Here is a 61,042-nt window from a genome sequence, read left to right as displayed (position 1 = left end):
CCCCCCCCCCCCACCCCGGCCGGGAGGTGGAGCTCGGGACCGCTCTGGTCCCTCTGGGAGGGGACCCCGAGCACCGCTCCCCAAAGCCACTACCCCCCTTCGCTATCTCCTCACTACCGGGAACCCGGATACACAGGCCGTCCCCCTCCCTAGCTCTTCACCTTGCACTTATCCCACCCAAGCCCCCATCTCGGACCCCTCCTGAATTCCGTTCCTAACCTCACTCAAACACCTGTCCCCTACCCTGCCTCCTGGGAAGTCGGGCAGGGGAAATGTCTTCCCCAGTGCCTTCTTCCCTGGAGGGCATCTGCTTCTCCACATCCACCTTCTTGCCGCGCAGACCCCCAGATCACCCCGTGTGGCCCTCCCTTCCCACTGCGCTCCGGGGAAGTCCACCCCTCCCCCTCTGGCCGAAGCCGCAGAGCGGTCAGCCTCGGTGGCCGCAGCAAGCCGTGGGGGTGGGGCTATGGAGGGGACCTTGGGAGGAGGAGGGTCTTGGGACCCGGGGGCTCCTCTAGAACGAGGGTGGGGGAAATATACAAGAGTGAGAATGAGGTGACACGCCAGAGCTCGGGCTTTTTGAGGGTCCCCCATCACCTGCCCTCAGGGCGGGATGGAGCTGTGGCCCCACATACTTACCAGGGACATACACACATTCACAGACTCAGAAGGGTCCCTGTCCCCACGAGGCCGCGCAGTGTCACGGCCTGTGTCACACGCCCTCACAGTGCCACACGCTCCCTCTCACACTCACCGAGTCACATACGGTGTCACACGCAGTGTCTCACACCGATTCTCAGTTTCTCCAGCTCAGCTCTGGCTCTCTGGCACCATCTAGAGGTCTCTGAGCAGCTTGGGAACTCCCTTTCCTGCGCTCAGGGTTTGGTACCTTGGGCTCCAAAGTGCTCCACTTCAATATGACCTCCAGCCTTTTGCCACATAGAGACCTAGCCAGGGTGTTCTAGGTCAGAAGAATGAGGAAGGCTATCCCTGGCAAGGCCTGGCACTGGATGTGGAAAGGCCTATTACAGGATGACTGGTAGTTGGGCCTCTATTTGTCAGAGCCTCTGTCTCTTTCCTGTCCTCCCCCATTTTCCCATTCTTACTACTCTTTTATTCCTGTCTCTTTCCTCCCCCACCCCCATCCACCTCTCTGTGGAACACACTTCAGGGTAAGGTGGTATCTCTGGCCAGCTAGGGGCAAGCAAGGACTGCCCAAGTTCTCTTACAGAGCAGCCCCCCTCAAAGAGCCCCCCTTTCTGGGCCTGGGCCTGTTCTAGTCCCTTACACCCAGCCCTCAACCCCAGGAGCCCAGGTAAGAGGCTCTCGATGGAAGATGGGGTGAGCTAGTGAAAGGAGGATCTGTCTTGTAAGTGGCTTCTTGATATCTGTCCCCTGCAAAACTCACATTCTCCTCACCATTAAGCACAGATCCAAGGAAGAAATCAGTGGGCCAGAGAGAAGAAATCTTCCACAGAGGAGCTGCTCCATCCTCCCTGCCCCCAGCATGTGCCCACTGCCCACTGCAGCAAACCCTCCCTAGTCGGCTTGCTTGGAGCCATTCAAAGGCTCCTCTGTTCTCATTCCTTGCTCAGGGCTGAACAAGATAGGCAGCCGCAGAGCTGGGCAGGAAATGCTAATTTCCCAGATGTTCTCCTCCGTCCTCCCTGCTCCACCACCATCGAACCCAAATCCTGCACCAAGTGGTAGGAGCAGAACTGGGCCAGAGCAACACAGGGTGTGTCTACTCTTCTCCCTGCTCCCCATCCCCTCCTACCCCAGCTGCCAGGCTGGGCTCTGGGTGGGGGGTGGCCCTGAGCCTGGGCAATGTAGATATGAGTGGTACAGTCTCCTCCGGAAGGAAGGGCAGGCAAAGGGCAGGGACTGGGAGGAGGCATCTGAAGAGGAGAGAAGCCAGGCTCCTGGCCTCATACCAAACTGGGACCTGATTGGCAAGTAGACCACTGAGCACTGGGGGCTCCTGAAACTGATGGTGCCTGAGATTCCAGCTGAGACTGTTGCCAGGGATTGGAGCCTAGGGGATGCTATGTGTGGAAGTGGTTGGTATTCTTGTAGCTTTAGGCTCTTGCTGTGATATGTGTGTACCTGGGATGGGCTATGGCTAAGAGGACTAGGTGCTGTAGGGCCTGGCACTGTAACAGAAAGGTGGTTGTTTCTGATGGCAGCTCAAATACTGTTGCAATGCTACAATTCTGGTGTGCATAGCTGTAGTCAGAACAACAACCAGATTACCGAAGGTCTGTCACCAAGCTGTGTGTGTGTGTGTGTGTGTGTGTACATGTGTGTGTTCATGTGTGCATTTTGAGGGGAGGGCTATAACTGAAATGCCATTGGGCCTGGAGTTATAGGCGTAAGGCTGCCACCCCTGAAAATGGCTATAGCAAGGAAGCAGTTCTCCGATAATATGACATAGGTAGAGCTGTAGCTGGAGCCATTGCCTAAGTCCTAGGAGATGAGACGCTGTTGCTAGGAGCCTGTACCTGGGAGGAAGTCTGTTACCTGGGATAAGAGCAAAGCTACTGTTGTGTATATGACTGTAGCTGGGATGCTATTGGTCCTGAAGCTGTAGCTGTGATGACAGCATACCAGGGATTGGCTATAGCTAAGATGCTGTTGCCCAGGCTGTGGCTGTGCTGTTACTGTGTGCGGGATTCTAGCTGGGAGGCTCTTATGCCTGCAGCCATAGCGCTGAAGCTCAAGTGTAGCTGGGAGGCCATTTCCTAGTAATATAGCTGGACCACTGTTGTGTGGGGGCCGTAGCCCAGGCTCTGTTGCCTAGGAGATGAGAAGCTGTTCCCTGGGATGCTGTTCTGGGAGGCAGCATGCAACCTGAGATGGGACTGATCTGCTGTTGGAGCTGATCTACTGTTGTGCTTGGGATGGTTCTGAGTGTCTGTTGCTGCGCTTGTGGCTGGCTGGGTGGGGGAAGGCAAGCGAGTTCTGCCTTGAGGTCCGGGAGATGCCAGGAGCCCAAGGCTGGGTGGGGGCTGCCGCTCTGGGGAGGCTTCAGCAGCTGCTCTGCTGTGGAGCTGGGAAGCCTGTTTTCATTACTGTTTTAACTCTTTTTTTAACCTTGTTTTTCTCTCGGCTGCACTTTCGCTCACTCATTAATTTTGGTATTTTTCTCACGGTGCCTCAGCCCCTGTCACGGCTGCCATGGCAACAGGAGGCAGTGTGCACAGCGCCAAAATATCTGATCAAAAAATAACCAAAATAAGCAAACCCCAAACCGACTGTGCTAGGGGCTATGGCTAAGAGAGAGCCCATGGCTCAGGTCCAGGAGACCCGAGGCTCCCAAGGGACCCCTTTCACTCCCCCCCTTCCACAGGGAAGCTTTGCTGAAACTCCTGATAACCTGGGAGGCCCCTTCCCAAAAGACCCCCCCAACACATTCTCCGAGGACTCTGGGACTGCCAGTGGTCCCTCCCCAATAGGCAGTTTGCATGGGGAGCATGGGGACGGTGTGAGGGCTGGGGCTCTCTTCCCAGGAGCTGATAGTCAAGCCCCTAAGAAGTTCCCTACTCACCCTAGCCACACACATCTACACCCACTGAACTACCTTTCTCCTCACCCCTCGTTCCTTAGGCTTCTTCCACCTTCTCTGCTCCCAACCCCTACTTGGCCACCTCTACTTTCTTCTCTTCATACCCCAGCCTCCTGACTGGATGGTTGGAGGGGAGGGAGCCACAGCCTTCAGGCCTTCTGCCCAACACCTCAGTGGAGGTGCTAGGGAGGGATGCCACAAAAATATCTGACACTCCTAGGCCTCTGGCCCCCTCTAGGTCTAGCTGCCTAGGGGTGATTCCTGAACAGCCCTGAACACCCACACCCCTCCAATTTCCACTCCTCTTTCCTGTGAGCCTTCTGCTTTCCTGGGGGCCTCCTTCTCTCAAGTGAGGATGTCTCCAGGAGAGGTAAAATGATAGGGCCTCATGTGAAATAGGAAGGGGCAGAGGTCTTGGTATTACCTGTCTCCCTTCCTTCTTCACCCACTCATTTCCCCTCTAAGGGGGCCTTCTAGATCCCTGGAGCACTGAGAACTGGAGGAACGAAGAGCTCCTCGACTCTGCTTCAGTTACATCATGCAGTTATATCTCTGGCTGCTTTTCTTGATGTCCTCTCCCCCAACAGTGAAAGTTTGGTTTTCAACAGGTCTGTGTCTCCACCTGGGAATAGCTAGAACTCACCTCCTGCTCCTTACTTTCAATTCCTATCCCCTGCCACCCCCTCCTCCCCCACTCTCAGCAGTACTGGCCTTGCCCTCCCGACAGAGCCATCCTGGGCCTGTTTCCATAGAAACTGGGTAGTCTGTGCAATGTGGGAAGGGGAGGGGAGACAGGAACAGGGAGGAGGGACCAGACCCCAGGGCCAGCCCTGTCCAAAGGGAGGGTGGGACCCTGATTTGGGAAAGAGAGAAAGGAAGTAACAAAAGCTTGGTAGGTTCTGTCCCCACGCAGCTTGCTGTGCTGCCTCCTAAGGAGGGGACACCCAACTGTGTTCTCCCCTGGCAAAGGAAGGGAGATTCCTCTCTCCCCAACCCCCTAAAATCCTTCTTTAATGGGAACTGCCTGATCCAGGATGAAACACTCTTTAAGACAGGGCCCATAGGATACCTTCCCTCTTCTAAGAGCTCCATACTAGCTCAAGCCTAGTGGCTCCAAGCTCTGGAGCCTGGGCAGCCCTAGGACCAGTGGCCGCTGCTGACCCCATGGCGTGGCGTGCAGCTCTCAAAGGCCCCATTCATTTCTGGGGGCTGAAGGCGCCATTGTCTGGGGCTGGGGGGTGGTGGGGGCAGTGGGGGGTCTCGACTCAGAAGGAAGGAATGTGTCTGGAGAAGTTACCCTCAGGGCACCAGTCTCCAGATCGCCACCAGATCTCCATCGGGACCCCTTCACAACCCCGAGCCTTTTCCCCCATTAGCTCCCAGCAGCCTTCATGTTTTCCTGAGTGGGAACTGCCTCACCCCTCCTGCTCTCTTCCAGAGAACCTTTACTGGGGCTGGGAGCTGTCCAGCACCTTGGGTCCTGACAGACTTCAGACTCGCCTTGATCAGACAGGAGGGTGCTCAGGATCATGGGGGCTTGGGAGTTCTCCTCCACTCAGGCCAAGACGAAAAACCACACCTGGCCTGGGTGGGCTTGGGTACAGCTCTCACATGGGGTTACATTAGTGCTGAGAACTGACCTGAGGAGCAACTTGACCCCTGCCCTATCTTAGCAGAATTGAAGGGTTAAGCACCACCAGGCCACTCCCCTGGAATTCTGTCTTCAACTGGGGCAGAAGAAATAACCATGAGAGGTCAGGCCCTCCCTCTCCCTGCCCCCAGTCTCTCCCCATGCCTCAGTTTCAGTTTTCCTCCCGCTCTCTCCCTCCTCCTCTCTTTCCTTCCCTGCTGGGTTGGGGGCTGCTGAATTATCATTTCTCAGCTCTGCTAATGTGCTCCCTGCTGCGGGGAGGGATCATAATTCTGGGAGATGATTAAGTTTCAAATTGTTTTTCTTTGTGTTGTGTAGATGAGGCTTTAATATGGTCCCTCCCCAGACAGGGGGCCTGGCCTGGTCCCAGCCGCCTGCCCCCATCCTTCCTTTGCTAGCCCTCTCCTCTCTTATAGGCCAGGTCTGAGACCATGTCCTTTGGGGTCCCCACAAAACTTTTGGCCCTGAGGTGGGAGGCATGGACCTGCCTTGACTCAAAGGGGAATACATATGATGTAGTGGTGATGAACACTGGTTTTGAAGTCAGACAAGTTAGAATTCAAATCCTAATTCTGCCGCTTACTACCTGTGTGACCTTGGATGAGTTACTTAAATGATCTGAGCCTCAGTTTCTTCATCTACTAATTGGGGATAATTTAATAATTGACTCAGAGAGTGCTTGCGTGGATTTAAGATGAGGCATGTAAGTGCTTAGCAGAGTGCCTGGCTCATGGTAAACTTAATAAATGTTAGTGGTTATTAACATACACAAAACACATCCTGTGTGATCTTGCCTCCCCCATCCTCCCTAATTTTGTTCTCCAGTTCAGTAAATATATATCTAATGCCTAGTATTTTCCAGGCCACTGTGCAATAGAGATGAAGTTATCCAGGAGTGAGGAGGTTGGTTTGCTTGCTTATCTTCCCTAAAACACCCCTTCATTCACCTCCATCCCTCCTTTCAATTTAAGTTCACTGTCATTATACCCTCCCACCTCCTTCTAGCTCTTCCTTCATTATTCCCACTTCATTCTTCCTTCTTTCACTGCAATCTTATCACTTTACCTTGATTCTTATCCTCCTAACACACATGCATTTTTCACCTTCTACATCATTCTTAATCCCATTTGGGGCCATTATAAGGAATAAAGGGGTTGAATTTTCAAATGAGGAGAGAGAATCCTGAGTTTATACTCTGTGTATGTGTGTGTGTGTGTGTGTGTGTGTGTGTGTGTGTGTGTAAGGGTCACACATCACACACGAGTTCACATTCAGCAGTTGGTCTATAGCAGACTTCTGAACTGTCATATTTGAAGATTTTATTTATTTATTTGTCAGAGAGAGAGAGAGAGAGCACAAGCAGGGGGAGTGGCAGGCAGAGGGAGAAGTAGGGTCCTCGCTGAGCAAGGAGCCCAATGTGGGCTCAATCCCAGGATCCTGGGATCATGACCTGAGCTGAAGGCAGACCCATAACTGACTGAGCCACCCAGGCATCCCTAAACTGTCATATTTAAACTGTGTGCTTATTTGCTTGTCTATCCCCTATATGTAAGCCATACAATCCTTGAAAGAGAAGTCTATTTCTTTGCCTACCTATCTTCCTGCTCTGCCCCTGCCTCTATCTTTGTTATACTCTGAATGGGAAAGCCTGCTGTTTGTCAGTAAGAGAAGCTGATTTATGATAATGTATTTTTGTCTCTGCTCAACTGGCTTCCTACCCTTCACCATACTGGCTTTTCTCCCCAGTTTTTCCAAGATGTCATTTCACAACTCTTTGAGGGCTTGGTTCAGTGCAAAAACAGAAACTATTCTATGTATTTTTTAAATGATTTTTATGTATTTATTTGAGAGAGAGAGAGGGAAAGCACAGAGGGAGAGGGAGAAGGAGAAGCAGACTCCCAGCTGAGCAGAGAGCCTGATGCAGGGCTCAATCCCAGGACCCTGAGATCACAACCTGAGCCAAAGGCAGATGCTTAACTGACTGAGCCACCCAGATGCCCCTACTCTATGTATTTTAAACTGAAAGGAAATTAATATAGGGAATTCAGTGCTTACAAAAACAATGTAAACACTTGTGGAATAGACTCATAGTAACTGTAACAAGAAAGCTAATACCAGGAGAGCTATGTGTGTGCCATGATCAGGAAGATGGAGCTCAAAACGCCACCACTGAAACAACTGAACTGAAGAACACATTGCCAGAGATTTGCCATCTAGGAATTAGAAGAGACAAGAAGTTGGAATGGCTGTTACAGGAGAACCCATGTCTACAGGATCCTGCTTGCCAGCAGAAAGCCCAAAATAGCTGAAAGAAGGCCTCTTCCTCCTTTTTGTCTTCCAGTCGCACAAGTGACTGTAAGGGAGTCAGGGAAATTTGTATTCCAGCATTCTAGTCTCTGTAACACAGTCGAAGAAAGTAGGAATACAGGATGCATGCCAGTTGACCATATTCAAACTAAATTGGACTCTGCCCTTTAGGCGTTCACAAACTAGAGGAGATAACATCAGGATCAATGCAGATTGAAAGGATGAGCCAGAAAGTGTCTGTGACAGACCAAACCTCAGCCACATGAGGTCCAGGATCTGGACTATGGAGCTCAGGCTCTGCTAATCCCTGGAGGAACAAAGCTGAAGACAGTATACTAAGGAGAGGGGAAAAGAAGAGACCATGACGCACTGTCCAAGACAGTTCTCCCTCCCAGCAAGGGGCTGTACGTGGTGATCTAGGGCCCTGAGCTCAGTCCCAGGAAAGGAGGGCCTATGTTCAGTGGCAGCTCCTCCCATACACTGACTGGTTTTGGTTTATGTGGCCTTACACGGCTCACCTGTCACCTGCTTCAAGACCATCATTCTAAAATGAGCCCTCAGGATCACCATTGGAAGAAGAAAAGCATGGAGGAAAAAGACTAAAGTGGGCCCATCTTTCAAGCAGGTGTGCCTGCGCCCAGGAGTGTTTTGCTGGGCAACTCTGAAGAACTGGCACCTTCCACTGTCTGTATCTGCTTCATCCTGCAATTCCAGATGTTTTGGCATCTCTCCTCTTCAATGACTCCAGGAATCAGGAGTCAGGTCCAGTTTCTGGGACAAGGAAATAATGGCAGCTTCCAAGGTCCCCAGTCAGTCTCAAGTCCATAAATGCCTTCAGTTTACATCTACGGAGTGAGTATGAAGGTCTAGGAATAAGGACTAGACTGGCATCTCCTTATGGGCTTAAAGTAGAAGGTAACATATACTGGTGGGTAAAAGTGTGGCCTCAGGAGTCCTGTCCTGGGTTAGCCACTTCCTAGTTGTATGACCTTGGGCCAATATTCTAATCTCTCTGAACTTGTTCCCCTTCTGTAAAATAGGAATAATATGTACTTATCTCCCAAGGTGGTTGGATAATTAATTGAAATGATAATACATAAATATGTATAAGGTGCTTAGCCCAGTGCCTGGCATATAGTAAGCTTCGAATAAATGGTAGCTGGTAGTATTTTTGTTATTACTGTCAAGATCATATGTTCTCAGCAACAAACATCTTCCATCTTAATTACCAGAAAACATATAGAGGAGGAGATTCTTGGTGTGCCTGGCTGGCTTAGTCAGAGGAGGATGTGACTCTTGGTCTCAGGGTCATAAGTTCGAGCCCCATGCTCAGTGTAGAGATTACTTAAATTAGTAAAATCTTGAGAAGAAGAAGGAGGAGGAGGAGGAGGAGGAGGAGGAGGAGGAGGACAAAAACAACAACAATGATGAGAAGAAGAAGAGGGGAAGAAGAAGAAGGGGAGGGGCGCCTGGGTAGTGCAGTCGTTAAGCGTTTGCCTTCGGCTCAGGGCGTGATCCTGGCGTTCCGGGATCGAGTCCCACATCGGGCTCCTCTGCTGGGAGCCTGCTTCTTCCTCTCCCACTCCCCTGCTGTGTTCCCTCTCTCGCTGGCTGTCTCTCTGTCACAAAAATAAATAAAATCTTAAAAAAAAAAAAAAGAAGAAGGGGAACAAGAAGAAGAAGGAGGAGGAGAAGGAGGGAGGAGGAGGGAAGAGGAAGAAGAGGAGAAAGAAGACGAGTTTCCTTATGCAAAGCTTGCTCCAGAAATATGAGCTCTTAGTCACATTCTGGAAAAGTGGGGAATCAGGCCAGGATGCCCCACAAGCCTGTTCCCTCTGGCTGAGCAGTCTGTCACCTTCGATCCTAGTGCTGTCCCTGTGTGGTTCCATTGGGCATCTTAACACAGCCCAGGAGGAGGGGAACATGGTGTCACTTGGACAAGTGAGGAAGGGAGAGACTGGTGATATTCAGAGGCCCAAGATCAAAGCAGTTTGGAACATCCGCTCTGAATTTTTATGAATTTTCCCTTCTCTCCTTTCTCCAAACCCTCCAGCTCCATTTCAATTTTACTGAGCATCTACTATGTACCAGGCACTATGCTGGGTACTGTTGGTACAGTAAAGAACGGAGAGGAAGGCAATCCCTAACTAACTGGAACTCAGTTGAATGGGGTCACAAACTACACAAATGTAATCATACAAATAATCACTTAATTATAGTTATAATAGGTGCATCCAAGGAAAATGTCAGAGAGTAATGAGAGTGGATAATGGGGGAATTTAACCTCCCTTGTTAGTCTCGGGGAAGAGGGAGCAGGAAAAGGAAGCCAGATCAGACCTGAGGATTAGAGTCAGCCAGCCAAGGATGGGGAAGTGCCCTGGGCAGAGTGACTTCCTGCCAAAATGTTAGATGATAACTTTATGTTGTGTTGTCTTGACTAGAAGTATTTGATTCTCAACTGGGGACTCCCAAAGGAGTAAATAATTAATGGTGGGATTTTTGAGAAACATGTGACCAGCTGATACGATCAGGCGGCCTTCTCAACAACATTCAAACCAAACCATGTAGCCAGGAGGCCTATCTCTGGGTAATTAGTGTGCATCAGTGTGAGTGTGTGTGTGTGTGTATGTATAGGAGTGTAAATGCATGTTTGTGAACATGAATGTCAGTGCAGGTGTCTATGGATAAATGCAGAGCTGTAACTAATAATTTTTGAGATCTGGGCCAAGCAGCAGAAACATACCTTTAAATCCAGGGATGCTCCATTTCATAGTGGAACTGGGGGAGGGCAAAGAAGGAAGACTGTTCCCCCACGTGCACACAGGAGCCCCAACAGTTGGGCTCCCTGCCCATGACTTTGGACATCCCAGATCATCCATCTCTGCCAAGTGTCAGGGGCAAAATAACCAGCTCTGCTAGGGAAGCATTGGTGTTGAAGGTGGGGGAGGATCAAGGCTTTACATTTCCACAGGCTGTTAGAAAGTCAGTATTTAAAATGTTGGCACTCTATATTCTTGTTCCTGGGCTCCCGGTGAGCATACCTTTTTTGAGACTTTGAATGTACATATGCACGTATACGTGTGTGAACGATGATTGTATGTGCTTATGTGTGTATATGCATATTAGGTGTGTGTTTATAAATAGGTGTTTGGGGACTACACTATAAATTGTGCTAATTAAGAGCCTTTGTGTGTTTGGGACCAGCAGACATGTTTGTGCGTTCCTTCTCTCCCACGATCCCTGACTCTACTGATCTCATGAGGAACAGAGGCTGGGATTATCTGCTGGTCAGGGCTGAGTACCTTCACATCAACAAGAGTCTGAAAATGTACTGACCACAACAAGGCAAACAGGAATAATATGCTCACATTCACCTCTATTCCATAAAGCAAGTGGAACCTGGGCCCATTGCAGTGAATGAGCTTCAATAATTCATCCCAGCTGCCAATGTGATATTGATATAAAGCTAATTTAACACTGGGGGAGCCGGGGGAGGTGAGGAGCAATTATGCCTTCACCTGCAGCACACTCTGCTAGCTCTCCGGTGCCGGTGCCGCGGTGGAAAGCAGAACCCTAGGGTGGGAAAAGGGTCGGGGAGGTCACTTGCCCCCTTCTCTCTTTGCCGACAGTTGACTTTCTGAAGCTGTTAGGATGGTGTTCTATTTTCTTTTCGATGATATATTTTTTAAAGGTTTATTTGTCAGAGAGAGAGAGCGAGCGCGCACACAAGCAGGGGGAGTGGCAGGCAGAGGAAGAAGCAGGCTCCCTGCTGAGCAAGGAGTCCCAGGAGCCCAGGATCCTGGGACCCAGAGATCATGACCTGAGCCAACCCAGACATCCCTAAAGGTTTTATTTTTAAGTAACCTCTACACCCAACATGGGGCTCAACCATAAAACCCTGAGATCAAGAGTCACATGCACCACCAACTGAACCAGCTGGGTGTGCTGATAACATTTTTTTTTCAAAAGATTTTAGTTATTTGACAGCACAAGCAGGGAGAGTGGCAGAGGGAGAGGGAGAAGCATGCTTCCTGCTCAGGGCTTCACAAGCGCTCAGCTTGGGGCTTCACACAAGGCTCTATCCCAGGACTCTGGGATCATGACCTGAGCCAAAAGCAGACGCTTAACTGACTGAGCTATCCAGGCGCCCCTGATATTCTTAAATAGAGACTTTCTCATCCCCATCTCAGTATTCAAACCGGCCAACAGGGAAGGAGATGTTTGTTAGATCAGACCAATGTCTTTTCTATATCTCCTTCCAAGGAATCAAAACCACTGTCACTTTCAGTGGGATATAACAGTTAGAAAAGCGAGATTGAGGTTTTTGCCAGAGAGAGAGAGGGGGGGGGAATCTATGGTTAATAACCCTTTTTTTTTTTTTTTTTTAAGTAGGCTCCATGTCCCATGAGGAGCCCATCGCGGGGCTTCAACTCACTACCCTGAGATCAAGTATGGTTACTATCTTTTTTTTTTTTTAAGATTTTATTTATTTATTTGACAGAGAGAGAGCCAGCGAGAGAGGGGGAACACAAGCAGGGGGAGTGGGAGAGGAAGAAGCAGGCTCCTAGTGGAGGAGCCTGATGTGGGGCTCGAACCCAGAACGCTGGGATCACGCCCTGAGCCAAAGGCAGATGCTTAACCACTGCGCTACCCAGGCGCTCCAGTATGGTTACTATCTTAAATGATTTTCTTTCTCAAAAATAAAACTCACTCATTTAATGTCCCCAAAACATTTGGGTTCCTATCTTTCTTCCTTTATTCAATAAATACTTAGTAAGCACCGACTGGCACTAGGTGAACCAGTCTGGAATCTTGCCTTCATGGGTTGACAGTTTAGTGGCAGAGGGAGTCATTAAATACACAAATAAATATATAATTGCAAATTGTTCCTATTGCTACTTATTTTTATTAATGCATTAATTGAACCATCAATTCGATGTGAGAGAATAACTGTAAGGAACAGCTCTGGAATGGGAAGACTTCTCTGGGCCTTAAAGAATGAATAGCTTGGGAAAGAATGTGGAAATACTAGATCAAGGGAGGAAAAGGCATGCGTTTGATGTTTTGCTTCTTGCTGCAAGCACATGATTAAACTTTACTGGGGCTGGTGGGAGAAAAGAAATTGGAAAAGAAAGATCTGAGTTCAAATTTTCCCTTTGCCACTTTATAGTTGGGTTGCCTTGGGCAAGTTACTTCTCTCCAAGTCTCAGTTATCTCATCTATAAAATGGAGATGATAATGTCCCCCACTTATAGAAGTGTTGTGAAAAATTAAGTTAAATGATGTTCTAAAGTGCTTACCAGTGCTTGGCAGATGGTGTCAATAAATTACTATTATTACTATTTTGATTATCCTCAGATGCTCCAAGTTCATTACTACCCCCAGGCTTTAGCACAATTTGTTCCCTCTGCCTGGATCACACCCCATTCCCTTAACTCACTTATAAGCATCTTTCAAATAACAGCTGAAATGTAGTCCCTGGAAGGACTTTCCTGACCCCTATATCACTGGCTCTCAAACTTTAGTGCATATAAGAATCACTGTGTGTGTGTGTGTGTGCATGTGTGTGTGTGTGTGCGTGTGAACACATGTGCGCCACCCACGCACACTTATTACAAAGCAGATTTCCAGTGTTGACAAACTACCATGCTAATGTAAGATGATAATATCAGGGGAAACCAAACCGAATGAAAGATATACAGGAACTCTCTCTACTATCTTTTAACTTTTCTGCCAATCTAAGATTATTCCAAAGTAAAAAGTTTATTTTTAAAAAGCAAATTCCTATGCAAATCAAAATAACAATGAGATATCACCTCACACTATAAAACCAAATAACAGAAAATAACAAGTGTTGACAAGGATGTGGAGAAATTGGAACCCTGTGTACTGTTGGTGGGAATGTAAAATGGCCACTTTGGTAAACAGTACGGTGGTTTCTCCAAAAATTAAAAATAGAATTACCATATGATCCAGCAATTTCACTTCTGGGTATACACCCAGAAGAATTGAAAACAGGGTCAGGGTCTCAGAGATCATTGTACACCCATGTTCATAGCAACACCATTCACAACAGCCAAAAAAGTAGAAGCAAATGTTCATTGATGGATGAATGACTAAACAAAATATGGTCTATACATATGATGGAATGTTATTCAACCTTAAAAAGGAAGGAAATTCTGACACATGCTACAACAGGGATGAACCTAAGTGAAATAAGCCAGTAACAGAAGAAAGAATACTGTATGATATTATATAGATAAGATACCTAGGGTAGTCAAATTTATACAGACTGGAAATAGAAGGATAGATGCCAAGGGTTGTGGGAAGGGAAAAATAAGGAGTTTTTGCTTAGTGGGTATAGAGCTTCAGTTTTGCAAGATGAAAAAGTTCTAAAGATTAGTTGTACAACAGTGTGAATTTACTTAACACTATTGAACTGTAAACTTAGAAATGATTAAGATGATAGATTTTATATGTGTTTACCATAATGAAAAAAAATTTAAAGGGGCGCCTGGCTGGTCAGTCAGCAAAGCATCTGACTCTTGATCTCGCGGTTGTAGGTTCAAGCCCCACATTGGATATAGAGATGACTTAAAAAAACAAAATCTTAAAAAAAATTTAAATAGCAGATTTCTGGGCCTCAACTTCAGAGCTTTTGACTCAGTGAAGAAATGGAAAAGCTGATCCTAAAATTCATATGAAATTACATGGGACCCTGAATAGCCAAAACAATCTTGAAAAAGAACAAAGTTGGACCACTCGCATTTCCTGATTTCAAAACTTACTACAAAGCTATAGTAATCAAAATAGCGTAACACTGGCATAAAGACAGACATATAGATCAATGAAATAGAATTAGGAATCCAGAAATAAATTCATGCATCTATGGTCAACTGATTTCAACAAGACTGACAAGAACACCCAATGGAGAAATAATAGTCTCTTCAACAAATAGTGCTAGAACAACTGGATATCCACTTAACAAAATGAACAAACAAAACAAAATGGAAAAACAAGAAGCAAAAAAATGAAGTTGGATCCCTACTTCACATTATATACAAAAATTAACTCCATTTGAATGGAAGGCCTAAATATAAGAGCTAAAACTGTAAAACTCTTAGGAGAAAACTTAAGGGCAAATCTTTGTGACCTAGGGTTTGGCAATGGCTTCCTGAATGTAACACCAAAAGCACAAGCAATAAAAGAAAAAATGGATAAATTGGACTTACCAAAATTTAAAACTTTTGTGCATCAAAGGATACCATCAAAAAAATGAAGACATTTTTCTCTTTCTTTTCTTCTTTCTTTCCTCCCAAATCACATATGTGATAAAGTTCTCATATACAGAATATATGAAGAACTCTTACAACTCAATGACAAAAAGACAACCCAACTTAAAAATGGGCAAAGGACTTGCATAAACATTTCTCCAAAGAAGATATATAAATGGCCAAGAAGTGCATGAAAAGATGCTAAGCATTATTACTCATTAGAGAAATGAAAATCAGAACTACAATGAGATACCACTTCACACCCACTACAGTGTCCATAATAAAAAATAATAGGGGTGCCTGGCTGGCTCAGTTGGTAGAGTATACGACTCTTGATCTTGGGGTTGTGCATTTGAGCCCCGTGATGGATGTAGAGATTGTGTAAAAATAAAATCTTTAAATATCAACAATAATAAAAGGAAAATAACAAGGGTTGGCAAGGATGTAGCAACATTGGAGTCCTCATACAATCTTAGTCAGCATGTAAAATGGTGGAGCTGCTATGGAAAACAGTTTTGTGTTTCCTTAAAGAGTTAAACGTGGAATTACCATATGACCCAGCAATTCCACTCCTACATACATATCCAAGAGAATTGAGAACAGGTACTTAAATGCTTGTACAAGAATGCCCATAGTAACAATACTCACAATAGCCAAAATGTGGAAACAACACATATCTCTCCTGATGGATAAATGGATCAACACAATGTGGCATATCCATATAATGGAATATTATTCATCAATCAGAAGAAATGAAGTACTGATATATGCTACAACATGAATGAACCTCAAAAACATTATGCTACATGAAAGAAGGACGACAAAAAAAGGTCATGTAGTATGATTTCATTCATATGAAATGTCCAGGATAGGTAAATCCATAGAGACAGAAAGCAGATTAGCGATTGCTGGGAGAAGTTGGGAGGCGGAATGGGGTGTGACTGCTTGATGGGCATGGGGTTTCTTCTGGGGATTATGAAAATGTTTTGGAACTAGATGTAATGACAGCACAACATTTGGAATGTACCAAATGCTAATGAGCATATACTCTTAGATGGCTAATTGCATGTTAGTTAATTTTGCTTCAGTATTTAAAAAAGCATATTTCTGGCCCTAACTTCAGAACTTTGTACTCAGTACATCTGGCACGAGGCCTAGGAATCTGAATTTTGTACAAGTACCTCAGGTGCTTCTGATGCAAGTGGGCCCAGCTACCATATTTTGAGAAACTTTACTAAATTATGTTAAACTTCTTTGATCCTTTCCCATAGATTTCTGAGCCTCTCCTTTTGTAACACACTTCATAATTGTAATTATCTTGCACCTCTTTCCCCCTAGACAATAATCTCCTTGAGGCAGGCCCCATATCTCCCTCATTCACCGCAAGATCCCCAGCATTTGAAAAGCACCTGGACATTGAATGTCCTCAGCAGATAGAGGGTGAATTGAATTACTAAATTGGATAGGCTGGAAGGCAGTGAGGGGGGGTGTGTGGGTAAAGGGGGGAAATCCTAAGGTGTCTCTAGCCCAAGAATCCAGAGTCTGTGTGCTGAGTCCAACATTTGAATTCCCTTCTCTCTGGGACTTCTACCACATGACAAAGTCTATCAGCCCTTGGTGTGGAAATCAGCACACTCTGGTTTGGAAAGGCCTTCTTCAGTACTGCATACTGGGTTCTTCATGGGAGGTACATCTAGGGAGCTCCTGGCCATGCGTGGGCACAAGTCTCTGTGCTGAGACCTGTGGACATGGCATTCAGAGGTGCACACCCCAGTTAGCATCTCCTGGCTGAAAGACCCTGGCCAGGTTTTCTTGGCTTTCTGGCTAATGCCAGTGACTTTTGGCTGGGTGACAGCTCTTATTCTTGGCTGCTTCCACGGTGCCTCAGAGCACACACTCAGCAGAATGGCTGCCCTCACTGTCACTGAGCTGGGCCTGGGCCATCCTACTATGTCCTGTGCTGACTTCTGAGGCCACAGCCACACTGCAGGAGGCATGATGTAGCTACAAGGGTGTAGGTGAGACGCCTCAGGGACTGGCTGGAGCCTGAGGCCTGGGCCTCCCACATGGGGCCTGCTCAGATGCAATTGTCTCCTCACCTCTCTTACCCCTCTCATCCACATCCCCAGAGTCCTCCTCCCCTCTGTGTCTTCTCTGAGCGGGAGAGTCAAGTTTTCTGACTCTGCACTAAGTTTATGACTGTCATTCATATCAGCATATCTTCTTACCACACATGGGCCTTCCAGAAAATAGCAAGTATGGATGAAGGGTTAAGGGCATTGCAGGGTGCGCTTAGAAGCAAACCATGGAGTCCTAGATATGAAGCCATATCCCGCCCCGTGAGGAGAGTCCCATGTAGCATGTGTAGAGAAGCTTGGACCGGATGGGATATACATCAGGAAGGAATGTGTATTCAGTATGTGCTTCACAAAGGATGGTGCTGTGCAATAAATCTCACACTTGGAGTAATACCTCCATTCTATGCTGGACCGGAGATACAGCCTTGGGCCTTAGCAACAATAGGTCTTATGGGTCTTGGTCTGTGGTAATCATGGTTTCTTACACTCAGATGGTCCCATTCAGTGGTCTGTGGGTCTCCTAATACCTAGAGGCTTCCTCAAATAGAACAGTTGCCCGGTAAGGGGGTGAATTCTCTGCACCTGTCAGGGAAGCTTGCAGGGATTAGGTAGGAGACAGGATGAGAGGACCTCAAAATCCTTTCCATATCTGGGCCTATGTTCTAAGTTTAAATGGATACTGTTCCAAGGTGTCAGACATTCTGAACCAATAATTTCTAGTCTTTTCTTCTGCCTTATGGAAAAGAGGTTACTCCCTTTCTGCCAGGCAGATGGCCTATCCTGGGAAACTTGAAGGAACAGCTGGACAAGGGGTGGGGGTGAGATAGGATGAGGATGAGAAAGGTCTGGAAGTGTGTCCTGGTTCTTTTCTACTTGAGCAAACCTCTTAACCACTCTCAGCCTCAGTTTCCTCATTTGCAAAATGTATCCGAAAAAGAAGTCATGCCCGTTTTATAGATGAGGGATCTGAGGCTCAGAGACGCTTACTTGCTCAAGAATTCATAGAGTCAGGATTCAAACTCAGGTAGTCTGACTCTAAAGTTGAAGCTCTTCCTTACTAAGAATTACTACTGGAAGGGGTTGTGCAGGATGAGTCAGTCGGGGGAGGAGGAGGAGATACTGAAACGTATTTCGTGCGGACCTCCACTGCTGAATGTTTCCTGGTTTCCAAATTGTTAAACTGAGGGTAAGTGTTTTAGCTTGAAGGGAACGCGGTGCTGTGGGTGGGCAGGAAGAAGGACGGAGACTCAATGTGATTTGACTGTCGCATGCTGTTTCTTTCTCGGGTTTACAGCCTCGGGCAGGCCCCAAGCAGGGGAACAGTCACGTTAGCATGTGCCTAGGGCGCCTGTCCCCCAAGAAGAGAACGTGGAGCAAGCCTTTTCTGCAGGGTGCCACTGACTCCCCCCCATCCCCCACAAGCCAAGGTTCGGAGGAGGGAGGATGGGGTGCAGCGGTTGCCACAGTTTATGCTCCTCCAGAGCTTCGGAGCAAGATTTCCCCAAAAAGCCATATTAAATAAATAAAAGGAAATTCAGCAGATGGGAACATGAATCAATGAAAACTCCCATATGAGTGCAAAGATTTATGTCAAAAAACAAAACATCAACATCTGGGAGCTGCCGAGTCTCCTCTTGGCTGCTCGCTCGGAATGGATTCTCAGTGTCGCTTGCCGCCTCTTTCTGGCCCTGGGAGAGGACAGAAAGAAATAAAGAATGAAGCCCATTTAAAAAATAGTCATTTTTAATCAGGAATGAACGCTGTTCTCCCCGCTCAAGGCTGGAGGGAACGTGATCTGGGCGGCGGGGCTGCGGCGCTCGGCCCCGGGATCGCGGGCGGACAGAGCCCCCTGCCGGACGCGGAGGGGCGCCCCTCGCTCCCCGCCCCCGCGCCTCCGGGGAGTCTATTACCTCCAGATTTCACAGCCGCCAGGCAGAGCGAGCGCGCACACGCCGCGGCCTCCAGCCCTGCGGCCGCGCTCGGCTTCTCCGCGCCGCCCGCGCGCGAGCCCACCGCGTAGCGTCGGTGGGGGCCGGGCGGGGGCGAAGCTGAGGCTGCCATCTCCCGCGGTGCGGCCCGCTGCTCCTGTGGCCAGCGCCAACCTCTGCGTGGGGTTGTAGGGGGGGAAGAATGCGCACGTGCGTCTGGTGAAAGAGGAACCCAGGCCCGAGGAACATGCGGCTCAGATCAAAGGCCGCCGAGCGCTTAGACGCCGCCAGGCAGGCATTATGAGGGCAGGCCCTGGATCCTGATGTTTGGGTTCACATCCCAGCTCTGCCACGCCAACTGTGTGACTTTGAGCAATTTAACTTCTCTGGGCCAGGGTTTCATTATCAGTAAAATGGGAAGTACCAGCTTCCTAGGGGACTTGTGAAAAGCAAATGAGAAAACCCATGTGAAGACTTAGTACAGCCCTCATACACATAAAATTGAATGTTCACTGTTACTATTAGGATAAAGGCTCAAATTCTCATCATAGTCTGCAAGGCTCTGCATAATCCATGCTGCTAGCTCTGTGGCCTTCAGGAGGCCACTGCCTGCCTTCATCACTGAACTTTGGCTGCATTCACCTTGTCTGGCTGCCTTTAACCACCCAACAGCCTAGTTCCCTTCTGCCTCAGGACCTTTGCATGTACTGTTTCATCTGCTTAGAACTCTCTTTTCCACCCTCCATTTCAAACCAGCCTAACCTTTCTTTGAGCCTGAATTTACTTGTCACATTATCCAGGAAACTCTCCCTGATTTTCCCCTCCCCCAGATGTAGCTTCTGCTCTATGTTCCTAAAGCAGCCTGGGCTTCTCCTTGCTAGCAGTGCTCCTAGTTGAAATGTATCACCTGTTTTGTTATGTTTCATGTCCACCACACCCTGGACGAGTTTGCTCCATGAGGCCAAAAGTCCATCCTATTGTATTCATTTGGCATCCCCAAGCCCCAGAACAGTGACTGGCCTGGGTCCTCTATTTGTTGTAAACAACCTATGGTGGATGGTGAGACCCTGAGGACAGAGGGAATCTTGAGTCTTCTATACTGTTTCACCAGTTCCTTCCAGCAGTGGCATTCAAACAGGGCACAGGGGTGCCTGGATGGCTCAGCCGTTAAGTGTCTGCCTTTGGCTCAGGTCGTGATCCCAGGGTCCTGGGATTGAGCCCCGCATTGGGCTTCCTTCCCTGCTCAGCGGGAAGCTGATTCTCCCTCTCGCACTCCCCCTGCTGGTGTTCCCTCTCTCGCTGTGTCTCTCTCTGTCGAATAAATAAAATCGTTAAAACAAACAAACAAACAAACAAACAAACAAAAAACCAGGGGCACATTCTGCTTTAGAGTCAGAGCTCTTAATTCTTTGGCCACTCTGGCTCAGAGCAAACAGCTCTGAAGTTACTCTCCTTGCCCACGACCCCCTTCTGCAGTGGGTAAGAACAACTCACCATGTTCCTGCCAGTAGGAATCCCGCCACCCAGAAGCAGAGAGGCAGGTGGGAGCAAGTGGCTGAGGGGCAGGCGAAAGCTGTACACTCTGCTCCACACGTTGAGCTTAATGAGGAATGTTCACAAGGGCGGCAAAGGAGAACTGCAACAGCTCAGCTAGAAACAAGAGTGCCTCTGGCTTCTGTGCTGCCAAATCCCGGCACTGGAGGAAGGCCCCTGCCTAAGTCAGCCTCAGCACCCTAAGGGTGCTGTTCTCACCTTTCACACCCACCTCAAAGCTCCACTGATCCTGCTACAGCTCCTCTCACTACCCCTGGGGCTTTTTTAAAAAAGGTTGGATTCACATCCTTCATTTGCTCTCTTAATGGCAGCCCTGCCTGCTCTCCTGGATTCTAAGAGTCCTCCAGCAAAGGGTTTGGAGGCTTATAGGGGAACTGTTCTTTAGAGTTTTCTCTACTGAGGCCTGGCTGAAGTTATGTGGGGGTTCCTTCGAAGATTCAAGGAGACCACCCTTCTTTGCTCTGGTCCCTCCCACCCTCCAGCACTCAGAAACCCGCATCTTCCAGCAGTATCTGGTGAATTCTGACAGGTGGATCTGAGGTCACAGCAGAACATCTAATGGAAAAGTCTAGCAGATGATGTCAGGCTAGAACTCAGGAAAAAGAATAAGGGTAAGGCTAATAATTGTTTCCATTTATTGAGTTCTTTCTGTGTGCCAGTCACGGTGCTAACTAAGCACTTTACATGTGATTGCTCAGTGAATCCTCACACCAACCCTGTCAGGAAGGTACCAGTACTATCCCCATTTCACAGATGAGGAATTTAGGCTCAAATATTAAAGTCACTTTCCCAAGTTTGCACAGCTAGAAAGTGGTGGGGGATTCGACTCCAGACCATTAGGACTCTGGAATTCAAACTCTTAACCACTCCACTCTCCTTCAGGAGCCAACAACACAGAAGAGAGTTCAAGAAGAGGTCAATGGACAGAGAACTGAAGCATGGGCAATGCTTAGACTCTGGGGCAGGAGGAGGAAGAGGCAATGGCAGACACAGAATGATCAGGAGTTAACAAACATGGCAGATGCAGTACAAGGAAAGCTGGAGAGGAGACAGATTCAAGAGCCTGATGCAAAAGATGGTGATTTTTTATGGCTCCTGGGGACTAGGTAGGTGTGGGAGTATTTAGCACTTTTGGGGTATCTATGCAAATCATGAGAAAACCAGAAAGAAAGCTAGAGAGAGGAGACTCACTTGATTGAGTCCTAAGTCTACAGTCCTGGTCTTTCCTGGGTTCTGGCTGCAGCCAAACAATTGTCCCCCCACTCCTCCATATCCTGATAAAACTTTTCCAGAAAGGTAGCTTCAGTGAATTTCTAATATTTGCAAGTAAAAGTCAAAACTAGTGTGGGGGAGGGCAGAGAAGGGAGTTGAGCCAACCCTGAGTTCAATGTTTCTTTCCTGAATGGCTTGGGGAAATGATACAATTGACAGAAATAAGAAAGTGGGATGATGAGGGGATTTTGTATGTGGAATTAAGGAGTGGACAGTCAACTGAGTCAAGTGCTCTGGGCCAAGGAGATTGATTGAGCAAAGGCCCACTGGTGGTTAATGAGGTGGTCTTTGATGACCGCACTGACAGCTGTGTCAGAAGAACAGTGATGGAAGCTGGGAGACAAAGCTGAAAAGCAAAGGAGTTGTGAAGTCATGAGAGGCAGTATGTGTGCTACTTAATTAAGAAATCTAGCAGAGAGAATGAAACAGAATGGTAGCTGAAAAGGGCAGGAGGATCAAATAAAGGATTTTCCCCCCAAGATAGGAAAGGCTCTTGTATATTTCATAGGCGGAAAGAAAATAACTAGTAGAGAGACATATGCTTTGGCATGAGGGTCAGGATAATTATAGAGCCAAGGTTCTGGAAGAGACAGGAAGAGAATGGGACTAAGAGCAAACACTAGGAGTCTGGCCTTAGAACAAAGCGAAGAGACAGACCTCTCCAAATGAGTCTATGTTCTTGTCATTTCCTCTAACTCATATTCATGCCTTACATTTATTTGTACAGCGTGCAACTAAGCATCCACAGCTATACTCACAGCAGCTCTCAAGTTTGAACCTTCTTCATCGTCACCATTTTTGACCATGTATGTGCCAGGCAATGTATATCCTGTTATCTCACCAGGAGGCTACAATTGTCATTCCCATCTTCCAGATGAGGAAACTGAGGGAAAAGATTTTGTAATTTGTTCTAAGCCTTTCGGTACTGTTTGACTTTTTCCTAGAATAGGGACTCTTTTAACCAACCATTACTTAACTGAGGGGTAAAATCCACTGAGCCTGGTCTGCTCCCTGTATTTAGCAAGCTCTTCCTTGACACACTTTACACTTAGGTACAAATTGTTGGACCACCTGGCCAACCTCATGTCCAAATCCTACCAGGTAGCAGGCTTCCTGTGACATGTTCTTTTTATTTTTAAAAATATTTGTTTGTTTGTTTGTTTGTTTGTTTGTTTATTATTTTACCCGGGGAGGGGCAGAGGGAAGGGGAGAGGGAGAGAATCTCCAGCAGACTCCCCGCTGAGTGTGGAGCCCGACTCAGGGCTCCATCCCACAACCCTGAGATCATGACCTGAGCCAAAATCAAGAGTTGGTTGCCCAACCAATAGAACCACCCGGGTGCCCCTGGTGTGTTCTTTTTAAAATAAAAACAAAACCAAAAAAACTTGTACAAAGGATCTTGCATTTTTTTATAAAGAAAATTCCCACTAATAGGGGTGCCTCGCTGGCTCAGGCAGTAGAGCATGCCACTCTTTTTTTTTTTTTTTTTAAGATTTTACTTATTTATTTGGGAGAGAGAGAAAGAACAAGCAAGGGGAGTGGCAGGTAGAGGGAGAAGTAGTCTCCCCACTGAGCAAGGAGCCCAAAGACAATCCCAGGACCCTGGGATCATGACCTGAGCTGAAGGCAGACGCTTAACTGACTGAACCACCCAGGCATCCTGAGCATGCCACTCTTGATCTCAGGGTTGTGAGTTCAAGCCCCACGTTGAGTGCAGAGAGTACTTAAAAATAAAATCTTAAAAAAAAAATTCCCATCAATAAAAAGCAAAAAGAACTGGTATCAGTGCTAAGGTGATGACTCAGTCTTCTCGGTGACAAAGGTGAGATTGGTTACTGGATAGAAGGGTCTGGCTGAGAATGAAGATTTAGCCCCCTCCAATCCATCCCCCACACAGCAGCCAATAGCCTCTGTAGGGTCCCTCTGGCCTGATCATGCCCCTGCTTCCTTCCTTGGTGTCCCATGCCCTCAGGACAGAGTCCAGACATCTTGGGAGGCTTGTAAGACTTTATGATCTGGCCCTGTTTATCTCTCCAGACTAAAGGACTATCATCCCACACCACCCCCTCCACTACTCCCCACCTCCACTCCCCACCCAGGTACAGCCACACTGATCTAAAGTTGTGCTCTCTTTGCCTCTCTGGGGCTTTGTACCAGCTGTTTTCCCTGCCTGAACTCCTTCCCCTTCCCTTCCTCATCTGGCTAGTTCCCAGACCTCATCATTCAGGTTCATCAGTTAAGATGTTGCTGTTTTCAGGAAGTCTTCCTGACTTCCATACCTAGATGTTCTCATAGCACCTTGTACTTTCCCCACTAGACCACACTTTCTAGTATTTGTGCTCACATGTCTTTCCCTCTGATTGTGGGCTGACTCTATGAATTGCTTTAGCCAACAGAGTATAGAGGCAGGTTCCAGGCCTAAGGCTTAAGAAGCCTGGCAGTTTGCAGTTTAGTACATTGAGAAGCTGAGCCACCATTTAAGTTCAGCTTCTCAGCTAGAGAGGTCCTGAGACTACATGGAGAAGGAAAGAGGCTCAGCCATGCCAGTGTCCTAGTTGAGCCTTCATAGGACTCCAGCCACAGCTGCCATCTGACTGCCACCTCATGAGAGACCTGAAGTGAGACCAGCAGAATTACCCAGCTGAGCCCAGTCAATTCACAGAACTGTGAGAGGTAACAACATAATTGTTTTTTTTTTTTTTTTTTATTCATTTGACAGAGAGAGAGAGAGACAGCCAGAGAGAGAGGGAACACAAGCAGGGGGAGTGGGAGAGGAAGAAGCAGGCTCCCAGCAGAGGAGCCTGATGTGGGGCTCGATCCCATAACGCCAGGATCACGCCCTGAGCCGAAGGCAGACGCCTAACGACGACTGAGCCACCCAGGCGCCCCGACAACATAATTGTTTTAAGCCACTACATTTCAGAGCATTTGTTATGCTGCACTAACTAAAACACCACGTTGAATTTTATTCGTCTACTGAGTGTGTCTGCCCTGCTAGACTATTTTCTCTGTGAGGGCAGGGACCACATTCATTTTTTTTAAGCTTTATTTATTTGAGAGAGAGAGCAGGAGCAGGGGGAGAGGCGGAGGGAGAGAAAGAGAGAGATAAGCAGACTCCCCAATGAGCAGGGAGCCCGACTCGGGGCTCAATCCCAGGATCCTGGGATCATGACCTGAGCTGAAGGCAAACGCTTAACTGACTGAGCCACCCAGGCGTCCCTGGGCAGTAGGTTCCTAATGTTAAGTTAGACAGCTTATCTCTGTAGAAGGATTGAGTCAAACTGGCTGGGCCACAAGCCAACAACATAGAGCAACATTGGGAGCTGAAGAAGAAAATGGCCAATGGCTTTAGAGAAGGTAAAGGCAGGGGAAGAAAGTTGTCATTCTGATGGTGCTCCTCTGGGCAACACTGAACAGGTGATCTCCAGCTGCCCTTGCCATTGACCCCTCACACAAGTGGCTAGTGTTTAGATTTCTAGAGACAGGAAACGTCATGTCATTTTATACATGGAAACAAGACATCTATCTTCACAGTTTTTCAACTAGCTTCAAACATGAAGGGCCCTCAGTGTTTGTATGTGGAATGAATATGTTCCTACCCAAATCAATAAATCCCTGTTTGGGGTCTGGTGCTCTTGTCTGTAATCATCAGCAGCACAAGATGTCCAGTCAGGAGACACTGTTTGACAGTTCTTGTCAAGTTCTATGTGGGACATAAAATGGGAAAATGCCATCCCTCCCCTGAGGGAAAGAACTGGGGAGAGTAGACTTACACAAATGAGATAATTAAATCATAGGACAACATATAATTACTGCTAAATTGTGTGGTAAGAAATTAAGTGCTACAGGAATTGGGAAAAGCGGATAGTGAGGGCTCAAACAGTTGGGAAGTCGTCACTGAAGAGCTGAATGTGGCCGTGCCTGGGGGCACGAAAAGAACTGCAGACAGGCTGACAGGAAGAAAGGTGCACAAGTCCCAGGAGGAAGAATAGAGCCAAACCGGCACACTGGTTATTTTGAGGCAGCAACACAAGGAATATGAAAGGTGGCTGCCCCAAATCCCAAAGCAAGGATATCTCTGAATAGTTCCCCAATATCTGCACTCCTCGGCCTTTATTTTTTATTTTTTTCTGCTTGCAATGCCTTTCTCCTTTCTCCACCTAGCAAACTCTTCACTCATATGTAAAGGTCCAGCTCGAATGCAACTACTTTCCTGAATCCTTCCTCAGTATCCCATAACCCAGCACTCATGCTTCTATTGGGACATATCTATTGTTTTTGTCTACTTACCTCCTCCACTACTGCAATTAACAGCAACTTGCATTTATTAGGCTCTCACTATGGGCTAGGGGCTATGCTAAACATTTTAAATGTACTATTTAATCCTCAGCAATTTCATGAGGTATTTTTCTCCTATTTTATAGATGGAGAACCTGAAGCTTAAAGTGCTTATGTAAACTGTCCAAGAACACATAGTTAGGAAGTAAGAAAGCTAGGAAGTAAGAAAGCTATTCCACAAACCATTTCTGGAATCCCAGAGGCCATTCTTAAAGCACTGGACGGTGTACCCGTGGAGGCCACAAACGCTCTTTACTCATCTGTCTTCTCAGATTCTAGGATGGTGGCTGCCATATGGCTTAAATACTGTTGAACAAATACAACTATCCTATCACACGCCAAGGTCTAAAAGTAGGTGTTCCCAGTACACCGTTACCCCAGGTGTAGACTTCCACCCAAACAAAAGTCATGTACCTGGGGGAAAGGAGGAGGGTGGAAGTCTAAGCATCTTACATTTGAATTTAAGTTCCTTTATTTTATAGATTCAAGAGTGGTGAAAGCAGAACCATTCTCTCCCACACAAAATAATGCATAGATAACTTTGGGTAGGTCCAAGGAGGGCTTTGATTAACAGACGCGTGGGGTGGGGGGAGTCTCCTCTTAGGTATTTCTAAAGGAACTCAGGTTGTTCCTGTGGAGCCAGCAAGGACTAGTCGAGATCACTCCATTAGATCCTATCATGGCGCAGGATAAGGCCCAGACAGGGGAAGGGGTCGTGCGGAGGCGACACGGTGACACAAAGCGGAGCCAGAGCTGGAACCCCGGAATCAGAACGCTGCCTTTTTTCATCGCCTACCCCGTCGGTCCGGGCCCGCACCTCCTAGTCGCGGGCCCTGGACGGGAAAGCTCGGACTACGGGCTTCTCTCGTCCGACCCTAGCGCTTCTCTCCTCCCCCCCTGGCCCTGGTTACTCGTCCAGTGGCGGGGCTGGGGAACAGGGTTCCCCTTTCGCGTCTCCACGGTGTCTGCAAAGCTGTCCCGCGCTACCGAGGCCGTCCCAGCCCCGCCTTTGCACAGTCCCGTTTCTGACGCGGTTCAGCTCGGCCACCTGCGACCCCCCGCCGCTGCGCGCTCTCCCCACCCTCGGGCGGGCGGCGTGCGACACCTCCTCCAGGGGGAGGTCGGGCCCACATCCACGTCCTTCCGCAGTTCACCTCCTCGCCAGCCCCAAAGACACCCACACCCCCACTTCCTTTCGTGCGGCGCCGGCCTTCCGGCTGCGCCCCATTCTAATTGGCTGGCTGAGCGCTTCCTCAGGACTCGGCCATTCGGAGGGGGCCACAGCGGTCCCTCTAGCCGTCGCCTCGTGGTCTGGCCTCCGTCTTTGGACTACGAGTTCTCTATGCTGTTGGCGACGACATGTGGCGCCTCCCGGGACTCCTGGGCCGAGGTAAGGGACGTTGGAGCCGCGGGTCGGGAGGAAGCTGAGACTTGGAGCTAGAGAAAGAGGACGGGCCAAGAAGACTGAGCCGAAGCTGTAGCGGGCGGGGTTAAAGTTGAGGGAAGGCGGGGCCTAAGTGGGCGTGGCCACACCCGCCTGTCGGGGGTCCCAGGAATCGCGGTGTGGGTGGGGCGCATGGGAAGAGGGTGGAGCGTAGAGCCACGGAGATGGGTGGAGCTATTGGAAGGGGGAGGAGTCAAATGGTTCTGGAAGTCTATGAAAGATGAGTAGGGGCCGCTGGAGTAGGCGGAGCCAATGAGAAAAGGCGGGATTTAGAGACGGAGAGTCAAACATTGAGAGTTTGTGTGTGAAAGTCCAGTAATTTTATTGTAACAGTGATTGTCAGCCCTGGGACGACTTCGGAGTCACCTAGGGAGCATTTTCAAAATTTTCCCTGAATGATCCTGGTTAATTGGTTCTGGATGGCGCCTTAGAAACTGTACTAGGCAAAAGAGTCCCTTGTATGTCCTTGTTTAAGAACTGCAGAGGCAGATGCCAGTGATTCCTGGGTTTTTGGGGTGGGGCTCTGTCAAATGGCAAAGGGAAGATCGGTGGGACCGCCATTGCCTCAGTTCTGTTTATGTCGAGGTGCTTGATCTTTGTTGTTCTACACAGCTCTTCCCCGTCTGCTGGGACCTGGCCTCCGGGGGGTGACCCCCAAGTCCACCAACCCAGATGGGCCACAGGCTGCCTCCTCCAACCTGGTAGTCCCTGTGCCCAGCTTTGACAGGTGAGGTACTCCCATTCTGTCACCCGTCTCTTCCTCTGGCCTCCTCCTCCTCACACTTGGGATAGAACTTGATAGCCTTTCTTGCCTCATCTAGGTCGGGCCCCCATGGCTCAGGCCCAGGCACAAACAGGGGCCCAAGGTCTCATGGATGGAAGGATGCCTTCCAGTGGATGTCTACCCGTGTTTCCCCAAACACCTTGTGGGATGCCATATCATGGGTAAGGCTTCCCCAGTCCTGTCCTTGACCTTCGTGTGGATGAGAATGACCCTGCATGGAAATACAGCCTAGAAACAAGAGCTAGGGCATCATTGTTCCCACACTCAAAATTTGAGTAACCCATGGCATTGGAGCATATTTGGTGAGATATTGCTGCTCCCCCTCCCCCTGCCTTCTTTCTCCTTTTATTCAATAAACATTTGTTTAACACCTTCTCTGAACATTTTTGTTAGGCACAAGTGACACAGTGGAGAACAAGGTAGATGTTATTTTTGCCTCGATGAAGCTTACAATGAAGAATACTAAATAGCTAACACTTTATGTATTAATGTAAATATTGTATATGCATTATCATCTTTAATCCATACAAAAATCTTGCAAGGGAGATATAACCTCCATTTTATAGATAAGGGAACTCAGGCTCTGAAACTTTAAGTAACATGCTCAAGGTCATACAGCTATGAAGTAGAGAAACCATATTTATCTGCAGCTCATGCTCTTAGCTACTATGCTGTACAGCTTACTGTTTATTTCTCTGTGCACTCGAATTTTGTCTTTCTCCCTCAATGAAAATGTAAATTCCATGGGACAGAGACTGTAACTTGTCTTTACCAGTGTACCCAGTGCCTGTTGTAATAAATATTTGGGTGTGCACGGGAAGGGACAGAGAAAACCTAGTACAGATCCTGGTGCATGATAGTTGCTCAGAAAATATTTGTTAACTCTGACCTATAAAGTCAGGTGCTCAGTAGCAAACACTAGGTCCAACAAGGCAGACTCTTTGCCATCCAGGTTCTGCACACATCACCCTCGCTTCTGTCACATCTCATCCCTATCACTTTCATGCTGTGTACTTTGGACAAGTAACTTGACTTCCCTGAGGATCGGTTGTCTCATTGTAAATTGGTGTCATCAGCAGAATGGACCCTGGAATGTCTCTGTGGCAGGGCCACTTCTCTCTGTGGAGCTGTGGACTAGGGGCATAACAGACTCCGGAGAGCAGAGCATTTTCCCAGTTTGTCAAAGATCTGAGCCCTAGAGCAATTCCACAGTGAATCCTTCTAGAAACTGGGCCCGGATTCCAGGGGCCCAGATGCTATCCCTCAGCTCTGTCACTATTGACCATGTGAAAGGGCCTGAGTACAAGCTGTCCCTACTGCCGTGGATACATGTCCCTGTTATTACATGCTGGCACCTTTTCTTCCTTCTGGCCTCAGTTCACATATCACCCCTACAGAGAGGCTTTCCTTGATGCCCTGTTTTCTCAGACCTCCCTCTTATGCTCTGTGAAAACTCCTGATTTGTTTCTTTTTTGGCATTTAGCATAACTTGTAGTTATTTTGTTTATTTCTCTGTGTACTCAAAATTTGTGTTTCTCCCTCAATGAAAATGTAAACTCCATGAGGACAGAGACTGTAACTTGTCTTGGCCAGTGTACCCAGCGCCTGTTCTAATAAATAAGTATTTGGGTGTGCACAGGAAGGGGCAGGGAAAACCAAGAAGTCACTGGGCTAGGAGCTAGCTTAGGTCTTCTACAGACCTGTTGGAGAAGAGACACCGAGACACCTTCAGCAGGCCTGTACCTGTGAATGTGTCTCTGGTGGGGTGGCTTGGGCAGAGGGAAGAGAAGACTTGTGCCCTAGGCTAGAGAAGGAGAGTGAACCTGATGGGGAACTCTGACCTGTCACTGCATTTGTGACCAGGCCCCAGCTTACCACATTATCTTTTTGCCTGCTTAGACTTTATTTATTCATTCACTTATTATACATTTAATAAATACATGCATGTATTTATTAGTGCTATATCTTAGTACTCTCCTGGGCTCCGGGGATACATTGGTGAGCAAGACACACATGATTCCTGCCCTCATGGTGCTTAGAGACTAACAGGAAAGACAGAGCTTAGCTAAATAATTGTCAGGGTGATTATTTAAGTACCAGTGTGACCAGGGCTCTACAGGGAAAGTTTGGGTGTGGGAAGAGGATTAGTTGGCCTCAGCCAGGAGTCAGGATAGGCTTCTTGAGGAAGTGATGTTTGAGCTGAAGGGTGAGACTGAAGGCAGTGACTGGTGCAAAGCCGGGTTCCTGATGTGCTGTCTTTCCCAGGGCACTCTGGCCGTGCTGGCCCTGCAGCTGGCAAAGCAGATCCACTTCCAGTCGTCCCTGCCAGCAGGACCTCGGCAAGCAGGGCACTGCTCTTGGCACAGTCCCCTGGACCATTTCCTCTCATCTCCCTGGTGGCATCCACACTCCTGTGAGTTCTCAGTCCCAGGGACAGGAGGGCTAGGCTGGGAGTTTCTCTGGGCCAGGAAGCGTCTCTGGACACACCTCAGGAAAAGAGCCATCAGCAGCTCCTTGCCTTTCCTATCTGAAGTCAGAGGAAGGGGAATGTGAGGAAGTTCTATCCACCCAGGGTGTGGGCCACACCTGCCCCTCAGCATCCTCCCATGTCCTCCCCTTACCTTCCATGGAGGGAGCCCCACAGGGATCCAGCCTACTTTAGATCCTGGGTGTGGCTTCCTGGTTACCCCTCAGCCAGTTGGGTCATTCTCTGGTTAGTCATTCATGAATAAGTGAATCTTCATTGAATAGTTATTATGTACCATGGTACCCAGGCAGGACAGCCTAAGTTAAGGCCCTGGAGTTAGTGTCGGGGTTCAAGCCCCAGAGCTGTCGCATACTAGTCTTGTGTCCCTGAACAAATCACTTTTAAATTCCCTGTGCCTCAGTTCTGTCATCTATAAAATGGGATAATTAATAAAACCTACCTCATATGTTTCTTGGGAAGAGTAAATGAGTTAATACATGTCAAAGAGTTAGAACAGTGCCTGGCACATAGTAAGTACCCAGTAAGTATTAGTTTAAGTTCTTGTTCTTATGATTATAATCATGATCAGTATTATCAAACAAAGTGTTAGCTGCTGGGGCTACAACAGTGAATAAGGTAGATGCCCCCCTGCTACTGAAAGAATTCAGGCAGAGGAATGATTTATACCTAAGGCAGGAGATTAGCATAAATGGGGACCCCTACCAATGGAAGCCAGCAAAGGAAATGGAGGAGGGAGGTTGAGGCGTGTGAAGGAGGTGTCAGAGGAGATTCCCCATTCTTCCCCCAAACCTCAGAGAACACTCAGTCAAGCCTGAGCAGACTGAGCTGATCCCCTTCTGATGTGGCTGCACTTACTGGGTCTTTCCAGCACTTCAGAGGCACATCCTCCCCAGCCCTGATGGCCCAGCTCCCAGGTATACTGGCCCCAGGGAACCCAGGCTGGACCAGGAGGAACTCTCCACTCAGCCCGAGAACCTCTCTTCACACGGCTCCTTGAGGGCATCTGATCTTCAGGGTCCCTCTGAGGAAGGTATGTTTCCACCTCCTAGAATAAGCCCAAAGTAGGGGGGGTAGGGAATTGGGCAGATGGACATTTGTCTCTGCATATGCCAGATAAGGGAATTGTCATTCCTCTAGGGCCCCTGCTTTCTGGAGCACTTTGGAATGATTCTGTTCCCTAGCAGTGGCACTGGCTAGAGGGGCTGGGGAGATTAGGACAGTGGGAGAAAAGGAGAAACCACACTTTCTCCTTTGCCTTGACTGGGTGTCACCCATTCTCCTTGCAGATCCCAGTGATCTCGGCTTCCTGCCCACCAGCGGTAGCTTCCCATCCAGGGCAAAGCCAGCCCAGCCTCAGCCCACTGGAGAAAAGCAGGTATTGTTCAGATTTGGCCTCCAGATCCACGTAACATTCCCCTGGGCAGGTGGCAGTTCCAATGAACTGTCCCATGATGAGTCTTTATATTTCTTCCCCAGGAACAAGATAAATCAAAAACTCTTTCCAGCTCTTCCAGCTCACCGTTTCCATTGCTTTCAACTTCCTGGGTAACTGGGTGGACCTTGCATCAAGGCAGGCGGATGGGAAAATGGAAAGGGTATGGGGTTGCTTAAACAGAGTTAGGGTAGGGAGTGGTTTAAACAAGAGAGAGTTTATTTTCTCCTGGGTAAGCAGACCAAATCTGGCATGGTGGCCCAGTGGTGTCAGGGACCCATCCTCCTGATTCTGCCATTCTTAAAACTGGTTTCCATCTCAAGATCCAGTTTGGCTATTCAAATAGCTTTTTTCTGGAAGGGTAAAGGTGGGAAAGCTAAAGGATCACTCCTTTCCAACCTAGAAGTTGTACAAATCATTGTCCAGAATGTAGGCTTATGGCCACACCTCCTTGCAGAGGAGACTGGGAAATATAGTCTTTAGCTGAATGACCACGTGCTTACCTGAAAATTCTGTTCCTATTTAAGAAGGAGAAGAGAAATCTTGGAGGATACCTTGTATTTTCTGACACATTTAGGCAAGAGCAGGCTCCTGAGATTTGGAGCAGGCCCTCAGGTGCCCAAACAGGAACCTATATCCAGAGACTCCAGGTGCCCCTCCACCATCTGTCCTGTTCTCCATGGTGACTTGGCCTAAGTTTCAGCCCTTTTAATGTGGCAACTCAGATAATGGGCAGATGGGTGAGAAGCTGGGATTCATTCAGTACAAATTTCACCTTTTGCTAGGCCCTATTTTAGGTTTTAGGGATACAGTGATTCATAAAACAGAGTCCTTACTCTCATGGAACTGACATATGAATCGGGATGGGGGGAAAAAACAGTACATTGGCAAACATAAGAGAATTTCTGATAGTGGTAAATGTTATAGAGAAGAGTAAATAGGGGAACACTCCTATTTGTCAGTGAATTGGGGAAGGAGCAACTTTGGATTTGGAAGTCCTCACCGATGGGAAGAACTTTGCACTAAGGCTTGACTCACAAAAGCAAGCCAGTCTTGTTTCCATCCAGAGAAAGAGCTTTCCAAACAGAGGGAAGAGCAAGTACAAAGGTCCTGAGGCAGCACTGGGTTTTGCTTGTTGAAGGAACAAAAGAAAGGTGAGTGTGGCTGGAACTTAGAGATCACCAGGACAGTAGAAAAAGATGGAAGTCAGAGAAGCAGAGAGGGGCCAGATCAGGCAAGGCCTTCTGAGCCACAAAGGAGTGTGGATTTTCAAAGCGAGATAAGAAGCCAATGGAGGGTTTTACACTGGAGTAGGAGGAGGGGCCGTCACATGATCTGATTTACTTTTTCAGATTTCTCTGGCTGTTGTATGGACAGACGTGGAGGGCAGGGATGCCAGAGGAAACAGGAGACTGGGTGGAAGCTGTTACTGATGGCATAGCAAAGCCTCATGGTGTCTTGATTTAGGTTAGAGGCAGAGGAGACAAAGAAGAGAGGTGGATCAGGGAGCCAGCTTGGGGAATGGACACAGGGTGGGATCCTTCGCCCTCTTGAGTCTTCTCAAGGACAGAGGGCTCTGAATCCTGGACAGCGAATCTTCAGGCAGCAGGGAGGTGACTTTAATTCACTGCGGGCTGAATGGAACTTGGCTTCTGGCTCATTAGCTTTTTGTGATTTTGATGGGCAGTCTCTTCTGAGAATTTTCTTGCCCATTCCTTCATTCATATATTCATTTATTCAGCAATGCTAAGCAGTGTGGCAGAACACAAAGGGAGCATAAGCCATAATCATATTTTGCATTTGTATAGAGCTTTCACCCTATGCAAAGTTATTTCTTCTACATTCTTTTTCTGCTTCTGCCTCCAGGATTTTGCAGTCTAATTGAGGAGACAGGGCTTGTACTCTGGAAACAGTTTAGTTCATAGAAAAAGGGTTGTATATTAAGTAAATGCCAAAAGAGTGTTTAAAGCCTGAGTGTGGTCTGAAGGTTCCAGAGAAACAGGATGGGAAGGCCTGATGGTGGAGGCAGAGAGATACCCCAGGCAGGAGAGACAGCTCAAGCAAAGGTTTGAATGGGAACTCGGCTGTGCCCAGCCCCGTCTCTGTTTTTCATTTGCTTGTTTGTTTGGATGATACGATGAACATGGGCTTGGCTGTCTGACATCCCTGAGTTCAGGTCACAGCTGTCTTATATTCTTTCTCACAATTTCCTCCTAAAGCAGGGTTAACAGTATCAGCTGTTACCAGTTACATTTAGTAACAAGCAGCCTAGACCCACTCTGGCTAACTTAAGCACAGAAGGAATCCATTAGGATATATTGACTTGCCATGGGTCAGAAAGAACAGGAATCAGGAAAGCTCCTGGCATCCGGGGTGGGGAATAACTTAGGGACAGTGTCTTCAGAATGCTGCTGTCAGAATAAACCTGCAAAAGCTGTTTTCTCTCATGCCTCAACCAGGTTTAAGATTCCAATTCCTGAGTGAGGGAGTTATTGGTTGGGAGAGCACAGCACATTGACTGATCGCAGGGAATGGGGTGGGGGGAGGGAGATCGGGATGCTGTCACCAAGAAGAGGATGTTGTATAGGAGGACCGAACCCACTGATATCTCTGGCAAACCAGTGAAACATTCGGAGGATGGAAACATGCAAAGTGTCTAGCACCAAAAAGAAGGAAAGCAGCCTATGAGTATCTGGCCAAAGAGGTGGGGAAGTTCACAGAGGAAGCTGTGTTTCTACTCCGTGCTTTCTTACAGGCACAGAGAACATGAGGAATGGGGACTACACGGCAGCCTTTTCTTACTTCCAGAAGGCGGCAGACCATGGCTACAGCAAAGCGCAGTACAACGTGGGCTTGTGTCACGAGCATGGCAGAGGCACCCCCAGGGACCTTGGCAAGGTACTGCATCCTCTCCCTGTCCCCAGGCCTGTCCGCCGTGCTGCACTGTTCAGAGGTGACCTCCAGAAGTGAGCGGTGGGCAGGGCTTAGGCAGAGTTCAGCTTCTCTCTCTCAGCCACGAGAGAAAAAGCAGCAGCTCCTGACTTCTAGGAATTTAGATTCAAAAGGAGTCGGGGACCTTGTCTTTCTTCTCTGCAGCTGTATCCTCAGGACCTAGACCTTCACCTTGATGAATGGATTAATTCACTCTAAGTAGGATAAGTACACAGAGGTGTTATATACAAGAGCGGATTTCTTAGAATTGTATATGAGGCAAAAAAAGAAGAGGGAAGCAATTTGAAGTTCCTTCAATAGTGAATTGGTTAATAATATCTCTGTGGGTCTTAAAATGATGCACTAGACCTATATTTACTGGCAGAGAAAGACATTCTTGGTGTATTGTTAAATGAAAAAATAGGTTACAAAATTGTGAATGTTATTCTCTCTCTCACTCTGTTTCTCTCTCCCTATACACACATGCATTTATATGTGTGTGTGTGAATGTATATACGTGTATGTATAAATACGTGTGTGTGTGGGAAGATATTTGCAAAGCTGTAAACTGAAAGGTGAGCAGAGAATGATCTTTAGGAGGCAGAGTTTCTTGGAATTTCAGGTTTCTATTTTCAATTTATCTGTATTTTGAAATTTTGGCTTCTCTGTATTTTCTGATTAATTTGTATTGATTATGTCCTATTTAATTAAAATAATTTTTACAAATTTCACTCGAAGGAAAAGCTGGCTTGCAGGGGTACCCACTGACTGGGGGTCTCTCCCTTTGTCCCAGGCAGCCCTTTCCTACCAGCTGGCTGCCAGCCAGGGCCACAGCCTGGCTCAGTACCGCTATGCCAGGTGTCTGCTGCAAGGCCCGGCCTCCGCCGGGGGCCCTAAGCAGCAGAGGGCAGTGTCCATGCTGAAGCAGGCTGCAGACTCGGGCCTGAGAGAGGTGAGTGCCCAGGTGGGGGGGGGGGTCTCTCCTGGGCACGTGGAGCACGTGGGGCCTGGAAGGGAGCGAGATAACCTTTTACCTTCCTCCCTGAACACAGGCTCAAGCTTTCCTCGGGGTGCTTTTCACCAAGGAGCCACACCTGGATGCACAGAGGGCTGTGAAATACTTTTGGCTCGCAGCCAACAACGGGGTAGGCAATCTCCAGTGTCCCAGCATGTTGGGGATCGAGTCTGAGGAAGGAGGGGATTTGGGAACTGGTACCAAGCTCCAGGGGGTGCACACGAGAAGCTGGACAGGAACACAGTGGGCCAGCTTCAAGTCTTAACGGTCCCTGACCGCCTGTGCGAGCCCTGGGCGGGTCTGGTGGTGCGGGGAGCTGGCTTACGCCCGGCTGCAGAGGTGCTGGTGCCGCCACACCAGCCGCGGGAGGAGTATCTGCCGCACAGAAATGACTCAGTGCTCCAAGGCGGGGTTTCTTCCACAGCCGGTTGTTACAATGACCAGTGCAGTACCGGCCGGTTGCTTCCTGTTCCCCTGTTTCCCTCGTCTCCGAAACTGCGATAATACTGCCTCGCCCGTCCGCTGCTTCGCGGGGTGGTGGTGGTGGTGGTTGTGAGGATCACAAGCTACCTGAGGTCACAGGTGTGCGAGCGCTTGGTCGGCGCTGCACGGGGAAGGTGCAGCCTCACGAGCAGTGCGCTGCAGGGAAGTCAGAAGACGCGGAGCAGTTTGGGGGGGCGCCAGATGTCGGGGGGGCATTGGCACCCAGCCTGCACGATCCACAGTGTGTTCTCCGGAGTATCAGTTCCACGGGGTGTTCATAAGTAATACCAGGGAAAACATGGTCCTAGGGGTTTGGAAATACTGAGCTCACCAGGTGTCTTCAGTGCAGGAGATCTCAGAGCTGTCCCTCTGTGCGAATCACCAAGAAGCCATCTCTGGTTTGCTGTATTCCTCAAGTGTACTTGTCCAGGAGTTTTTGGGGGGGTGGCCTCCTGGAGGACCAGGAGTACTGGATTAAAGCAAGCCACGTGCCTGGACTAGAATTGCCCTGTGCAGGGGCTGCTGCTCCTCTGTGTTCTGGGGCCAACACAGTGATAGCTTCATCGAACTCCTGGGTATCAGAATACTCTCTTATTTTCACTCGGTGTTACCTGTCGTTGCCATCAAAAGGTGACCAACGTCACTAGCCAGTACTGCCTCTGTGCCTGCCTTCCTTGATGGAGCCCCAGAGCCTTCCTCGGCTCCTGAGGGAGCCTCACGTTCTTCATGTGCTGGACCTGCCCGGGGGCCCCTTGGTCTGCGTTAGCCACCCAGCGCACTAGAAGAAGTGTGCAAAGGGATGCTAGGTAACACGGTGTTGGGCACAGTCCTCACACTCACCCACTCCAGTAGGAATTGTGTCTCTGTAGGTTTGTACTGAGCAGTGTGGCAGGGTGGGTGTTTTGGCCTTACGAGTGTCAGGTACTGTGTTCGAAGCTGGTCTATGGCCGTGAGTCCACCATATTTATTACGTAGACTTTGGCGTGCATGTTACAGAAACTCTGGCCAGAAATTTGACGCTAGAAGGTAGATGAGAAATGGGACTGTGGTTGGGAATCAACTGAGTATTTTGTTTTTTTGAGTTGGAGGCTTGAATATAAGGATAATAATCCACCAGAGAGGGAGAGATTAATGATGTGGGTATCTAAAGTTATGAAAATAATAACATAACCTAAGTACTGTTCATGTATTAAAGAATATAATCCTCATAACAATGCAGTAAGGTAGGTACTGTTATTTCCCACTTTACAGATGAGGAAACTGAGGCTCAGAGGCGTAGAACAGCATGCCTGAGGTTCCTCCACAGTAGGTGGTGGAGCCGAGACTGGAAACCAGGCCGTCCGGCTCTGCAGGTTGTGCTCCGAAGCCCTACCTGCTACTGCCTCCTAGTTCTCAGATGAGAGAGGATCCAGAGCCTTTTCACCTTTCAAAGGAGGAATGTTCTCTGTACCGTATGTTCTGCAGCACCTGGGCAGACGTTCAGAAAGGCATGCAGGGCCTCTGGGAGGCCTAGCCTCCGCTCTTGCTCCTGGCTCTTTCAGCTGAAGTAGGAGCCTGACTCCCGGGTTCCCCGTGGTTGGACTGGCTGCTCCCTGTGGCCCTCACTTCTGCCTTCCTTCATCACTAGCCTCGGTGAGAGAAGCCGCCGCGCTGCTCTGGCTCGAAGCTCCCCGGGCAGAAGGATCCCCATCTCCTCTGTGTTGGGCAAACTCCGGGCCTCTGGCTTTTTCAACTTGAGATCCCTTGGTACAGGGGGGGCCAGGACTGGGCCTCGAACCTGCACGGATGAAGCCCCAGCTTGCCTGACTGCTCCACCTTCCTCTTGCCTTTGCGTTCCAGTTGTTCACTCCCGCATGTGTGCATATCTATGTGTCTGTCCATTTTCCCCTTTAGGACTCACAGAGCAGGTACCACTTGGGAATTTGCTATGAGAAGGGCCTTGGTGTGCAGAGGAACCTGGGAGAGGCTGTGAGATGTTACCAGCAGTCAGCCGCTCTGGGCAATGAACCTGCCCAGGAGAGGTTGCGGACCCTCTTTTCCATGGAGGCAACACGTAAAGGTGTGTGTTGAAGCCAACAGGTACCCTCCCGTGACCTGATTACCAGTGACAGAGAAGGGGGTGACAGTAGCCCTTGGTCCACTTGCCATTTCCTGCCCCGATGATGGGTAAGAGCACAGCTTTTTTGAGTCAGATACACCTGAGTTTTAAGCCCCGCTCTGTCACTGAACTTGGACTCGGTGTCTCTGAGCCTTAGGTTCTTCACTTCTGGAAGTGAGGGTACCAGTGGTACCTCTCGCGTTGGGTTGTAAGGATTAAATGAGAGGGCTCTAGAGGGCTTATTAGCACAACCTGGCACACAGCAGGTTGTGAATCAGTGGTAGCTGCTGTGATGATGTTCCAGGAGACGGTATCCCAGCACTGCCTCATTGCCTTGAGTTACCCTTCAAGGGCTCTAAGAGTCCTGCTCACTCACAAGTCACTCCGGCTGGCCTGGGTTAACAACGGCAGAGGCAACTAAGTCCTTTATGAAGTCCTTGCTCCAAAGTAGGAACTCACAGTATGAGTAAGAGCTGCTCTCACCTCTCCTCACAGCCCTGGCGCCCAGCGACCTGGCAGTTAGAGGATTGAAGTCCTTCTCCAGTCCCTCCCTCCACAGCCTCAATACTCTGCTGGCAGGAGCCTCCGGCCTCCCACACGCCTCGAGCACAGGGAACCTTGGCCTCCTCTGTAGAAGTGGGCGTCTCGGAGCCAGCCCCGGAGCCCCCAGCAGGGCTCTCCCCCCGCACAACTACCCCTTGGAAAGGAGTCTCGTCAGACTGGGTTTTGGCTAAGGTGAGATAAGACCTAGGCACTGGTGCCTCTCACTGGTGTTGGGGAGGAGGGCGGAGAGGTTGGATGGTAACAAAAACAGGTGTCACTGTCCCTTTCCAAGGTGGACTTGCCGGTGGGAGCTGAGGTTCTCAAGCAATTTCAGGTGCATGACTCATAAATGACTTTGACCTTTCCCCTAGTTGGTAGCCTCCCAGATGAGCAGTGGAAACATTCACGGTGATTTCTGGTTCTGTGCACAAAAGGGATTCATTCAGTGACATGTGAAAAATTCTGCTGAAAGGTCCAGAGACCCTGGACCTCACCTTAGCCTATGACCTTGAGTAAACCCCTTACCTATTTCCTCACATGCCTCAGTTTCCTCAGGCTCAGACTACATCAGTTTTTGCCAACATCTGATGTGTGTGCCTCTGGTGGTTCACAAGAGGATTTTAGGTCCTCAGTACTTGCTCTCTCAGGAGTTGGATATTTAATACATAATGTAAAAATGTGACTAGCACATTGTGGTTTCCAGATATAAATAATCCATTTAAAGAAAAACGTTGTGAAATTGGATAAAGGGGAGCACAGATCCAGAGAGGTGGCAAAAACCAAGAGGTTAGTTCCGTGAACGGCTAAAATTTAGGGAACACTGAATTGGGCCATTCTCAAGATGAGCCCCAACATTCACTTTCGGTCATCTCCTATGGATTCATGATTATCTCCCATTTCACCTTTGAGTTGGAAGGAACAAGTTTCTTGCCTACGTGCTTGACCTATCTGCTTGATTTTTTCAGACCTTCTCACTTCAGCCCTAAAGAAGGTAGCCTGTGGGTTCTCAGAGAGATACCACAACTTGAGTCCCAGGGCAGAGGCCAGGTACCCACTCAGCTTCCCAGAGAACCTTAAGCACCTGCCCCAGCACAGTAAAGAAGAAAGTGTGTGAAGACCCAGGTCGTGGCCCTGTCAGCTTGAAGCAGTGACTGACCCGCTACATTGTTTTCTCAGTTGTAAACCAAAGGCATTGGTGTCTGCCCTTCTACCCTCCCGAGCCTGTGTAGGACATTTTGCTGCAGAAAGGACCTTGGTCCTCACTGAAGCCCAAGGAGGCAGAGTGGTGCCCGTGGTTATGTGGCTTTATGAGTCACCAGGCCAGGAGAAGACCCAGGTCCCCTGACTCCCGGCCCGGGGCTCTTTTGCGCCAGTTCACACTGTAGCTTTACGTGCAAGTGTTCTTGTCGTCCGGCCAGCGTGAGGGAGGAATGGAGACTGGGCACCTGGAGGCTCGCAGCAGGAAAGTATAGATTTTGAGATCCTTGTTTGTGAAGGGTATGCCAGAAATGGATGGGAGTTTAATAAAATAGATATTGGATTATCTCATCACTCTTGCCCTTGAGTATGTTGGGGGTTGGGCAGGGGGAGCGGAAAGCTGAGGCTCCAACCTCATTTCTAAACTCTCCATTAACCAATTTGAAGGGTCTTAAAAGCTTCTTCAAGAGAGAGACTTAGGAAAAAATGATTTCTGAGTCAACGCTAATGACTCCAATTACTGAATTTGTGCATAGCTGTTCCCTGGCTTTTGGATGTTAGCCCAAATTCAATAGCATAGATGCGGTGAGGGTGGGGGAAGGACTGAAGACCAAACCCTCTAGTAACTGTTCAAATAGGGAAGAGCACCCAGCCCCGCTAGTTGAAAGGTGGGAGGAATTGGGCGGGAGAGGGTTGTCCATATTTCCCTTTATGCTGTCCACCTCTCTCTTCCCAACCTCTAGTGGGTCCTGCCACACTTTTCCAGCACCTTCCTCTCACGACTGGCTTCCACCAGCTCCAGCGTCCCCCGTCCCCCCCCGACTGCTGCTCTCTTTCCAGGGCTGCCCTGCACACTGGCTTCCACACCCCCATGCTGGTCCCCTCATGCAGCTGCCTCCCACAGATAGCTCCTTGGGATCTGGGACCTTACTGTCTTTGTATTCTGGTATCCTCAGCACTTAGCACAAGGCCCCATGCCGGTAGGGACTCCATACACACATTGGTTAGAGCTTACGTTTTTAGGTTGTACAATGCACTAATCTCTCTGCAAAAAAAAGAAAGGTTTCTGTGGTCAAATAAGTTTGGGAAATGCTGTACCAGACATCCCTCTTTTATAGATTCACAGTGCACATCAGCATCTTTAAGGTTCCAAGAAGTCCTGCAGTGAAGAACTTGGTTAACCCAGTGTTTCCCAGCCTGAGCTGAGCACAGAGCCCAGCTCTGTGCAGATTGCTAGTCAACCTTCCTGAGGCACCTTCTGTAAACTGTCATTTCCTGCCCTCCTGCGGAGTCCAACTCTTTAGCCTCTTCCCTTCCTGCTGTCATTTTGGGTTCCGGATTCCTCCCGGGGGGGGCATTCATACATGTCCAGGACTGTGGGTGTCCTGTGTTGATGACCAGATGCCGCCCTCCCTCCCCCTCAGTCGTTACAGGTTAAGTACTGATTCAGTCTGGGGTGCCAAACATGGAGGTAGGATATTTGTAAGTGCTCCTTGTGGAGAGGAAGGATGGAAGAGTCGTGAGAGAGTTGTTGTCAAGGGACCAAAAATCCTTGGCTGTGCAGTCACTGCGGTCTCCACACGGCCCCAGGGGATGGTTTCATCCACAGACCCAGGCGCTGCTGTGCTTTTGCCATTAAAATTCCATTATTAATAACTCATCATTAATGCCCTGAAAGGCAGTATGCAGGGGCGGGGGGGGAGGTAGGGAAGTGGCCCCTGGCAGGAGGGCCAGCCTGGGTTAGGATACTGGGGGACCCAAGTTGGGACCTTGTGCCCTCAACAATGAGACTTTTATGTGATTCTCTGCTGTTTCAATTTCCTTATCCAGTGATGCTGTTCTCAGGGAGTCCTGAGGCTGTAGTCGGAACAAGGCTGTTTGATTCAGTATATCTTCAGTGCTAATACAGTGCAGGGTACTTAGTAAATGTTCGGTAAATATTTATTCAAAGAATACATGGTTTCATGCATCGCCCCCTCTCTACCCAACACCTAGCACCAAGCCTAGCTAGCACATAGTAGGTGCTTTAAATATTTGTTGCATGAACGATTCTGTATACCCCTATTTCCAGTGCTACTCCGACACATAGTACTCACTCAATAAATAAAAAGTGTTCGTTGAATGAACGTTTCTGATCATGCCCTGCTCTTCCCCGTACCCATTACATTGTACTCCATCCTTAGTAGGAGCTGGACAAGGCTGACCTATTTTCTGGGTGCATACTATGTGCCAGGCCAAGCCTAAAACCCCTCCCTCTCCTGTCTTCCTGCGGGGATTGGGTTCTCTCCAGAGTCCCATGGGTAGTGGCTGCCATCTCACACTTGTTTCAGCCAGAAGAGAGGTAGGGTCAGTGAGCTGCCAAGCTGAAGTTGGGTGACAGACAAGGAGGCTGCCTGTCAGTCTCTGAGCTGCCCCCAGGCTCCAAGTGAGCACTGCACCGCACTCCTCGTGCTGGAGAACGGCTGACTATTGATAAAAAATGTCCCTCTGCGCTTTCCAAATTAAGACGACATTTAACTGAGTGCTGGCTGGCTTGCCTGCTCCCTCAGTCTCCCAGGGGACACAGCCCGTCTTGGTGAAAACAGTTCTGAGCATGTCCGAAGTCTCAGCTTTGACATCTTGGCTGATGCGAAGAAGTTTCCGTAAACCCTCCTGTTCAGCACGCTCCATTCTGTCACCATACCCCCTGTCACTCTCAGCCTGTTACTGGGAAAGTGCTGAGTGTCCTCATGCTAGGAGGGGGTTGCATGGTGCCCGTGAGCACTGACCTCACATACGTACATCCCCACGCTGACTGGACATCGGTTACCCCAGAACAGAAACAGCTCTACCCGAGAGTTCTCGAGGGTCTGCGGGCAGGGCAGAACCAAGGACCGACAGAGAGGATCACAGGGGTCCTTCATCTTATTTAGGTCACAGACTGCTTTGAAAATGTGGTGAAAGCACTGACTCCTTCCCTTAGAAAAGTGTGCATCCTCCCAATTTTGCATGCAATTCAGCTGATCCGTGGATCTTGAAGCCCAACCATGGACCCCAGGTTAGGAACTGTTGATATATTAAAAAGAACATTAAAGGCACCTGGGTGGCTCCATTGGTTAAGCAGCCGCCTTTGGCTCAGGTCATGATCCCAGAGTCCTGGGATGGAGCCTGAGTTGGGCTCCCTGCTCAGCAGGGAGTCTGCTTCTCCTTCTGCCCCTGCCCATCCCGCCCTGTTCATGCTCTTTCTCTCTCTCAAATAAATAAATATAATCTTAGAAAAAAAAAAAAAAGGACATCATACGAATTTCAGATCCAGATCCTAGCCCTGCCACACACCTGCCATGTGGCTTTGTGCAAGGCAGCCTTCTCAGTCTTGCCTTTTCTTTGGCAATATAATGTTCTAGCTCCTTATGACTAAAATTGCATGTGTTTGTGGAGGTTGAGGCCTGACTGAGACCAGTGCAGCATAACCTTTCATAGGTCAACATGTGCCTTCAAGAACCCAATAAGGACTTCCTATCTTCTGCCTAGAGAAATGCCTATATCCAAAGATTTGCCTAGAAACCACGAGGTCTACAGATGAAGGACTTCCGAACTGGAGTGAAGCAGTGATCCAGGATATCCAACGATCCAGGTGACAGCCATGATTCCAGATTTCTTTTTAAATTAATTAACTAGTTAATTAATTAATTAGGTTCCAGGTTTCTCAGGTGGCGTCTTCCCCCATCCTGTCTTCTCCCCACCCTCCCAACGCCAGCTCTGCATCAAAAATCCCCTAGTAACTGAGGGGGGAGGGGTGGCGGTCAACATTGTCTATTCTAGTTCTGTGGTTTTTAGACTTTGATTTCACATAATGGAAACTTTTTTTTTCTTTATAATGACATCTTAGCTGGAGCTCCAATACAGATAAAAGGGAACTCTGAAGCATTGATTTATTCATTTATTCATTCATTCATGCATTCAACAAGTAAGTATGCATCAGTGTTGCCTTGTGTCAGTCTCCTGGCTGGTCAAACTGGAGATCCTGCCTGCTTAATCTCCCCTGGCCTCTCTCATTGACTTGGGGAACCCAACAGCTTAAAAGTCACAGATCTTGGAAGGAAATCACTTGGGACTGAAGTGAGGTGATCAGAGACCCAGAGACTCTGCTCTTTAAGCCCTTAACTTTTGGGAGCCTCGTTTTCGTCATCTGTAACATGGAATAACAGGATAATGGTACCATCATGGAGTCCAAGTTTACATGGTTTTCATTATCCTTGGTCGGGAATATGATTGGCCCATTTCTGTGGACAGAGAACATGAGTACTGGCTTCCAAAAGAGGACAGAAGTAGGAGCACAGAAAGGAATTTTTGCTTTCGGTGTCGAGGAGAGCTCCATGTTACTGAGAACCTGAATGGCTGGCTGAATGACCGCTTGGAAATTTCCAGGAAAATTATAAGGCTGAGCCTTGGAAAAATATTTGCTATTTCTTTGCTCCCTCTTGCCCTGGAAGTTTTGCTGCTGTCACTATCGATTTCATAGACCCAGTTCAAACACTGTCCTCTAGGGCCTGAATTCACAGGCCCAAACCTGCTGCGACAGAGGAAGATTTACCCACGAATGCTAGGTCTGCAAAGATGACTTCTGTACCTGAAGGGCTGATCGCTGGGAAAGGACAGCAGCCTGCAGAGGCCCAGGCCTGCGTCAAATCAGATCCAAGTCCCTCTTGTTTTGTGCTTGGAAATGCAGAGCCGTGCAGGCCTGAGCAGCTTTAGAAATATTCTTTTCAACAGTGTTTCATGAGGGAAACTCAGACAAGTCCATTACCAGCAAAAGCTCACCTGTGGGGCCTTTTCCTTTCCTTTCCTTGGCTGGCAGTCTAGTGTCAAGGTCAAGGACATAGGTTTTGGTGTTGGTCAAGTCTGGTTCCAGATCTTGGCTCTGCCTCTACTTTTTTTTTAAGATTTTATTTATTTATTCGACAGAGACAGAGACAGCCAGCGAGAGAGGGAACACAAGCAGGGGGAGTGGGAGAGGAAGAAGCAGGCTCATAGCAGAGGAACCTGACGTGGGGCTCGATTCCAGAACGCCGGGATCACGCCCTGAGCCAAAGGCAGACGCTTAACCGCTGTGCCACCCAGGCGCCCCCTACTTTTTTTTTTTTTTTAAAGATTTATTTACTTATTTTAGAGAGAGTGAGAGAGCATTCATGTGCAGGGGGAGGGACAGAAGGAGAGGGAAAGTAGCAGACACCCTGCTGAGCATGAGTAGCCCCACCTCGGCTTGATCTCATGACCCCGAGATCTTGACCTGATGCTTTACCAGCTGAACCACTCAGGCACCCCTCTGCCTCTACCCTTGATCTTGGGCAAGACCCTCTGCTTCTCCAAGCTTCATGTCCTTGTCTGTGAAATGGGGATAGCACCTCCCTCCCAGAGTTGTTGGAAAATTAAATTAAATCTTAGTGTAAAGCCTAGGGCCTGGTTCACATAAACATTCTATAAATAGGTTTTTCTTAGCCCTAATTTTGCAGCTGAGAAGCAGATTATTTGATAATGTAGCAATAGAGAAGTGGGGTCAAGAGTCCATATGTTCATCACTGTGTACTGACCACTGTGTACCCATGTGCCCTACTCCTGTCCAGGTCCAGCATACCCTCCTGCCAGGGAATGGGCGACCAGGAACCCTCACTCTGTGTTTCTTCCCTCCCCCTCTTGACAGGTGCACACAGGAGAATGAGCCAGTGCTTTTCCTTTATTAGTAGGTCAGAGAGCTTTGCCTGGCACCCCAGGATCCAGCCCCCACCCTCAAGTATGCAATGAGGCCTTCCTTTCTTGCTTAGGTCACGCCTGGGCATCTGTTCCACAGGAGGACTGACCCTCTGTGCTCTACACGTGTTTTGCCAGCAAACACTCATTTCAGCCACAAATGTCTCCGTCCTCCAATAAATTCACAGGCAGAGCCAGCCCCTAACAAGGGGCTGCTTTAATCAGCCAGCTATTAGTCGTGGGGCCCCTGCCTCCTCTGTGGGGCACCATCGGTCACCCTAAAGTTCTTGGGCCACCTCTGGACCGTGAGTTCAAAGATTTTAGAAAGCAGCTCCTGTCCCAGGATCCTCAGGGCCTGGGCTCCCTGACGTCTCCCAGGGCCCCTGGTTCCTGGATCCACAGGCCCCTGCCAATGCTGCTGCTGCTGCTGCCAGTCCTGTCCTCGGCCCCCTTCCTTCCACCCGGACCCCCCTGTCCTTCCGTGCCCGCGGCCCCGCTGGTGGCCAGGTCCAGACTGAGGGTCCTCCCGCAGACAGAAAGCCGCCGCAGGACCTCGGAGGCGGCCTCCACGGGCACGTCGGAGCGCTGCTCCAGCAGCATTTCCAACAGCGAGCTCATCTCCGAGAGGAAGGTGCTGGCCAGCCGCGTGCCTGTCAGGCTCAGCTCAGGCCCCGGCGCCTTGCCGAACGTCTGGAAGGTCCTCGGCTCCTCTACGGCCGGAGTGTCTGGTGAGAACACGTTGTCGCGGTAGTTGGTGGTGAGGGGCAAAGAGAGCCTCGCCATCCAGGCCGGGTCGGGGGCGCTCAGCCGGTCCAGGGCCAGGCCTGCACGGGGAGGAGGGGAGCCAGTGAGACCCGGGCCCAGGGCAGGGCCGGGCAGCCGGGGGTGGGGCTGTGGGCAAGGGCTCCGGACAAAGGAGGGAAGGAAAATGGCGGGGGACAGAGGGGAGGCCAGAGGGGGACGGGAAGGAAGAGGCCCTGACAGGGAAGCTCGTTGAGCAGGAAGGCTGCCGACTGAAGTACCCACAGGATCTGAGTGGGGAGGAGGCGCGAGGAGGAAGGACGCCTAGAATTAGAAATTGGCCCTTTCTGAAAGAAATTCCCGATCCGGCCGTGTTTCAGGGTAGATGTCTTCTACCCACTGCGGTACAGCCAGGATTTTCACTCCCTCAGGGCACTTGTAGCTGCGGATGGGGGGACATCCCTTTTCCTAGCCGAGGCTGGGGTTCCTGGCTTGGTGCTGCCATCTGTTTCTATTCATAGTAATAGTGACCATTTATTAAGTGCTTCCACGCCAAGCAATTGATGTGATTCTCTCATTTAACCTCAGCACAAACCTTTGAAGTAAAGAGCGCTATTCCATTTTACGGATGAGGAAACAAAGTTCCAAGAAGTTGAATCACCCATCTGCTAGGCAACCAAGCCCAGATTTGACCCCAAATCTAATGACTTTCTAGCCCCATATCCCTGTACCCTCCTCCCCACTCTCTGCGTAGCTTCCCTCCATTTCCTCCAGGGAGCTCCGGGTGCACACCTGCGGCCTCCGGCTTCCCCAGGCCTAGGAATGTCGGTGCTGTCACCATGCCCTAAACTCCCCAACCTTCGCTTCTCAAGCTGCAGGAAACCCAGGCCTAGAGGCAGACTCGGAAGGGGCTGTCTGCCTAAGCACTGCCCCAGGAAGGGGACGGAGCAATGAAAAACTGTCCCCTAGATCTCTAATGCCACCATCACACTTTTCCTTTCCCCCATCTCTTCAACAAAAATGCTATCTCAAAAAACTAGCCCTAGGCCGGATGGTAGAGGCCAAGCCAAAGAGAGCAAGGCTAAGTCTCATGGTTAAGAAACTCTACATTTAAGAAAAAAAAAAAGGTACAACATCCACTTTAGCATGTGTTTAATGTTTGCCTAAGGTGAGCTGCTTTAAAATCTGCATGTAATACAAGACTATGTCAAAATGTTAACTGAATTACCCCTGGACAGAAGTGATTTATTCTCTCTTCGTTTACCTACATTTTTCTACCTTAACCAAATATTATTTTTGTAATTTGGAACAGTTATTCCAAAATACAGCTAATGGCTGTTTATATTGATAAATGAGTCTCCGTCTTGCCTTGTCAGGGTGAAGCTGTGAGGCAGGGCAGGCCTCTTCCCACCTGGTCCAGCCCACGCCTGGGACTTAGTGAGCATTTCTTGAATGACTCAGTGAACATAAATATTAACCCTGGGCATTTGGGAGAATGTAAACCTTAGTTCCCTGAGATTCTGGGGGCAATAAGGTTGAAACTCTTTTGGTTACAGAATCAGGCCTTTGTACCAGGGTCAGAGAGCTTATGAAGCTTGGAATGAGAAAATTGCTGGAGTGTGTGAGAATGGCTGAAAAGCGTTGGTAAGTCTACCCGAAGGCAGGTGGACGCTGGGCTCATCTGGGCTTGATTTCCCACCTTTGCCATTTATGAGCAGTGTGACCTTGGGAAAATTGCTTAACCTCTCTGTGCCTCCTTTGTCTCTCATAAAGTGGTGAAATAGTAGTACTCATCTTGTCAGGTTGCTGTGAGCATTCCCTGAGCTCATGCAACCGTTAAAATGTTGTCCTCATCACATCATCAGATGGATGCAGCCATGACCCCTGGGGTCAGCAAGCTTACCAATAGCCCTCTGCCCTGTGAGCAGCACAGGCTTTTCTATCTCTGCTGCCCTCATCATCCGCCAGCATCCTCCATGCCATCTGTGCTGTGAAGAAGCAGGACCATGTGGGAGCTGAGCACACAGGTTCCAGCCCAGAGTTGGCTGGTACAGATCTAATGTGAGCCATAGAGGTCATTTTAAATCTTCTAGGAGGCATGTTAAAAAAGTAAAAAGAAAAGGTGAAATCAGTTTGTAAAACATTTTTAAACTTAATATCATTTCACCTGAATATGAATATTTTTCAAATTAATGAGATATTTTACATTCTTTTTTCACCTGAAGTCTTCAAAATCTGAAGTGTGTTTTATATGTTTATCACATCTTTGTTTTAAATAATAAGTTACACTTTTTTATGCTTTTTATTTTATTTTTATTAAGTAAGCTCTATGCCCAACATGGGGCTTGAAGATGATTTTTTTTTCAAGATTTTTTTTTTTTTCTTTTAAAAGTAATCTCTATGCCCAACGTGCAGCTTGAACTCATGACCCTGAGATCAGGGGTTGTGTGCAATGGCCACTAAGCTGGGCAGGGGCCCCCATCTATCACATCTTGATTGTGACTAGCCATTTTCATATGTGTGCTACTGTATTGGCCTTACAGTTGCAGATTCTAGACAATACTGTCCTACAAAACTTTCTGTATATGTGCTGTCCAAAGCAATATCCACTAACCGTATGTGGCTACTGAGTGCTTAAAATGTGGCTGGTATAACTGAGGAACTGAATTTTTCATTTGACTTAATTTTAATTAGATTTAATTTTACTTACTTTTAATTTAGAGCCACATTGCCAATGTTAGTAACCACTTTCTGCACAACCTTGGGAAAATTATTAAACAACCTTGCCCCTCCGTTTTTTTCCTTTATGAAATGGTGATAATGAATAATTCCTATCTCATAAGATTTTCTCATGAGGAACATAGAACAGGGACTAGCACATAGAAAGCTCTCAATAAATGTTAGCTATGTTTTTTTAACCAAGGAAAAGGAAGTCCCTGCCATACTTTCAGTGTGTTTGCAGCCAGATGGAGCACATAGGATATGGCTAGTTGAGAAACAGATTTTTAAACTACAGAATCAGAAAACAACAGTGTAGGGATGGACAGAGGTATGGTGTGTGACCTAAAGTAGGCTGACCAGTGTCCACCTAGCACATTCTTTTTTAATTTTTTAAATTTTATTTTATTATTTTATTTTACTTCTTAAAGAGATTTTATTTATTTATTTGAGAAACAGAGAGAGGGAGCACAAGTGGGGGGAGGGGCAGAGGCACAAGCAGACCCTCCGCTGAAGGCAGAGGTGGGGGGAGGGCCAGGATTGATCCCAGGATCCTGAGATCATGACCTGAGCCAAAGTCAGATGCTTAACTGACTGAGCCACCCAGGTGCCCCAGCTAGCACGTTCTTGAATTAAAGTCCAGATTACGTACTTATTGTCAAAACGAATTGTTTCTCTAGAAAATATTATTTTGGTTTCAGTTAGAAATGTTAACACATTGAAGAGTTGATTCAGTTCTCAGGATAGAAGGGTATTTAAACCCACCAAAGAAACACAAACGGGGGTGGGGGGGGCGCCTGGGTGGCTCAGACGGTTAAGTGTCTGCCTTCAGCTCAGGTCATGATCCCAGAGTCCTGGGATCCAGTCCCACATCAGGCTCCCTGCTCAGTGGGGAGTCTGCTTCTCCCCCTCCCCCTGCTTGTGCTCTCTCTCTGTCAAATAAATGGATAAAATCTTAAAAAAAAAAAAAAAAGAAAGAAAGAAACACAAACGAGCTTTTTAGGAATTAAGGGGAGGTCTCCTGATGGCAGGCAGGCATTCAGTCACTGATGAGCTGAGTGACTCTGGACAGGCTGTGGTACTTCTCTGAGCCTCAGTTTGCTTCTCTCTAAATTGGAGCTCCTAACATCTACCTCCAAAGACAGTCTGAAAGCTTAACTGAGCTAATGTGTATAAGATGCTTCCTAGTACCTGGCACACACCAAGAGCTCATTTACTATTCTTAGGATTTTTTAAATGAATCATCGAAGTAGAATCTGGTCTTTAAACAAATGAAGACTGTCTGAAGCATTAGGGAAAGTAAAAAGTTGCTGATATTCCTGCCCAGAAACAAAATGTCTGTGTTCTCTTGTGGAGAAGTCTGACGCCTGGAGATGCGAGGGGACCGCGGGGGGCAGAAGCAGGCTCAGCGAGATCCTGAGGAGTCCTTACCTGTGTGTGGGTCCAACAGGCTTGACAGCTCTTCTTCTAGCAGCTGCTTCACAGACAGGTCCTCCTCAGGATCCGAGCACCCTTCCTCCTGGTCTGGTTCTGCCTGGCCACCAGCCCTGGCACCTGGGCCATCGGGGTCTGGGATGGTGCTCCTGCAAAGGAAGCCAGCCGGTTCACCAGTGAGGAAGTTCACACACTGATTCATCTACTCCTGCCAGCATTCATCCGTCCACACGAGGAGGTGGATACGCAGCCCAGCCCTCAGACTCGGACCAGCCTGGGTTACCGGTCCCAGGCCTCCTGCCTGATTTGCATCTGTTGCCTCGTCTGTAAAATGGAGGTAATCAATAACACCCGTCTTTTGTCTCAGGCGAAATGAGACAGTGTCTGTATAGAAGCTAGGATCTGGCACCTCACAAGCACTCAGCAAATAGAAGAAACAATGTTTGCATTGATACCATTATTCACCATTGTCCTTCCCATTCCTTTGCATTGCCTGGCCCAGAGTCGGACTGTAAGTAACTTTGACTGAGACAATGCAGTCATCTGTCCATCCATCTATCCATCCACCTCTGTCCGTCTGAGTATGAGCTCCAGTGAGAGCAGAAATTTTTGTCTGTCTCATTCCCCGGTCACCAGTGCTCAAAACAGGGCCTGGCACATAGTAGGTGCTTCATAAATACTTGGTGGACAAACTGACTGAATATTCCCTACTCCCTATTTGAGGCCAAATCCCAGACCAGCATAGCAGGGCGAAAGAGGATGCAGCTGGGGTGAGGCATCAGAAAGCCACTCAGACTCTCCCTGACTCCTGCTGTCTCCACCCTGGCCCCTCCCTCCCACAGACCCTGCCTGCCACCTGGGGGAGGCCAGTTCCTGGAACTGCCTCAGTGTGTGTGGGGGGGTAGGTCTGGCCTCACATTCCAGTGGGTGGGAAGGCTCCCAGAAGGGCTTTAAGGTCTGGGGTCCTTTCTGCTTTTTTTCTGTGACCATTTCTGCTGCCATGAAGGGATCAGTAGGGAGGCGGCAAATTTGCAAGTGATGATGACAATAACTAACGTTTATTAGGCAGTTAGTTACTCTGAGTCGGGCCTTATGCTTTGCAAGGTATATGCACCTTATCCTTAAACTTTTCATCTCTGTAAGGGGTTCTCCTGTTATCATTCCCATTTTCCAAATAAGAAAACCAAGACTTGTGAAAATTATGCACCTTGTCCATGGATTAAGTGTCAGAGCAAAAATTCAAATCTGGGCTGATGAGTGTGTGCACTGACTGCAGCTCTATGCTAACTCCCACCATCTTTGCCGAAAAGAAGCTACGACTTGTCAAGGCAAGAGCACCAAACCTAGAGTCAGGTGCCCCGAGCTGCTCCCAGCTTTGACACTCACTGGCTATGTGACCTTGAACAAAGTCACTTTAGGAGGAAAGGGCTTAGCATCGGTCATACACCTTCTATATGCCAGTCACTGGGCTGTGGGCTTAAAATACATCTGATCGTTAAGTCCTTACCCCATCACTGCAAGGAAGTGTGGTGACCTCTGTTTTACAGGTGAGAAACTGAGGCCCCAAGGATTTACCTGGCTTGCTCAAGTTGAACATAGCTGGGTTGTATCAAACTACTTAGAGCCCCAGTTTCTACATCTGTAACGAAAAGGAGTTAGGTTAGATGTCCTCTCGGGCTCTCTTTAATTCTAGGACTGCCCAAAAGAACACACCCACACACTCATGTCCTTAGCTAGGGAACCTTCATATTATGTTGAAGGGTCAAGACAAAGAAAGCTGAAAGTTACACATTTAAAGCCCATAGCCTAGCACCTCTGCAATCAGGGGACAGATAGAGCCTCAGGGATGAAGTCATTTCCTTAGAGACTCTGGGTCCTGTAAATACTATAAATACAGTTGCTCCAGGACCACGCTGCCTGGGACGGGGGGATGGATGCTGTCCGCTGCTCTCCCAGGGGGCCTCTGTCTGGGATGTGCTCACTCTTCCTCAGATCACAGAGGCTCCAGGGGTGAAGGCAAGCCGGTGGGGGGATTGAGAAGCCTGTGGGTCCATGTGCTGCTTACCTGCCGCCGCTGGGCTTGGCCAAGTACTTATTTCCCCGGTGGTTTGGTTTGGGCTGGAATTGGCCCTGATGCAGCAAGGACAGCAGCTGGGAGATTTGCTGCAAGACAGGAAAAATCTGTTGACTCCACACAATTCCGACCCAGCACACTTCCTTGCCGGATGTTTCCCTCAATGCCGGCGCTTTCTTTTTATAGTCTTTCCTCCAGCTTCAGATGTTTGTGTGATCAGATGGGGGATGGTGAACAGTGACGGAGGCAGGGACCTGTGCAGGCAGGATCCTTGCTTTGTCATGTCACCACAGGACCTGGGTGTCTGAGGGAGAGAAGAAGGACCCCCTGGGCCCACCCCTCGTTCTCATTCCGAGTGACCTGCTCCTGCTGGAATCTGTGGGATGGGGCTGAAAAAAGCATTTCCTGATCATAAATCCATTATTACTTTGATAAGGATTATCTTAAGGAGTTATTTCCCCACCTTCAGCAGTACTCAAACACTCAGCCAATTTTGGTGGGGCCAGATGCAAGACTCTGCTGCGGAGAAAGCAAAATGGTATCATTCAATCATTCATTTATTCATTCTTTCATTCATTCAACAAGAGTGTGAATGAAAACAGAAGGCACTGCAGGCTGAAAGTCCGGGAGATGGTGGAGGTTCAGAGAGGCTGGGGAATGTGACAGGGGTTGGACAAGATGTCAGGGCGACACCCTGCAGGGCCTTGTGAAGGCAAAGGCAACAGACCAAGTCTTGGGAGGCCAAGTTCTAGTTCAAGGTCATTTCTAGTTTGTGTAATGTCAGGCAGGTTTTTAGACATACTCAGACCTCAGTTTCCTCATCTCTAATTTGGAGCTGGAAATACCCTTCCAGCCTTCTTCACAGGGTGGTCAGGATTAATTAACCCAGTGGTTTGAGAATTTAAAAGAGAATGCAAGGACTATGGGTTGTTATTCTTAGCCTCTGGCTCTTGGGCCTACCCCCAGTCTTCCTGGAGAAGGCCCACTCAGCCTCTCTGGGCAGCTCCAGCTAGAAAGTGCCAACCTCAGAGGACAGTTGGAAGAGGGCTGGGGCCCAGTTGCCTGCCTCAGGGCACATCTCATTTCCTGACTCAGGTCCAGAAGCCCTCCTAAGGCACCTGCCACTCTTCCAAGTGTTAGCTGATAGATAGTTCAGGAACACTCCCTGAGTGCCACAGCCTGAGCATAGTGCTGCCATTCACGGTGGCTTCATGGTTAGAATGCAGACTGTGGAATCAGTCAGACTCGAATTCAAATCCTAAATCTGCCCCTGCCCCAGTTTCATCTGGACGGTTTCGAGAAATTACCTAAGCATTTTGAGCCTCAGTTTCCTTAGCAGTAAAAAGGGAATAATAACAAGGTCCATGTGGTTGTAGTTATAAGGATTAAATGAGTGAAAGTATATAATTTATTTATTTAAACTTTTTTTTTAATGTAATCTCTGTGCTCACCGTGAGACTCAAACCCATGACCCCAAGATCAAGAGTCACGTGCTCCACTGACTGAGCCAGCCAGGTGTCCCTATGATTCATTTATTAATAGATATTTTGACAAGCACTTAATAACTGTAGGGTGGTGTATAATCTCATTTAATTCTTCTAATAACCCTAGGGAAAAGTTACCATCATACCCATTTTGCAGATGTGGAACGTGAGGCTTAGAGGGACTACACATCAGTTAGTGGCAGGGCTAGAATTTGAACCCAGATCTGACTCCCTGTGGCACTGTGCTGCTGGAAAAACATGAGCATTAGGTAAGTTGCCTCTTACCCTCACATTGATCCCAGCCGGGCACTCTTCTTTCCATCACCTCAGTGAGTTCACCCCCAGTTCCTGCTCTCAGCTGTCTCTGTTCACCAACAAACAGCACAATGTCTGGCTCCTAAAGCTCACTCAGTAAGCATTTGAAGAATGAATGAATGAATGAATGAACGAACGAACGAACGAATGAATGGCTCTGGGCAACCTCTGGGGCTACATAGGGCTCAGGGCAAGACTCCTAAGACAGCAGTGGGGCTCTCTCCAGGTGGCTTCCTGGGGAGGATGTGGGGGAAGGAAGCTGTGTCCTTGCTCCACAGGAAACCTGAGTTGACTGCCTGGCCAAACAGACATGTGCCCGGAGTGGGCAGCCTGGCACAGGGACAGTTATCTGAAGTGTAGAGGAATGGATATGGGTGTGAGATCAGGTACCGTCTCTGAAAAAGATTTCCCATTTTTGTCTAGTAAATGCTAGGTCACTAGATGCTTTGTCTTTCATTATTCCATTTAATCCTCAACCCCTGGGAGGTAGCACAGGGTAAGTTTGGCATCGTAATTGCCATTTGAGGAAAATGAGGCTCTGATATTGGACAGACTTGCCTAAGGTTGCCCAGCTACTGAGTGGCTACGCTGAAATTTGAACCCAGATCAGATTCCCAAGTTCTGAGGTTGTTTCCACTGCCCCGTTCTGCAGGTCTAGCCAACACACTTAGTCTCAGGCAAGTCAAATGCAGCCCCCGAGCCCAGGGGCAATGATGCCCATGCTGGCCTGCTTCATAGGAAGGCTGCCCAGATGAGAAGAGGGCAGGGGGAGACGAAGAGCTTTGCAGAAGTCACTGTAACCATTTGCTGAGTGCCGACTATGTGCTGGACCTTATTCTAGGCTTTAAGTGCACTCATTTCGTCTTCAGGCAAATTTAGGAGATGGGTGCTATTAACATAGATATCTTCAACAGAGAAGCTGAGGAACATTCCTGTGGTTCACAGCTAGGAAGAGGTGGAGTCAGAATTTGAACCCAGGCAGCCTTGTCCCAAAGCTTGTATTCTTAAACGTGCCTTTTGCTGGGTGTCTTCTTGTGCCAGGCACACTGAGTACGTGCTTTATAGGAATTAACTGATCAAATCCTCAGGACAACTCTGCAAGGCACATGCTTTTACCATCATCTCTATTTTATAGATAGGGAAATGAAGGCTCAGAGACAGTTAGTAAGATGCCCAGGATCACACAGCTAGATTTTGTTAACCCCTGAGCTGTGCCCTCCCCCACTGCATCCAGCGTACCATAAAGTCCCTGGACAGCCTAAGGAATGAATGTGATGACTGTAAGGGTAATGGGGGTGTCTGACATGGTGGGTCCAGGGGTGACCACAGAGAGAGCCTCCCACACCCCGGTACCTGAACAGGAGGAGAATCCATCGTGAGCTCCTCTACGGGGTTCCGCTCCGCAAAAGCAGCCACAGATAGCCGGACCAGGCTCCGCAGGATCTGACGGGGACCCGACTCTTTCTCGGGGGTCACTTTGCTGTTGAGATTCGGCTGCCGCCTCAGAGTTGCCGAGGAGGCCGGTGGACTCAGTGGGGCCTCCTCACTGCCTGGGTCTCCTGGCAGCCTCCCTGTGGGGCTGCCCATAACCTTCGGGGGCCTTGAGCGTGGCTGGCCCATCACAGGCTGGGACTCAGGAAGGTTCAAGTTCTCCCGGGAGGCGTTCCTCTGCCTGGGATGGTTGAAAAGGAGGTTGACAGTGTCTTGCAGCACCTCACGGCTCTCAGCCTGTGCTCCCTGGTTGCCTTGGTTACGCAGGGTTCTATACAGTGTAGGCGTGAGGTGAAAGGGGGCCTGCAGGCAGGGGTCCCAGCCTGCTTCCATCATCCCTTCCTTGCCTGCTTCCTTGTGGGGCTGCCCGACTTCGCCAGGCTCATCCGCCTGGCCCCTGAGCACAGGCACAAGGTGGATATCTGCCTTCTGAATGTGTTTCTGGGGCCTCTTGGGCTGGTGGCGGTAGGTAGATTCAGCCTCCCGACAGTTGTAGGCCCTGTTGTCTTTCTTCTCCGTCCTGCAGATGGACATGATCAGAGCCAAGATCAACCCAAAGATGGCCAGCAGTACGACCAGGCAAATCACTGTCAGCATCGATGTGCTCAGGGTCCCAGGCTCACGGGCCAAGTCCCTCAAGTGATCCACGCTGGTGACAAACGAGACCCTCAACAGTGCTTGGGTCTGCAAGGAGGGGCTGCCACCGTCTTCTACCACGATCTCCAGCTCCCACTCACTCCCAATGAGGCTGCTGGCATTGGTAATGTTGATGAACAACTGCCCCAGGTGGGGGCTGAGGACGAAGAGATGGGCTTCATTCCCATGCCTAATGCTGTAGAGGAGCTCTCCATTTGCCCCCGAGTCTGCATCTCTTGCTACGATGGTGGCCAAAAGAAATGGCCGGGAACCGTGGCTTGTCAGTGGTGGTGTGTTAGCACCCGCTGGACCCAAGCCATTAGGAGTTTCAATGGGCACCAGAAGGTGGCCTGTGGAGGCATTTACAAGCACAGAGAGGCTGGCTTTTCCATCGCTGAGTATAGGATGAATCACCTCTGGGGCATTGTCGTTGACATCCAAGAGGCTGACCCACACAGAGACGCTGGATGCAAGCTGGGGCTGGCCCCTGTCCTCTGCAATCACGCGGAACTCAAAACTGGCCATCTGTTCATAGTCTAGTGACCTCTGAGCAGTGACATCTCCTGTGTCTGAGTCAATAGCTACCAAGTGAGAAATTGGGGAGTCCTGGATACGGTATGAGATTTTTCCATTTATGCCCAAGTCTGCATCATGAGCCTTGACGGTAATGAGGTGAAGAGAAGGTAGGTTGTTCTCCCGAGTAGAGACCTCATACCTGTTCCTCTCAAACACAGGTGCGTTGTCGTTGGCATCACTGATCTGAATGCTGAGCTGTTTCTTGGCCGATAATGGCTGGAGTCCTTGGTCTTGAGCCAGCAGAGTGAGGGTATATTTGGGCCACTGCTCTCTGTCCAGTGTGGTGTTGGTTAGCAGCATGTATGTGTTGCCGTTGGTCCTTTTCAGCCTGAAGTGGCCCAGTTCTTGGCTCAGCCAACAGTGGACCAGACCATTGTTTCCTGAGTCCAAGTCATCTGCCATGACGAGAGCAATGAAACTATCCTTCGGAAGAGCTTCTGACACCAGTGATGGCTGGGAGGCCCATGTGATGTGGATGCTCGGGGCATTGTCATTGACATCCAGAACCTTGATGAGTACTTTGCAGTGGGCTGGGATGGGATTGGGACCTAGGTCCCTTGCCTGGACATCCACCTCATAGGCAGGATTCTTTTCGTAGTCTAGGGGTTGACGCAGAATCACCTGGCCCGTCTTCGCATCGATACTGAAGGTGTCCAGCACCTCTGGAGGCACATGCTTACTGAGGAAGAATTCCACCTCCCCATTGGGGCCTTGGTCAGGGTCCGTGGCAGTCAAGTTTATGAGGAGGGTACCAGGAGCAGCATCTTCTTGGATTTCTAGTGCCAGTGAGCTCTCGGCAAACACAGGGCTATTGTCATTGGAGTCCAGGACATTGACCTTGACCAAGCTCGTGCCTGACTTGGGGGGGTTCCCACTGTCATAGGCAGTTAGCACCAGATCAAAAAATGAGTGGATTTCCCGGTCTAGCTCCTTCACCACCACAAGTTCTGCATGTTTGGTCTCATCGGGCCCCACGATGACATCCAGGGCAAAGTGCTCGCTGGGAGACAGCGTGTAAGAGTGCAGGGTGTTGGGGCCAGTGTCTGGGTCCAGGGCTCTGTCCAGGGGGATCCGGGTGCGCAGAGAGGCACTCTCAGAGATTTCCAGCTCCTGCTCACCTTTGGGGAACTGTGGCTCATGGTCATTGATGTCCAGCACCTGGATCTCCACGTGGATCAGAGCCAAATCCCCCGTGGCAAGCACGTCAAAGGAAACTAGGCAGGGATCCTGCTGCCGGCAAAGCTGTTCTCGGTCCAGCCGCCTCCCTGTGCTAAGCAGGCCGTCCTCAGGATCCACCTGGATGGGGAGAGTCTGAGACAGCTGCAGGACCTGGAAGGCAGCCTTCGTCTGCCCGTGCCTCTCCTCCCAGCCCAGTTCCCGGGACAGCTTCCCTATCACCGTGCCAGACGGCACCTCTTCTGCCACTTGGTATTTCACAGTGAGAGTGGCCACTTCCTGACTGTGCCCTGGAAGGAACAAGTAGCCACCTGACCCCAAAAGCCCCAGCAGAAGTGGCAGAAGTCGCATCATGCTTACCGCCAGAATGGGCCAGCCTCAGAAAGCACTACAGTTCTTCAAAGGCGAGGCAAGTCCTCCAGTGTTTGCTGAGGGGCTTGATTAGCCCCGTTCTCCTGCCCCCAGACCTGCTGTCACAGCCTCGTCCCATAATTAGATGATGATGGAAGTAGCAGGATTCCCAGGCAAGGCCATCTTCATCTGAAGAGATCTCAGAGGTCCAAGCACTGATGAAGTGAAATTGCCAAAGGACACACCGCACAGGGGCACCCGTGGGTCCCTTTCAGTAAATGATGGACAAGAGCCGGTCCAAGAGGGACTTGACCCAGTTAAGCAGGATGTGGGGATCTGACTTCCAAACAGTTGCTGGGCTGGGGAAATGGAGAAGCAGCTTTTTCCTATGGAAACCCCACCTACAGGAAAAGGGAGGGCTGTAAGTTTCAATGCCAATTAGAGAAAGAGGGCTTCCCGTGAAGCCCGAGGGGCCTGCCACGGAGGAGGATGGGCCAGGGCTCCTGGGACAGGCCGAGGGGAAGGTGCTATCCAAGCAAGGCAGCCCTGAGGGAAAGGGATCCGCTGTGTAGGCAAGTGGGCAGAGAGCCTGAGCCTGAGCCTGCCGCCGATACCCCTCCTGGGCATGTCATGCTCCCTGTCTCTCCTTTCCGAGGCTGTCTTTGTTTCCCTCATATCCCCATTATTCCTCTCCCATTCCGGTCTTTTCCCCATACTGATCTACCTCTAAGTCCTGACTCTGCCCTGATCATCCATTTTTGTCTCTCAGGAAGCAGCTGTGATTAAGAGAGTGGCCATCAGAGCCAAACTGCCTGGGTTCAAATCTTGACTCCGCAATTTACCAGCTGGGTCATGTGGGACGAGTCACTTACCCTCTCTGGGCTTCCACCTCTTCATCGTTAGAGTGTGGATGGGGATAAGAATAGTAGCTCTCACAGCAGGAAATTGTGAGGACAAATGAAATGATGCATGAAGGGCCAGGTCCTGGCTCAGAGGCACAGGCAATGACGTTTTGTGAGCGGTGGGTGTTGAGAACTGAATAGCTGGTCTCGTCTTGTAGCTCTGGCTCTTGCACTGGCCCCGGGGCAGTCCCTGCCCACACAGACCCATGAGGGTGCCCATGGCCTTGGCTCCTGAAGCGCTGGGATCTCTCTGACCTGACCATGTGGCTTCCCTCCCCCTTCCCTTCTTGCTCCCCGGCCTGGAGGCCCATTGTTCTCTGCATCTGGTCCAGCCTGAGTCCCTATCTGGGGGAATCCCCAGCCTTCAGCTCCCCTGCCTCAGAGGTTTTTATACTTGTCCCTCTCCCACGCCTTCCTCTCCTTATCCTTCCCTTCCCCTGATTCTTTTCTCCCCACTGCTGTTTACGATGGAGTCCCATGAACAGTACTGCCTCCCCATCCCCAACACTCCTAGGGATGTGGAGGTTTTCAGGTGTGCCCTCCCCTCATTCACCTCCTCACAGAGGTGAGACCCAGGATCACTTGGGTGGCATTTAAGGTGGCTTGTGGCTTCTCATTTCCCTCCTCACTTGCTGCATCCAGCGCACTCCTGGTCTTATACTCTGCCTCGGGCTGAGTGTAGAGGTTTGTACAACATTGGAAGTCATGGGAATTTAAGGGCAGCTTCCTTTAGGTGGCTGTTGGCAACTGAGTCCTTGAGGCTGGAGGTGCCCATTGGAACATGGGGAACCCCCAGCAGGGCCTGTTGGCCTGTAGGCCTGTGGCCATTAGGACAGGGGCAGCTGAGGGAGCTCCCTGGCCTTAAAGCCATCTGTGCCCCTCCCCGCCCCTCATCTTTTCTTTCCCACGCCCTGTCCTTCACTCCATGTTCCACTCCTGGAGGTTTCCTGTTCTTGTCACTTGTCGAACTACAGCAAGGGCCTGAATCCATGGAGCCACCTCTTACAGTGTGGCTCTAGAGACAGAACACCAACA

At 49.1% G+C, this 61,042-nt stretch overlaps 2 protein-coding genes across 2 annotated transcripts; one reads left to right on the top strand and one right to left on the bottom strand.

Annotated features, from left to right (window-relative positions):
* Positions 1–27,217: 27,217 nt before the first annotated feature.
* DELE1 (DAP3 binding cell death enhancer 1) lies at positions 27,218–40,733 on the top strand. The gene is given in 14 exon segments (XM_008691466.2): positions 27,218–27,357; positions 28,024–28,138; positions 28,233–28,356; positions 30,461–30,608; positions 31,552–31,713; positions 31,970–32,058; positions 32,160–32,181; positions 32,184–32,228; positions 34,871–35,013; positions 35,840–35,998; positions 36,099–36,191; positions 38,438–38,603; positions 39,138–39,377; positions 40,151–40,733. Coding segments are annotated over 13 exon segments (1,536 nt in total). The 5' UTR covers positions 27,218–27,326; the 3' UTR covers position 39,377; positions 40,151–40,733.
* Positions 40,734–46,082: 5,349 nt separating this feature from the next.
* Positions 46,083–60,452, bottom strand: PCDH12 (protocadherin 12). Its single transcript, XM_008691465.2, has 4 exons — positions 56,229–60,452; positions 53,068–53,165; positions 51,000–51,151; positions 46,083–46,933 (listed from the first exon to the last, which is right to left on the bottom strand). The coding sequence occupies exons 1-4, from the start codon at positions 59,106–59,108 to the stop codon at positions 46,458–46,460; spliced, it is 3,606 nt and encodes a 1,201-aa protein (XP_008689687.2). The 5' UTR covers positions 59,109–60,452; the 3' UTR covers positions 46,083–46,457.
* Positions 60,453–61,042: the final 590 nt, after the last annotated feature.

The sequence above is a fragment of the Ursus maritimus genome, unplaced genomic scaffold (genome assembly GCF_017311325.1).
Source record: "Ursus maritimus isolate PB19 unplaced genomic scaffold, ASM1731132v1 scaffold_5, whole genome shotgun sequence".
Lineage (NCBI taxonomy): Eukaryota > Metazoa > Chordata > Mammalia > Carnivora > Ursidae > Ursus > Ursus maritimus.
The sequence above is the reverse complement of the archived record's forward strand: the minus strand, read 5'-3'. Positions and strand labels throughout refer to the sequence as shown.

Coding starts and splice junctions, on each gene's coding strand:
- PCDH12 (XM_008691465.2), bottom strand. CDS start 59,108: ATGATGCGACTTCTGCCACTTCTGCTGGGGCTTTTGGGGTCAGGTGGC. Junction 53,166..56,228: donor TGGATTCTCCTCCTGTTCAG/GTACCGGGGTGT, acceptor CCTGTCTTGCAG/CAAATCTCCCAGCTGCTGTC. Junction 51,152..53,067: donor GCCAAGCCCAGCGGCGGCAG/GTAAGCAGCACA, acceptor CTTCCTTTGCAG/GAGCACCATCCCAGACCCCG.